Source organism: Balaenoptera acutorostrata, chromosome 3 (assembly GCF_949987535.1).
Source record: "Balaenoptera acutorostrata chromosome 3, mBalAcu1.1, whole genome shotgun sequence".
Lineage (NCBI taxonomy): Eukaryota > Metazoa > Chordata > Mammalia > Artiodactyla > Balaenopteridae > Balaenoptera > Balaenoptera acutorostrata.
The window spans coordinates 74,170,861-74,242,209 of record NC_080066.1 but is presented as its reverse complement, the minus strand read 5'-3'; the positions used below and the strand labels follow the sequence as shown (position 1 = coordinate 74,242,209).

The following is a 71,349-nucleotide window of genomic DNA, read 5'->3' as shown; positions in this document are numbered from 1 at the left end:
GATTCTGATCCAGTAAGTCTAGGGTGGGGCCCCAGATTAGCATTTTAAAAAGCACACCTTCTTCCCTTCCCCCAACCAGGCAATTCTGATTCAGCTGGTCTGCACTTTGAAAAATGCCTCTCAAAGGCCAGTTTCCCTCATGTGCTGCCACTGGAGATGAAATCCCAAGCAGGGCCCAGTAAGGCCCTCTGGCCAGCCCCAGGCTGCACTAGTGCAGTTACTAGGCATGCCTGTGGTCCCTCAGAGGTATTTCAGGAATTTGGTCACATTCTTTCACACTCTCATCCTGAAAAGGAACTGCCAGTCCTTCAGACAAAGATGCACCTGTACCCCTGCAAAATCAGCGGGGCATTCAACACCAAGATTATCATTCCACTGAGCATTGTTTACTGCAATCGGAATGCTGGGAGCGAGGGGGATTGTGGGTAATCTGATTCATGGCATCTCCCTCCTCCATGGGTGACCTCATCAAAGGCTCACTGCATGCAATACTGCCTCAGAAGCTTCCGTCCTAACTTTCCTACAACACTGACTGTGTGACCCCTCTTACCAGAGGGAGGAAATCAAATACTCGAAGAAAGAACAGATACTCAAAGAGCAGTGTTTTGAGATAGTGGCAAGAAGGACAGTTCTTTATATCTGCTTATTAAGGGACTCTGGCTGTGGACAACTATCCGCTAGGAAAAGAGAAAGCATTCCCAAACTAAGTGCTCAATTCTGAGATATTTTTTAAAATGTTGACAGGAGTCATCCAGCTTATGGAAGATTTCATTTTGGAGGGTTTTAAGAGCTGTTTCTTCTCAGCTTTTGACTTTCTCTTGCTCAGAACTTGTACCCGGGCCTGTGTTCATTTATTTCCATTTCTGAGTTATCACTGGGGCACAGAGATAACAAGGTCTGCTGATCAGAATACAGCTGTGAGGACTAAGAAAGACCATAATAACCGTCCTGCAGCAATCTGAGGTTGGCCTTTCTCAGCAGTGTGGCCTGCGGGGGCAAGTGCATAACCTTCAGGATCACCCAGAATGGGTTCCAGTCCCAGATCTGCTGGCCTCTGGCTGTGGGGCCTTGGACGGGTTACTTAATTCTGTGTCTCCATTTTCCTGTCTGTAAAATGTGGATACTTATATTGAACTTACAGGGCTTTTGTGCTGATCAAAGGACACAGTGAATGTCTAGCATGATGCCCATCACAAGACAGCCAATATATAGTTGTTATTCTTTTCTTCCCTATTTTCTTCTTGGTAACGGTGATTGTGATTGTGCCATTGTTCAACTAAAGAGAAAAGGAATCATTCTGAAGCTAGAAGAAAGGGAAATGAAATAAAGCATATTTAACCCATCCAGTAGAAGGCAATAAAGCAAAAAAAAAAGAGAGAGAAGGAAAGACACAAGTAACTAGAAAACAAAAAGTGGTAGAAGTTAGTTAAAATATATCAGTAAACAAAACAAATATAAACAGATTAAACTCATCTGCTAAAGGACAAATTTTCAGGTTGGATTTACTTTTTTTCCATTCACTCATTCAGGAAATAATTATCTACTATGTTCTAGGCACTGGTTAAGGCCCTGGAATCTAGCTAAAAGCTATTCACAAAATATACATGTAAAGACAAAGAAAGAAGAAAGTTGAAAGCAAAAGATTAGGAAAAAATATACCAGGTAAGTATTAACTAAAAGAAAGTTGATTTAGCAATATTAATTCAAAACAAAATAGACCTTAAGACAGAAACTTGGCAATAAAGAAGGTCTTGATAAAGGGAACAGTTCACCCAAAAAATATAACTATCTTGAACCTATACTCATAACATAGCCTCAAAATACATAAAGCAAAAACTGACAACATTGTAAGGAACTACTGACAATCCACATCATAGTAGTAGATTTTAATCCCTTCTCTCAGAAAGTGTTCCAACAAACAAAAATTAGGAAGGATATAGAAGATTTGAACTACAGGTTAAATTTATGACCCTTGCATCTTGTAAATAAAGAACAAATAGCTTTTCAAGTAAAACTTATAGGAATTAATCATGTACCATATGCCTCAAAGGCACTAAAGAATTGATAACATACAATTAATTCTCTGTGCAGTGCAATAAAATTATGTCAGTAACCAAAATCTTTCCACACAGAACCCATGTGTTAAGAAAATTTCTAAGTAGATTTCTAAATAATTAATGGGTCAAAGAAAGAATAATCATGGAAATTTTAAAATATTTTATAACTGAATAACAACGAAGTATTACATGGCAAAGAGCAACATAAATTCAATTACCACCCCACGGACATCTCCACAGCACAGCGATATGCCAAGAGCTTGGGGCTCAGACAGCAGATGGAAGCCTTGAAAACTAGAGCAGGTGGAGTTACAGTAGTGCTAGAGAAGATTATTTCTCAAATACCATTTTTTTTTAAGTTGAAGTATAATTGATTTACAATATTGTGTTAGTTTCAGGTGTATAGCACAATGATTTAGTTATACATACGTATATATCTCTATTCTTTTTCAGATTCTTTTCCCTTATAGGTTATTACAAAATATTGAGTAGAGTCCCCTGTGCTATACAGTAGATCTTGTTGGTTATCTATTTTATATATAGCAGTGTGTACATGTTACTCTCACATAACTTTTATTCCTCCCTGCTTTCTCTTACACTGTTGCCTCTGTCTGGAACGCCTTCCACCCCTGCATACCCTCCAACTGCCTACGCACCCTGACCTTCATCTGGTGAACTTCTTTTCATACGTTAAGAACCAGTTCAATCGTCATTGACTCAGCTAACCCTTGGCTCCCACAGCATCTCTTTTCAGGAGCACTTTTTGATCATAAGTGCTGTACGGTGTACATGTTTCTTCTTTTCAATAGCTATAAACTCTAAAGAGTAGGGGCTACATCCTAGTCTTCTTCACCTACCTAGAGCCACACACAGTAGGCACTCGGTAAGTTTTTGTTGAAAGACCATTGGGATTTTCATCTCCACCCTACGTCTTTAATTACCTGGAGAATTTCAGACTGTGGCCTGCCTACCGTGGCTGGAGGGAAGCCTTCCACTCTGGTTTCCAGAGCTGTACCACGGAAGCTCCCACCATTTCTGTGCCAGGGAGAGCCAGAGAGCCACATTCCTACCAGGTCATGGCCCCCACTGAAACCACAGTTAAAATGCAATGCCACCCTGAAGGAGGACGCTTTAAGTCAGAGCCCAGTATTTTTAGCAGATTTCATTTCACAATCTGCCCCTGGAAGTCTGCAAATTTGGACTTTGGGCCCAAACCCTGCCTAGAAATTGGCATTCACCTGCTTTTACAGAAAGAAGTAAGATTTCACTCTAGGCAAGGAAAAACCTCAACAAAGACTGCATTTGCCTTCCTGGGGGGCCATTTGCCTGATGTGAACTGAATCCTAAAATGCAAATTCTTTCTTGGGGAGTGAGTATGGCAGCTGATGTTGCAACATTGCTCAGAACAATTTGAAAACAATTCTGTTATTGTTACTATCATTATCATTATTTCAACCTACCAATTAAGTCAATATGGTTAAGTCAGCATTTTCAGCAAATTGTTATGGCATGAAGGAGTGTGTGTGTGTGTGTGTGTGTGTGTGTGTGTCTGTGTTTGGGATTACAGCTGTCATCATCATTTCTATTCTGTTTTAGGGGTTAAATATTTAACCACAAGTATGTGCTGCAGGCTGAAACCTGATGAGTGAGGGGGAGCCAGGAAGAAAGGGGGGGGCTCCTAACCATACTTATTAACATGAAGGTAATCAACATGACTGTTTAATAAAGTACGCGTAAGCTGGCCTACGAGGCCACAATAGATCACGTGTGTACACGTCAGCATCTCAGCACCTCCCATGGATCCCGGCATTCTCCATGTCTGAGCACTGTGGCAGCCCATAGGAGGCTAAAGTGAACTTGACTTAAGCAAGTGGAAGCAGCACTTGTGGTGTGTATCCCCCAGAGGCCACTACTTGATTTATTAGCACGTCTACAATTACCCAACACTTCAGCAGACCTGTAAAGCAGGGGAGGGGGCGAACAGCATTAGATCCCTTCCATGGAGTCAGGGCAGCATCATTGAAAAAGTTGGAGTGTTGGAGTCAGCCAGACCTGAATGTGAATCCTAGCTGTGTGACCCTGCGGAGATTACTTAACCTCTCTGAATCTGTCTTCTCATCCACACAATAGTGGCTATAACCCTCTCTCTTAGGGAGTTTATGAAGATTAAAAGGGATAAAATTTATATCACATTTACTCTGTGCACATGCACTGGAGGCACTCACTAAAGAGCAGCTACTTGGTTGTTACGGTTATTCTGTTCTCATTAGTTCATGTCATCTCAATGCTTATTTTCTAGCCCAGTGCCTACCTCAGGGCTCCCATGGTACTTGTTGACCAGGGCCATTCAGAACCTCTATAGCCAAAAGGACTGTCCTGAAGACACCCAGGAAGATGCACCCCACCTCTGGGAATCTCTCCACTCTCTCCCCTGGCCCTGGGAAGTAATTTGAGATGTCCGGCATTGGGCATTGCTCTTAGAGGACAATGTGTTTACAAGCACTGCTAGGGCCATGGTGTGCAGGCTGGGATGGGACCGTCTGCTCAGGGACTGGGTTTGGGTCTCCCTTCCCTGGGGACTCCCTGTTGATCTGTAGTGTTCCTTGGGAGGCACTCACGTGCACACACTCATACACACACTTGTACACACGTACACAGACGTACATTCACACACACACACACACACACACACATACATAGACATACACTCATACACAGCATTATGCCTCATCTTCTTTTTGGAGACTTCGGTTTGAACTGAATGTCTTGGGCCATCACTGCAATGGCAGTACCCCTGTTCAGAGCATGGACATAAAAGATACATAAATAATCTTATCAGTGGTTTAATCCCCCATCCTTAAGCTTACTTTTTAAAACTTGGAAATAATAAAAAGGTAGAAAATAGAGGGGAAATATCTATAGTCCCACTCTCCACAAACCTTTGCTAACACCTAGCAATATCTCTTGCAAGTCTTTATGCATATTTTATTTTACATCGTAATGATTATCCTATGTATTTAATATCTGTGTGTATGCCCTGCTTCTTTCACTTAATTTTATAGAGTAAGCATCATTTTAATAGTTGCATAATATTCTGTAAAAAAGGATACACCACGATTTATTTGTCCCAGTCGTTGGAATCTTAGAGTGCTGTCCAAATGTTTGCTATTATAAATGGAATTATGAAATCAAGATTTTTTCTGCTTTGGGAGTTATTATCTCAGGAATTATTTTCCAGAAATATAAGGTTAAAGGTTATATGGCTGTGTACCACTGAGTACCACTGAGTACCAGAGATGACGTTAGGGTTCAACGAAACAAACTTCTTAAAGTATTAGAAAAACTATAAAACATACAAAATCCCTGTTTCCATAAATATTATTGTTTAGGATTTGGCTAAAGTATGTATTTAAGTTTTATAAAAAGAAGAACTACTATGTAATAAAAGTTCAGACCACACACTGTTATGATAAAAGCTGTAAAAGTGCAGCAGCAATGTCCATCCTGGTCAAATAGGCGGAGCCCAGCCATGCCCTTAGAAGGAATTAGGGACAAGGGCAGGAAAAATGAGCGAAGAAAATGGCTTTCCACACACATAGGACCACATGCTAATGAAAATTCAGAGACCCTTGGAGGGTTGGGGGTAAGGTGAGGGCAGCATTTTATGCTGTTATCAGACACTGCTACCTGAGCGGGAGGGAGGGATCTAAGAAAGTGAAGGGGCCGGAACAGACCTTAGGGTCCTAGACTCCACCATGGGGGTTGAGGGTATGGGGAGAAAGGAAAAGATGAGAACAGGCAACTCAGAGGGAAATTTTGTACACTGATTTGCCAGTTTCACAACGTCACCTTGAAAACAAGTATCGTCCAAGTAAAGCCAGAGCTGAGTGCTGTTTCCCTGGTGCTAAAATATCCAGGTGATACAACATTGTAAATCAACTATACTCCAATAAAAAATATTTTAATAAATAAATAAATTTTAAAAATAAAATATCCTGGTGTGTGGCAAGAGCATGAGCTTCCAATCAGCCAGACCTGTGGGCAGATCCTGGTTCTGCCACTTCCTAGCTGTGTGAAGGCTCAGTTTTATAACTTTGAGTGGAGATGGTAGTGCTACTAATTTCATTGCACCACTGGGAGGACGAGAAATGATGGATGTGCCCAGCCCAGTGCCTTGCACAGAGACGGGCTTCAATAGAGGCCAGTAGTAAGAGCTGGGGAAGGAGAGGGGGAGGGGGAGGGGGTAGTAATGACAAGTAGTGACAGTGGGGGAGGGAAGAAGAAGGGGGATGTGATATGGTGTTGAATAGCAGTAGTGCTGCTGGTGGTAATTACACAACCCCCCCCCCAATAATTCTTGATTCCCCTCTGCAGAACTCAGAGGACATCCTGCCTCACCCAGTCTTTTTCAAAGGAGTCCCAGCAAAGGAGAGGTGCCTGACTAGGGAATCCAACATACCTACCAACTTCCGAAGGGCCAAAACTGGTAAGAACTGTTGAGAACCTATGATACAACTATAGTGGGTTAAATGGTGTCCCCCGAAAGCTCATGTCCACCGTGAACCTTAGAATGTTACCTTATTTGGAAATAAAGTCTTTGCAATGTAATTGGTTAAAGATCAAGATGAGATCATACTGGATTAGGATGGGCCCTAAATCCAATGACTGGTGTCCTTAGAAGAAGGAAAGAGGATACACAGAGGGAAGAAGACCATGTGAAGACAGACGCAGAGATTGGAATGATGCTACCATAAGCCAGGGAACACCCGGCATCACCAGGAGCTGGAAGAGCAAGGAAGGATTCCCTGTAGAAACTTCAGAGAGAGCACAGCCCTGCTGACAACTTGACTTGGGACTTCTGGCCTCTAGAATTGTGGGAGAATAAACTCCTGTTGTTTTAAGCCACCCCAGTTTGCAGTACTTTGTTGCAGCAGCCTGAGGAAACTAATCCACCAGTCATCTCAGTTTACAGAGGAAGAAACCAAGTCCTGAAGAGAAACCAAGGTCATCACTGTTCACCCACAGAAAGGTAGCAGCTAAACAGGGGCTAGAACCCAGCCCTCGACCCCCATCCAGGGCTCTCCCCTTAGGGAATGCCCCAAGTCTTTGGCATACGATCTCATACCTCAGTTTGGACCAGAGAAAGGCCTATTTTGACAGGGCCACATATCCCTGTGTATGTCCTCCCCAGAGAGCACTCAGTGAGTGGAACCCACTTTTCCCGATAATGATTTACTCCTCAGTTCTGGGTGAGAGCTCTGACTGGTGCATCATCTTGAGACTGCCGAGTTTGCTTGTAGCTGTCATGAGAGAGGAAATGCCAGCAAGCCCCCTCCCCCTGCTGAGAAGTTAATCCCCAGAGACCTTGCTGACTGACACATGGTGGGTGCTTCATAATAAATGAAAAATAAACTTAAATAACATGGTAAGTACCCGTTGCATCAGTGAGTGTTGCTGCATTAATATGCCCAGGTGTCCCTTTAACAGGGCACAGAGTTTTCTGTTCTCATGTGAATAATTGCTTCCATTTGTCGGGGAACGTCCTAGGAGCCAGGTACTGTGCTAAGTTTCTCCATCAGGCCCCGCCGGAAGCAGGTTGAACACTCATGTCACTTAATTTGAGGAGAGTTGAAGAAAGGGGCTATTTACAAAAGTGTGGGCAGGGTGTGGAGGAGAGTGCAGCGCCCCAGGGTGGGTGGTGTGGAGCCATCGCCACCCTGGGCTAAAGGGATAAGAGGTGGGAGAGACGAGAGCTGTGAGGACAGGAGCTGTGACATGGGGTCGAGGGCCACGCCTGTGGGTGGCATCCAGCAGGGAAGGAGCCAGCTTCAGCCTCCTCGTCCTGTACGGGATCCAGAGGGGCAAAGGGAAGCTTGCCTCTCCTCTCAGGTGTCAGCTGGCTTATAATTATATCCATTAATTTTCACAATAACCCTGTGAGGTAAGTGCTATTGCTACCAGCCTGTTTCAGAGATGAGGAAACTCAAGTGAAAAAAAGAAACCATTTCTGGTCATCGATGGGCCAGGATTTGAACCCAAATCTCTCTGACTCCACAGACTATAGAGTTCTGTTCTCGTGTATTAGGCCATAATTTGCCATGAAGTTAGCACCAGATAGATGCCGTAGATGTGAGTAACTTCAAGAACACAGATGATAGTCAAGTGTCGTAAAACAATTAAGAAGTAACAAATTTTTAGTATTTATTAAATTTTGTTTTTAATAGAATGTATTTAATTATAAGTTTATATAATTTACTCTTTAATAATGGCAATGTTTAACAACTGACTTGCAAAGTTCCTGAAAACTTAACAATCATTTCTTGCAAGCCAGTATGGGCTATCTCCAGCACCCCTGAACAGCTAAATTTCTCTTCTGTGGCTTAAACAGTACTATCTCCCCAAATTAATTACTGTTTTGGGGAGAAGAGTATATTCATAATCTAGTAGCACTATTAGATCGTAGAACCCACATGCATGCAGCTCACACTGATGGAAATGCTGAGAAGAAATCCAAAGAGAGGAATCCATATCCATTGGTGACCATAGACTGCAGGACATGGAACTTCTCCTTCCTTGGTCCCTGCTGGTCCCTAGGATCTGAGGGGCCATGAGAAGGACTGGAGAGGAGAGGACGGCTGAGCAAATGGCTGAATGGGCAATACTCTAGAATGAATGTCCCAGGGCAGGGGTATCAGAAGGAGGGGCTGGAAAGGATGGATCCAGAGAGTTAGAAACTTCTAGTGGCGAGGGGGAGAGGTTTCCAAAGGAGCTGGGTGGAGATGGGAAGACCTGGACCCTTGCTAAACTGTGGGAGAAGCTCAGGGTTTGGTGAACCAGGTCAAATGTCACTGGGACCTCCGCTTGTGATAGACTTTAAATGCCTTTCCTTTAAAATTCAGGAGCAAGTCCAAATTAATAAGAAATAGGACTGTTCTTCTCCTATGTTATAATTCCAAAGTGGCCGCAACCTCTTCAGTAGAGAACTCAGCTTATGCCTTGTTCAGCCTAACGTGGCTGTTTTAGGAAGCCCAACAAGATGGGGTGGCAAAGGAACGCTCATCTATTCACTGGCCTCAGAGGAGAGGGACCTGTAGCCTCTCAAGCACCCAGTGACTCAGGGTTCCAGGAGGCAAACCCGCCAATACTATGGGAGGCCCTGAGAGGACCGGCAGATAACCCTCCCTTCTGGTCACCCCTGTAGATTTGAGGATGCTGCCTTCTGGAAGGAGAGGGGAGGGACCCCACGTCTGGGTGGCATGCCTGACCCCACCTCGCACATAATACTGTCGTGGTTGCTTCAGTTGCCTGCTTCCTCCCCTCGGTCCTATACTCTTAGAAGGGAAGAGAAGGTGCCATCCCTAGCACAGGAGCTGCTGAGCAAAAGGTGATCAACAAATGTTTGGGAGCATGAATGAGACCCCAGAAGGAGCACGTTCAGTCTTCCCAGGAGAAGAAAGCTCCGAGCAGCTGGGGGCAGCAGTGAGCAAGTGAGGGACGCTGGCCCAGGAGCACCCAACAAGATGTGCAGTCGATGGACAAATGTCACGTTTGGCTCCAAACCAGCTTGAGGCCCTGGGAGAAGACAGAGAAGGAGAGAATGGACCCTGGCCTTGAGGGACTTTCCCAAGGTAAGGAGCTGCGCACACCTGAGAGGAGCAAACAAATCTGGACTTGAGGTGAGTTCATGGGCTCCTCTGTGACGTGGGGTGACTCATCTGAGGTCTCGGCGGCAGGATGAGGAGCCTGCCCGGGTTTCTTGCTCCTCAGCCAATGCCGGCTGCTCCCCTCTTTCCCGGACCCAGCAGTGGTGCTGAGGAGGGCTGGCAGGTCACCTCCAAAGGAGGAGACTTCAGACACGTGAGGCTGTTCCAGGGCTTCCCGGGGGTACTGGAGATGCCAGGTGGAGAGAAGGGAGGAGAGAGGAGAGGAGGCATCCCTGGAGGTGGAAAAATGCAAGTTAAACCTGGAAAAATGCATTGAGGTCTGGATGGTGCTGGGGGTTAGGTGGGAGGGAACACGGTCCCTTTGGTAGTCCAGAGGCTGGAGTGCTAAGCATCTGGCACTTTCACAGATCAGTTTCTTCATACATGTTGGCGTAGGAGGGAGTTAACATTCATTTGTGTCACTGTTTATTTAATGTGTATTAATCAACACCAAAACATCAGCCCCGTGAGGGAATGCGGGGAATGCGCCTGGTTTTGCTCGCCAGTGTACCCCCTCCACCTGGAGAAGTGCCAGGGACTTAGTAAGTGTTTACTGAATGAATGATCAGAAATTGGGCCAGCACTTAGTAAGTGTTCACTGAACGAATGATCCGAAATTTTCAGTTTGTATGTTTGGTGTTAGATTCCAAGGCAGCTCAGGAGCCAGGGAGGCATGGCCAGGAGGCTCCAAGCCTTGCAGCTCATCTTCTTCCAGTCTTTGGTATGCAATGGGCTACTTTTAGCATCTCACTTGAAGTCCAAGTTCCTTAACTAAAAAAAAAAAAAAAAAAAAAAGATTGAGTTTGGCAACCAGTGGAGCAGGTGTCCCCTAAGGCCCTGGGTGCTCTGTCATTCTGGGCGTGGCCCAGTGGCATCACCCAGAGGGCTGTGCGTGAATGGGCCAGGCCCTGGTTCTCTAGGTCAATCTGTCTCCACCACTGGTTGTACCAGGACATTTGCCCACTTTGAAGGGCACCTTTCTCTAAGTTCAGGGCCTGATCACCAAATAGGGCCTTTCCTTTTCCATTGCCTGAGGCCCCAGAAAAATGACACAGCAGAAGGCCCACTTCAGTCTCTGCAGGCCCAGTGTTCTCACCCCCTTGAGCGGGCGGATGCCTTGACCTGCTGGAGAGTCACCCCGAGCCCTGCTAGCTCCCTCTAGCTCCCCATATTTTCCAGACCTAGACTCAGAGCAGCCAAATCAGTTGAAAAGAAAAAGTATATATATCCGCCCTCCACACCCAGACTCCGTACATTTGAGCTGGGGAAGTGCCAACAAAAATAGCATGATGTCATCCCCCTACTGATCCTGTTAATCCATTTTCTGTCGAATATTGAGTCTTGGTTTTTATTTAAAAGTGATTTTATTGTCAGAGGCTGGTTAAAAGCCTCTGAGTGCTGTGCCAGGAAAGCTGGTGGTGTCTTTGATGTGCAGAAGAGTGCAGGGCCCTCAGCCTCTGAGGCCTGACAAGGAAAGAAATGGGATTTGCAGAAGGCTGGGAAGGTGGAGGAATGCTGTTTCAGACAGTGTGCTTTACCAGTGGCATCTGGTTTTGCATTTCACGGCCAATGCACCTCTGCAAGACAGCCTCTGAGAGAATTTCTCAGCCTCTACAGGGCCTGGGAGGACCACCACAGTCCCACTCCCTCTGGACCACTGCCTTCCCTGCCCCCATCATCACTAGGAACACTTTCCCCTCTGTTGAGGTGCCCTGCTCCCACTCACACCCTCATCACCAAGTCTCCAAATCCCAACCTATTCTAGAAAGGCTGGCTTCGAGAGGTGAGGTGGACTTGGGCCAGGAGACATGGGTTTGAGGCTCAGCTTCGGACAAATCTGGAAAAGGCACTTCACCTCTTTGAGCCTTAGTACCTTGTACATAAGACAGAAATATGAATCCCTGCCCTGCATCGTATGTGACCACCCAAATGTCCAAAGACAATCATGTGTCTTCAGAAGCTCTACAAACATAAGAGCCCTGTACTAAGGCCAGGCACTTTTGCAAGGAGGGTAAAGGGCAGAGGAGGCCAAGAGGAGCAAGGGAGTTGGAGGTGTGTTCAAGGGAGTGAGTCCAATGAAGGACCATGGAATCTGAGACAGAAAGAAAGGGAAGTGAAGCCACTGATGGGTAGTGGGGAACAACTGGGCCCAGTAGGCATAGGTTCAGCATGAGGTCAAAGAATTGTTACGGGGGGCTTGAGGAAGTAAGCTGGAAGGACAGGCAATGATGACCAGAGAGTGAGATATTTGGGTTTGGAATTTGGGAGGTTATGCCCTTTTGGTGATGGGAAAAGAATGGGTAGCTAAGGTACAAAAGTGTTCCTGGCAGTGAGGTCAAAATTGAGATCCTGGAAAAGTTATCCTCATGCATGATTTAGGGCCCAGGAATCAAGAAGGAGTTGGGGTGGAAAGGACTCCAGGAGCCCAGGAGCCAAGGTGGTCAGTGAGCAAGTGGTTGACCAGAAGGCCCAGGGAAGCATCAGGGATGGAGAGGAGGATGAACGGTGCGAGTCTGAAGGAGCAGGGGGTTTTACAAGATGAAGGGGAGTATAGGTGTGGCCTGGGGAGCCAGGAGGATTGCAGACTTATCCTCCGACCCTGAGGAGAGCATGTGAGAATGGCAACCCCCACCTGAGAGGACAGCAGACAGAAGGGAGTGTCCCAGGAAAAGGGTGAGGATACAGAGGAGTTTGCGGTCATGGAGAGGAGGGGATGAGGGAGATGGGGGAGGCGGGGCAGGCCAGCTGAGCAAATGAACAGAGCAGTGTGGGGATGGAGTCTGGGAGCCAAAGGGTACCTGAAGAGGCCTTGGCTCCTGGCTGAGCATGAAGAGAATGGGTTTGGATAGGATGGTGTCATCCATGTGGTCTCTAGTAGTGGGGTGAGGACTTGGAGCTGAAGCCTTCACACAGTGGCTTTGCCACAGAGTGGGTTTGGGCAGGCAGGGCTCAAGCCGGCAGTCATCTGATGGCTGCTGCCATGGACCTCAAGCATGAATGGTGGGTCTTCAGACAGCTGTTCACACAGGGCTTGTGAGGAGGGATGGTGGCCCCACAGGCTGGGGCGGGGAGGGGGTGGTCAGGTCAGGGACCAGATGAGGTCTGAGACCCACTCCATCTCTGCTACCCTGTGATTACATAATTCACAGTTGTCCCAAGGACTGGCCCCAGCTCTCAGCATGAGGCTGTTCTGGTTGCTTGGTTCCTGATTTCAGCTGTAACAGGTTTGCAGGTGCCTTGACCACCAGATGCTGAGAAAGGAAACAGACACCTCCAGTCTACCCCAGAGGCCTGAGTGCAGCTGCCCAAAGCCAGCCCCAGAGGGCATCAAGAGTCTGAACTGATGGAGGAGGAGGGAGGGTACAGAAGCCCCTTGTTCTCAGGGCTAAGAACAGATTGTAGAATCAGAGACCTCAAAGCCAGAGGTGATGTTGCTACTTCTGCTGCTAATAATGGCAGCAAACATTTACTGAGCACCTTCTATGAGGTGAGCATAATACACAGCCCAGCTCATTTATTCCTCACATCAACCTTAGGAGGGAGGTGGTATTCTTATCCTCACTTTTACAGATGAGGAAATTGAAGTCCACAGAGATGAAGGAACTAGCTAAGTGGTAGGGATTGGACCCCTATGCCACACTGACCCAAGTTCAAAAGCCTTTCTTACCTGTGGTTAAGAAAACTACAGGTCCACTAGGGGACATGACTCATTCAAGGACCCGTAGGAGGCCAGGGGCAGAGCCAGCACTGACACCCAGGTCCTGACTACCAACCCACAGTTTTCTCCATCCCACCATGCAGAGACCAGTAAGAGCATCCATCTCGTTCTCTGTATACAGGACACTTTCTACCACCCATGAGCACCCTTATTTGGGGTGAGATGTGTGGTATCCAGCCTCCAAAAGGGCCCATATGACTCTTGCCTCTAGGTATTCACACTGTGTGTAGTCCTTCCTTGCCAATAGGTAGCCAAGAGGGCAAAAATGACTGTGTGCTTTCTCTTGGGGAAGTCAGCACCGCATTGCAGCAACACTCAAGCAACCTGTGGAGAGGCCCACATGGGGTGGGACTGAAGCCATGTGTCAACAACCAGCACTGACTCAGCAGCTGTGATAGAAATGGGAAAACCCCGTAGAACAGCTTCCACAGCTCAAAGAAGGCACGGGAGAAAACAGAGCTCCTGCTAGAGCAGAGCGTCTCAGAGTGTGCCTTTCCATCTAGTGTGTCTCTAGTAGCCTCAAGGCTATCTGGGGGCCCAGGCCAAAAGTCTGGATGACCTGGGACCACATTGCAAGGACCACAACAGGGCTTGAAGTAGCATGCCCATCTTGGATGCTCTAGGGTCTCAGGGCAGGCCACAAAGAGTTCCATTTGCAAAGCACTGCAGATAGGACTGGAGGTATCTCTCAGTCATGCTCTGGATTAGTTCCTGGAGGACGTGTAGCAAGTTCTTTACTGGAAGAATCTATTCAACACCACAGGTAGGGCCACCCTTGAGAATTCTAAAGAAAATTATTATTGAGAGACGGGGAAGTTCAAGTTCCAAAGACCTGTCATCAGGTGGTAGTAACTTTGCCTCTTCAAGAAACCCTGAAAAGGATTTACATAAGGAGGAAGCACAGCACGTGTCCATCATTGCTGCCATTGTTATATAAGAGCAGTTATCATTTGTTATATCACCATTATCATTTGCTATATAAGAACAGTCATTAAGCACCTACTATGTGTCAGGCACAATGCTATGTGCTAATCCTCATAGCAATCTTGCAAGCTAAATGTTTCCTCATTTTAAGAGTGAAGGAACTCAAGTTGAGAGATGTTAAATAACTTGTTGGAAGTTAACTTGTTGCATTAAAGTGGCAGGACTGGAATTCAAACCTAGGTCTGTCTGACTCTGAGGTCTATGTTCTACTCTGCCAACTGTTACTACAATAACAGCAGAGATGTAGTGACTCTGGCACCAAATGACCTTCCTCTGAGTGTAACTTCTGGAGATGCAGGACCAGCCAGGATTCCCGGTTGCAAGCAACAGAAACTGAATAGCTAATATAAATAGCAAAGGGATTTGGGAGAGACATAGGGTAAATCAAAGACTGACAGGCTGAAAAACCAGACAGGAACCTGCCCCTACCAAGACTCACACAATGGGAAATTCCTCTAGGAAGGTATTCAGATGCTGGGAATCCAAAACAGAAAGACAAAACATTTACTGCAGACTCTTAGGAATGTCAGAGCATCAAGGATGGTAGTATTAGAACCCCAATAATGAAAACTTATGGTCAAATGTAGCTAAAAACCACAGCCATTGGTACCTAAGCCTTGATGCCCTCAATATTGAGGGCCTGGAAAAACAAGTCACCTATACAGATTTGAGCAAACAGGTGATGAGTCTCTTCCATTTGCCCCTCCTCACACAACCACCAGACTTAAGTGGGCAAGCTTTTGTAGTGGCCACTGTCAGTATGACACTAATCTCAGAACCCACTCATTCTACCCAGCCTCCAATATGGCTCCCAGTGATCCTTACCTCCTGGTATACTTACTCTTGTATGGTCCCTTTCACATTGAATCAGGGCTGACCTAGGTAAACAATAGAATGCAAAGGACATGGTGATGTATGACTTCCAGAGCAGGTCACAGAGGCATTACAGCTCCTTCCTTGGTCTTCTCGACAGATAGCTATTGGGGAAGCCAGTCACCATGTTGTGAGGACATTCAAGCAGCCTTGTGGAGAGGAACCAACTTGCCAGCCATGTGAGTGAGCCATTGAGTCTGGGGGTAATTTGCTATAAAACAATAATTGGAGATGAGAAAAAAGGGAGGTAATATGTGTGAAAACAGTAACCACTGGAGCAGTGCCTGGCACACAGTTCTTCCAGGGGCTAAAAGAGATTTTCCAGCAGATGTGGCCATTTACTCAGTAACATACCTAACAGATGCCCAGACTGTCAGCAAACCTGGAACTCCCTTACATAGTCTTCATGTGTAGTTTTCTTTGCAAGAGATGATAAATATCTTGGCCTCCTGCAGCAAGGGTAAGGCAATAGTGGGGCCCAGGGTAAGGCAGTTCACAAACAGCCTCTCCTCTATGGGAAGTGTCCTTCTGGCCCTCTGAGCCTGTCTGGCCACAGACCTTCCTGTACTGTGTTTTTCCTTTGTATAAACCTGGGATTAGAACACTACAGCCCATGAATCACTCACCTGTTTTTCTAAGTAAAGCTGTATTAGAACTCAGCCATGCCCATTCATTTGTATATTGTCTAATGCTGTTGTTGTGCTACAAGGGCAGAAATGAGTAGTTGTAACAGAGGTATTGTGTATGGCTTGCGAAGTCTAAAATACTGACTATCTGGCCTTCTAAGGAAAAATTTTCTGACTCCTGGTAGAAATGGTCAAAGCATTGCTGGCTAGCACAGCTGAGAGCCAAAGAGGCAGCCTGAGTTGTCTATTCTCTGTTCCCAGCTCTGCAGAGGACAGAGGGGCACCGTGGCTTCTCTCTTTCTCTCTCTCACAATGAAGGACTTTCCAAGAGGATGGAGAGTAGAAATGTCAAGGGGAATCTCACCAATCCTGACACATGAGCCCAATAGATGTCTACCCTGCTGCATTAGTTATCTATTGCTGTGTAGCAAATTACTCCAAAACTTGGTGTCTTAAAACAATAAACAATCCTTATCTCTCACAGTTTCTGTGGGTGAGGAATCTACGGGTGGCTTAGGCTGGTGGTTCTGGTTTGGGTCTTTGATGACTTCGAGATGTTGGCTGGGGCTGCTCTCACCTGAAGGCTTGACTGGGGCTGGAAGATGTGATTTCAAGGTGTCTCCTTCACATGGCTGCCAAGTCACTGTTGGGTGCTGACAGGTGGCTTCCACCCCAGCAGGAACTCTCTTCTTTGAGCTGCCCCATGGTGTTTTGCCTTTTCTAAGTGTTGTCCCTGAGCCTAGGGGTTCATGAGAAGTGATCTGCAAACCTCATCCCAGGCTGCTCGAAGAATGACGCACTCAAACTAGTCTGGGTAAGACGCTGACTCCCCTCCATCTCCTCCCCCAAATCCTGGCAACTGCAGGGGTGGCACCTATGCTGATTGTGTGGGCCCTGCAGATAGATGGGCAACTGCAAGGCCAAGGAGTCAGCTAAACGTGGAAGGAAACCTTACTTGCTCTGAGATTCCCTCGTTGACCACCCCAATCAACTCTATGGCCCTTCCCCTGCCCTCCAAAACAGTAATTTGACACTTAGGATGTATATTTGTTACATTAACAGCTGAATAGCAGCCATATCTTTTCCCAACTAGAGTGTAAGCTGTGGAATGAAGAACCTTCTTACACTCTTCCTGTCCTCTGCACACCTGGCCCAGTGCCCAGAGATGAATCAGAGCTTACAAATGTTTGTCCAGTGGCTGCTCCACTGATGGCATAGAACACAGGCTCTGCAGACCCTGCCTCCCAGGGCCCAAAATAGCAAATATTGTGGTCGGTGGGGCAGTGGAAAGCCGAGATGCCTCTCAGGGCCATTGCAGATGATTAAGAGTCAGCTGACAGATAGGAACACCCCAGCCCATGACAGCCCGTGCATTTTCTCCAGGCTGCAGAGGCAGGACCTGTCCTGTAAGCCATCCCAGAGGCGGAGCCGAGCTCCGGAACGTCTGCTGCTCTGAAGGCTGGTGCTATCTCCACTGAGATTCCAGGCCTTCTGGAGCGAAGTCTCAAGTTACACCCTCCCCTCTGGCTCTTCAGCCTTTGATGGGAGCTGCTTCAGGACAGGGCCGTCACCACCACCCAATGAGTGCAGAAAATATTTGCCAGAGAGTGTCACCCTCCAGGAGGAGAATGACAACCAAAGATCTACGTTTCTATGTGTCCCAGGACTCTTTTAGCTTAGATGGGTTCCTTAATCCTTCCTCCCTCCCAGGCGGCTCAGAGACCTGCAGGCATTGCACATGCTGTGTCCGTTTACGTTTAGAAATTGACCAAACAATGACACGTCCTGGCAATAGCCTTGCAAGTGCCCCAGTGCCCACCGCCTGGTGAGTCTGCATGGCAACGCCATGAGGCAGAGCAAGGAGATGGTTCCATTCAGATAAATAATGGAATAACTACGACAACGAACGCTGTGCTGAACATTTCACACGTACTCTCATAAGGAAGCCTCAGAACAACAATAGGGGATGGGAACGTCACTATCCCCATTTTCAGATAAATAAACAGAGGCTTAGGGGTGTTAAGAAACTTCCAGTGTTACCCAACTGGGAAGCGGTGAGACCAGGATTCAAATTCAGGAGCGTCTGGCTCCAAAGCACAAGCTCTTACCACTCACCGTCCTCTTCTGCCCACGGGCCTGTGCTACACCAGTCACTGTGCTACATGCAGGAAACACAGGGGGACTTAAGATACCAACTTGACTCTCAAGTTTTCAACCCAGCCAGGGAAACAAATATTAACATATTTTTTAAATTATATATTACAAGGTGATATTTGTAATACTAAAAAATATGTATAGGAGTAGTCAAAGGATGGTGATTCATTCTGTATATAAGAGATGAAGAGAGATTAGGGAAAGCTGCACAAAGGAACTTTCTTTACCTATGATTCAGTTTCTTTTCTATTTTGAATGTGTAACCTTTAGCCATCATCCATCCACATTGGCATCTCTTGGTTAAGTCATCCATCACCTGGGGAAGACCCAGGCAAAAGGACTCTCCGAGTCCTTGCTTTACCAGGTCTCATATACTAGGTAAACGAATGTATTAAAGAACATGAGAGTGCTTCTGTCACTGGGGATCCAGAGCTCGGCATTGGCACAGCACAGCCGGTAATCCTAAACATCCACTCTCATGAGTAACACCACTCAAGCCCCAGGGGAATACTTCACATCTCTTGCCCTGTGTCTATGAATCAAAAGAAAACTGTGTCCACAAGTCACGAAGGTTTGTGGGCTGTGCTGCTGCCAGTATTGGAGACGAACCCCTCCCTTCAGAGGGTGGGCAGGATTTGAGCAGCAGATACACTTAGTTAAGAGTCAAGGCAAAGTCATTATTATATTCTTCCTCTTAGATATGAATGCAGCAGATTCATACAGAGTGAGGTAGCCTCTCCTTGTCTTGCTGAATGTCTGTTTCTTGCTTCTCTCTATATTCCAGTGTGTGGTTCTGGAGGCACTCAAAAATTAATGCATACACGGGACTTCCCTGGTGGTGCAGTGGCTAAGAATCTGCCTGCCAACGCAGGGGACACGGGTTCAAGCCCTGGTTGGGGAAGATCCCACATGCCGCGGAGCAACTAAGCCCGTGCACCACAACTACTGAGCTGCACTCTAGAGCCCGTAAGCCACAACTACTGAAGCCCCTGCGCCTAGAGACCATGCTCCGCAGCAAGAGAAGCCACCACAATGAGGAGCCCGTGCACCGCAGCGAAGAGTAGCCCCCACTCGCCACAGCTAGAGAAAGCCCGCAGTCAGCAGCAAAGACCCAACGCAGCCAATAAATAAACTAAATAAATAAATTTTTAAAAAAATTCATATACAAATATTCAATCACTTCATTGTACACTTGAAAGTAATATAATATGTCAATTATACTTCAATTTCAAATATCAATGCAGTATTTACAACAGTTATACAGGGAATATTTTGCTGTAGTAAACAAATCAATACTTTAAAAAAAATTTTTTTTAATAAATTTATTTATTTAATTTATTTATTTTTGGCTGCGTTGGGTCTTCGCTGCTGCGCGCGGGCTTTCTCGTTGTGGTGAGCGGGCTTCTCATTGTGGTGGCTTCTCGTTGCGGACCAGGGTTTCTAGGCGCACGGGCTTCAGTAGTTGTGGCTCACGGGCTCTAGAGCGCAGGCTCAGTAGTTGTGGTGCATGGGCTTAGCTGCTCCACAGCATGTGGGATCTTCTCGGACCAGGGATCGAACCCGTGTCCCCTGCATTGGCAGGCGGATTTTTAACCACTGCGTCACCAGGGAAGCCCTCATAATACTTTTAATTTATTTGCAGGCCTATCCATCACATACCAGAGGCATCAGACTAATTCTTTATGTTGACCACAGATAGACATTGGAAGCTAGAATCATTTTGTTTATTTATTTTTCAGCCTGCACATTTTATTTCAGGTACCAAACTTTTATTTTCATAAAAATATTTTTAAAGATTTAATTGCACTTTCAAGGGATTAAATAGCAATTTTACCTTAGTAATGTTGATTTTCAAAGTTGATAGGAATTTGTTATAATTTGTATTTTATCTTTCATTTCAATAGATTGTTTTGCATATTTATTTGCATAAGTATTCGGTCACATAAAAACGTTGGATGGGTTCACTCGCCACTCCAGCCACACTCACTTTTCTCCCCACAACCCTTCTTGAGCTGGAAAACAGTGGCTTGTCCAAGTGTGGAACCTCATCCTCAGCACCTGGCGCAGCAGGAAGCATGTAAAAGGCTCCCTGACTGGGGCAGGAGGGGCCTCACTCACAAGCTATTTCAGCTGCTGCTGTGTATACTGTTCAGTTCCTCACTTTGTCTTGCTTTGACCTTGGCCTTCTGACTATTCACCCGGCTTCCTGATTACCTTGACTGATAGTTTTAGCACTGTCCTCCTGAACCAGGTCTTTGTCAACTTTGCTTTGATCATCACCATCCCTGCTTCCTCCCCAACAAGTATCCCCTCACATCCATTGGCCTGGTGTAACACAGTTCACTAATACAAATATATGCTTTAAAACTGCTCTTTTCTCCTCAAGAATACACTAGAGAATGGCCTGCTTCATCACTCATTTCATGTAAGTTATTGTACAAACTACCCTGATCCTGGCCTCACAAGGTCCCTTTCAGGGTAACTCATAAATCATTAAGCCTAGAAAGGAGAGATAGGCCAGTTCATCACACTCTTTTTACAATTGGGGAAACTGAGACACATGGAGAGGAAATGACTTGCACATGATCACACAACAAGAAAACTGAGACTAGAGCCATCTCTCAAGGCTCCAAGCCCAGTATCTCTTCTCTCGCTCCACCACCTAGTTGGATAATTGTGCATTCCAGCAGCAACCCACCCTGATAAATCTCTCCATGACATCCTGAAGAACAGTTATTTGTGATTTGTGGGCCAGAAATTTGATGCTGAGTGTGCAAAGGAACAGCAAGAGAGGCTATTTCATCAATGACAAAATGGCCCTCTCCAAAACTGAGTTGCAGGGATTCTGCCACCCTGAGAGTCTTCATGCCTTTCTGGAGACTAAACATTTTCACAGTTCCTTTAGCCCAAGGGTTATTTTCTTGTTGGAAAAATGGAAAATCCCCCTTACAGATGGTAAGAAAAATAACTTCAGCTGGACTAATCTAGAGACAAAGGTTCTTCTGAAACTGAAGGAGGATAGAGTAGTCAGGGGAAGAAAATATTTACTTTATATAAATACTGAATGTTTCTTCTGGGTTTCTTTTTATTTGGTAATGCCTAAGAACTCCTAACTGGCTCGTTAGAGAGAGGCTGGGTTGCATAGCTGATAGGAAGAGCTGGGCAGTCATGAGCCTGCAGGAGAAGCCCAAGCTCACTGGGGTCCCCTGCCTGTCCACAGCTGTTAGGAACTGCAGCCCACAGACCCTGGGCTGAGAATGGGATGTTTCTTCTGGGGGGAACCTCCACTCACCCAGATGAGCCCCTCCCTAGAGATGGAATTATCAGCAGTTCGAGACACTATTTATTACTTATCTTCAAAATGTATTTCTTCCTAATGAATTACTTACTGCTTTTGGCATTGAAATTTCTCTTGTTACAGTTTGTTTCTTGATATCAGAATAATTTATGTCCCTTTCAGTGATTTCATAGTTCATTTTTATCTGAATATTCTCAGTTATTTAGCTAAAGAAAAAATGAGTTTCTATAAGGAAAAACCTCAGTTAGTATCTATATTTAAAATATTCCACCTAGGAGACAAACCTGAAAAGAAAAAATGTAACTGTTGGAAACACTGAAAACGTCAGCAACTTCAGGTATCATGGAAGAGAGATTTCTCCCATGAGATTAAGGAAATCAGCTGGACTTGACACCTATTCTGGGAACCCACTGATGTTTTCACAAATGCTTGCAGCTGCATTGTCATGAGTGACTGTAAATGTTGTTAAATATCAGGTTACCGTCTTCTGGAATTGTTTCAGTTTGTTGCATGAAGTCACAGATAAGTGGTTCTTACTTGCCAAAATGTTTGGAATTGCCCTGGAAGGGCCAATGCAAGTAAAGAGCCTTAAGTGTCACTAGCTTTGCAGTAAATCCACCCAGTAAACCATAAAACGGCGCTGGCTCAGCCTCCCAAGGGTCATTTCACCTGTACTTCAAAGAACCCACCTCATAGCCAATGAGATGGACAAAGCCCAGTGAACTGGGGTTACAACATGATCCTGTGGTATGACTAGACCAGGGAGAAAGGGCATCAGATTCAGGCTGGATGCTTTACATATCTGAAGTAAAATAGTATTAATAACACTACATATGAATAATTCTATAAGTAGGATTCATAATACTAGCCTGATCTATCTCACAGAGGTGATAATCAAATTGTATAAGATCTGGAAAAGTACTTTATAAACTACAGAGTACTTCCTGAAAGTAATGTATACTGTTCACTCAATCATGCATTCACTCAATGTTTATTGAGTCCTTACTATATGCTAGGCACTGTTCCAGCACTGGAGATAAAGCCTTAAACAAATATTATCTTCTTAATAGGTAAAAATCTTCCTGGCCCCTAAGCTGAATTGTTCTTTGGCATGGTGGTCAGTCTCCAAGATGGTCCCCAATGATCCTCAACTCCTATTATCTGTTTCCTTATGTTGCCCCTACCACATTGAATCTGACCTGTGTGACCAACCGAATATGGTAGAAGTTATATCTGTGGCTTCCAAGGTTAGGTCATAAAAGACATTGCTGCTCCATCCTTGGTCTCTTGGATTACTTGCTCTGGAGGAAGCCAGCCACCATGTCATGGGGACACTTACGAAGCCATATAAAGGCTTGTGGGGAGAACTATGGTGTTAGCACTCAGCACCAAATTGCATCCAATACTTTGGAAGTAAGTCCTTCAGCACCAGACGAGCCTTCAGATAACTGCAGTCCTGCTGACATCTTGCCTACAGCCTCATGAGACGCCCTGAGCCATAGTTGCCCAGCTAAACTACTTCTTAGTACCTGACCCATAGAAACTGTGAGAGATTATTTTTTCTTATTTTAAGCCACTAAATTTTGAGGTAATTTGTTAATGCAGCAATAGATACCTAATACACTTGGTCAAATAATTCTTCCAAAAGGGTAAATGAAGATAACTTCACATTTGGTCTCATATCACTACAAACTGAAGTTCGTTGCCTCTCAATTGTCATTTGGCTGAGGGACGTTACTCCTACAGCATCAATCATGTAGATGGTGTTCCATAAATAAGTACTTGTTGGCTGTTGGATTAATGATTTTAGAACCACTGAGAATAATAATGGCTTAGAAGGCAGGGAGTAGGTCACACAAGGTTGGCCAAGACACAGAGAGACCCGCCAAGGCAAGGCAGGTGGTGGAGGGTGGTCTCAGCAATAGGTGATCCTAGAAGTCCAGAGAGATGGGCTGGCCTAGGGGAAGTTTGGGGGTAACCAGTGGACATCCCCATGCTAGTCAGGCAGATCCAGGCTAGAAGGTCTGTATTGGAGGGAGGGAAGTATTAGGTATAATTTGAGGGAATGACAGAGGACAGGTACTGGGATTCAAGGCCAAGACTTCAGACTAAGACATGGCTTCAAGATGGAGCAGGAGGGACAAGATAAAGAAAGCCAGTCTCGGAGGCTTAGGGAATCAAGGTAGAAATGGTGAGTGAATCAGAAGCCCACACCTGGAGCCCAGGCTAGGTGTTGCTGAGGAGTGGAGCAAGGCCATAGAAGGACCAGCTGCCCAGTTGACTCAGCACATGTCTACAGAACTGCAGCTCCAGATCCTGCCATTCCCCCTGTCTGAGATCTTGCTTGATCCAGGAGCCCAAAACGGAGTACAGTGTGCAGAGGAGACAGTTAAAGAGGCCCCTGTCTGGTAAAGTAGAGGGAGGAATGGGCAGAAATCAGATCCATCTGCAATTTGGGAGAGGGATCCAACTGGTATGAACTGTTAAATCTCTTTCCTCAAAGTAGAGAGAGGCAAGGAGACATAAACAAAACCATGCGTTGAAATGTTTGCTTATTTCAACCTCTGATCCTTCGTCAAAACTGTTCTTTTGTTATTGTTATTGGTTGGTGGCCAAGTGGACTCTTGCGGTTTCTCTGTGCTTCCTTCTCCCTGGCCACTTTGGGATTGAGGGTCGAGTAGATAGATGGATTCAGACAGTCAGAGAATAGAGTCAAAGCAGCGGGATGGTTAAGAAAAGCAGACAGGCATGAAAATGACTTCTACAGATTCTCAAGGGACTCTGGGGTGAATGTTTAGGATCAACACTATCCTCTAGTGAACCAGCCACTGGGTGTCAAGGGTGCCGTAGAACATGATTTCCTTCACAGAATGTCCTGACTCTTCAGCCCAGTCTCTTTTCCCAACTCCACCCTCACCTTTCTGCTTCCTCTCCTCTTCCACCTCAGCTATATTTTGGATTTGGCACCTGTTATGGTCCCCTTGGTGTTTTTGACCTCCCCCTGCACTATGCTTCTTCATCCTCAACTTAGCGAAGCATCCTTGAGCTGCTTCCCTACGTAACACCCTTCTCCGCTCACCCAGAAGTTAGACCTTCTTAGCCAGGCACCCGTCCCACTGGTAGAGAGCCCACCACACTCACCTCAAAGTTTTCTGGTTCCTAAGTCTGAATTTACCTTGATTTGCCATGAGGGGGCCTTTTACACAGTCCTTCCATGTCAAAATCTCAAGGGAAGCTGTCTCTCCTTAACCATACCTTCACAGTTGTTTCCCTCTTGTGGCCTGTGGGCTTCTGGGGCAATAGACAGTGTCCCCAAAACAGATGACAATGAAAATTCAGTGATGACACCAGCTTGCGAGACTCCAATGAGGAGTCAAGGCAAGAAACTCATTGACAAGAGAAGTACTTAGCCCAGGAGCTCATCCCATAATCAAATGGAAACAAAACACAGAGTAACCAAAATAAAGCTCTCACTTCCCAAAGTATCTTTGCCTTCTAAAGCTTGATACTCTAACCACAAAAAGGATAACACCATGTGAAATGACATGCTCCTATCCAGACTCCCTCCTACCACTCTAGAGACTGCTTGTGGTTTTGTAGCACCTCTTTTTCAAATTTATCAGACATAAATTTTCCAGGCATTATTCCCGAAACTAAACTCTCCCCTACAAAAAATCACCCAAATATTAGGTAGATTGTCCCTGAGTTCTTCATGCCAACCTTTGCACTCTCTTTCCCACTCTTAATACACAATGTTCAGGTCCCAAGAGTGTTTTTCTATAGCAATTTCTCTACACAATGTTCATTGCTGTTAACTGGCACAAGTCTTTGTGCCTTGTTTGAGCTGTAAGAATTGTCATTACTGGGAGTGTTTCTGAGCTTAATCAAATCTGGCTCTGATTCCTCACAAACCAAGCTCAGTGTAAAGTCCCATTTTGGTCATTTTTTGGTGGTTCCTATGCCCTCTCCCTGGGGCTTTCATGACCCATGAGTAAGTAGTTGTGGTCACTGTTGGGGTCCCTGGTCCAAGCTTGTGGGATCCATTCAAAGGTGGGCTGCTCTACAAACATATCCATGATCACCATGCCAAGCTCAGGCATGGGACAGAAGCCAAAGTTCCATAAGTATGGTGTTTGGACCAAGGTCCTTAAGCATCCAAGCAAGCATCCCACCCTCGGTCCTGCCACCCTCAGAAATGAAGGTCTCAGACTTCCCTGGTGGTGCAGTGGTTAAGAATCCGCCTGCCAATGCAGGGGACACGGGTTCGAGCCCTGGTCTGGGAAGATCCCACATGCCACGGAGCAACTAAGCCCGTGCGCCACAACTACTGAGCCTGCGCTCTAGAGCCCACGAGCCACAACTACTGAGCCCGCACACCACAACTACTGAAGCCCACACACCTAGAGCCCGTGCTCCGCAACAAGAGAAGCCACCACAATGAGAAGCCTGCGCACCGCAATGAAAAGCAGCCCCCGCTTGCCACAACTAGAGAAAGCCCGCACGCAGCAACGAAGACCCAACGCAGCCAAAAATAAATAAATTTATTTTTTTAAAAAAGAAATAAAGCTCTCCCATCCTCTCCCCGCCCCAAGCCCCAAGCCCCTGTCCCCTTCTCCTCTAGGACAACCAAGCCTTCCTCTTAGCTGGATCTTCCAAAACAGCCCAGATGCTTTTCCTCTTGCTCCTGGAATCACACACACACAGTGAAGCAGTTCATTATCAACCCTCCACCCCATCCCCATCCCCCAGGGGAAGATGTGCAGGGCTCAACGACAGGAAGGCTGGCTGTCCTACCCAGTGAGGCTCAAGGGAGAATTAACTCTATTCTTCTGCTGATGAGCCCACAGCATCAAGACCCTCATTTTTCATAACATGATCGATAATTGGTAATCACCTTTCCATGTTCTTGATTCTAAAATAATCTACACCTTTAGAGCAGAAGGTCCACGGAATAGAACTCACACAACGGGCTCAACGCAGCTTGGTTTGCGAGTATCGAAGAATTGTGTGAAACCCGCCTTGCTTCTTGCAGCTCCCTGAGATCTGGCTCAGTACGATTTGAGGAACTAAGGTAAGACTTCCAAAAACTACACTAAACATTTGTCTCTTTTGCTTGTTGAAACAATTTGTTGCATGTTTGTTTGGCACTGTCAAAGATGAAAAGAAATAGATGACGTGGCCCCTACTCCTGAAGACTTTTATTCTCTAGTTGAAAAGCCATGCACCCATGAGAAGGGTTAATAACAGTATAAAATAACAGTGAAAGTAATGTCCCAAGACACATCAGTACATCTCACTGGATTCCTGCAGCAACCCTGAGTGGTAGGTATTATGATCTCCCATTTTGTAGATGAGGAATCTGAGGCTCAGTGAAGAGATGCTGTCTTTCCACAAGCTATGCCTCTGGAGGTGGAAACCTACATGGGACCAGAAGAAGCCATGTTTAGCTGTTACCTCTCGCTAGCTTGCTCCCTACCCTCCTTGACCTGCAAACTTCCCACACACACCCGCAATCTTACTCTACCTTACAGGGCAACTGACTCTGTAACAGTCTATAAAAGTTTTATTGTTCTTGCTTTTAGAAAGTTGCTGAATCTCCCCAGCACTTGTAAATAATATGGCACTCCAACTGCTGCCCCCACCTTGTCCCTAACCATAGGAACCCAATGAAGCCAAGGAAGCTCAGGGGATTCTGAGGTCACAGGCTCTACCTGTGGGTTGTCGACCCACCATCCCATCTGTCCCAACCTGTCAGAGACAATTACCATGGCCCAGGTGAGAGGCACCCTGGTATTCCAGTCTCATCCCCCACTCTGCCCGCCAGTCTCCCCAGTACATCAAAAGACTTCCCACTATTTCCTGAACACTCCTCCCCAGGCTTTGGCTCATGTAGGGCTCTCCTGGAGTGTTCTTCCCTGCAATTACGCTTGTCTAATACTGCCCGCCTACTCTTAAGAACTAGGTCAAAATATCGCCTCCTCCTTCAATCTTTCCTCAATTTCTTCCATCTGTATATGAGCTCACCAGTCGCGGTAACGTCACAGAATTTCACCTGGATCATCTAAAGGCATTCTTCTCCATCTGCTTCTTATTACAGTTATTTGCGGATTTGCCTTAAGGGATGGGAGTCAGTGTTCTGAGTCTGTGTCCAACCTTCTCCACTTATGACTTGTGCAGAATTGGGAAACTGAGCCATAAGCAACTCATCTGTAAAATGAGGTTTCTTTTTTTTTTTTTTTTTTGGCTGTGTTGGGTCTTCATTGCTGCGTGCGGGCTTCTCATTGCGGTGGCTTCTCTGTGGAGCACGGGCTCTAGGCGTGCGGGCTTCAGTAGTTGTGGCATGTGGGCTCAGCAGTTGTGGCTCACGGGCTCTAGAGCGCATGCTCAGTAGTTGTGGCGCACAGGCTTAGTTGCTCCGTGGCATGTGGGATCTTCCCGGACCAGGGCTCGAACCCATGTCCCCTGGATTGGCAGGCGGATTCTTAACCACGGTGCCACCAGGGAAGCCCCTAAAATGGGGTTTCTTGAGGATGCAGTGAGATAATAAGGAGGAAAGCACTTTATAAATGATATTGGGCTTTGCTTGTGTTATACTTCACCACTCTCTGCCTCAGTTTGCACATCCATAAAAATGGGAGTAATAGTGTCTCTCTCTTGGACTTGCAGCAAGGATTAAGTGGGCTCGTGTATGTAAAGCAAACTTAGCACAGTTCCCTGCCTCTGTCTCCACCCCCCACACATGATACAAGCAGAGTTGGGACCATACATCCGGCTTTATGCTCTTTTACTCTGACCATGAGGTTATGCAGGATTCAGGGTGCCGTTGCAAACGCTCCTGCACGTGGGTGACTTCTGGAATCTGGGCGGGAACTCCAGTGCTCTGCAATAATAATTATCATCATAAACAGTTGGCGGCCCCTGCACCCAGGAAATTCGTTTTTCGGGGCCAGGTCTGTGCTGTGATGGGACACCCCTCAGGGGGAGAGACTGAAGAACATGGGAGTCTATAAAACCACAGCTGATTCTCAGAGCCAGATGAAAGAGTCGCCATGCCGAGTAGCTGGACGCTGAGGGGCAGTCAGAAATGCCCCTCAGAGGGCAGTTTGGGGAGCGTTGGCCCTAGTCTTCCACGAGCCATGTCATCTAATTGCTTCAGTTCACCTTGGGTGCAGGGGGTGACTAAGTCCGTTTAGACGTTGGGTCCAAGGATCTGCATCTGAGAAGAAAAAGAAATCATAGACTATCAGAGCTGGAAGGGGCCAGTGTGGACCACAGTCCCTCCTGAGAACCTCAAGCCGTGCCCCTCCCCCTTCCTCAGGAGCGCTCCCTCTTTTCAGGGGTGGATCCACAACCTTTAGCATCATGTGTCCCTAACCCTCCAGCCACAGTCGACCTGACCAAGCATGGACCCAGCCAGGCCAGTCAGATACTCTCTCCTGGAATTCTGGAATTGGAAATCTGATACACTGGTCAGTTTCTGTTGGGATCTTCACCCAGGAAGACTCACTTTCCTGGATAGCATACAGAGTGGAAGCCAGATTAGAGAGAAGAATATGGGAAACTTGGATCTCATTCCAGAGAGAAACAGCTCAAGGAGGTGGCCCATGTGAAGAAGATGGCAAAAAACACCCACCAAGATACAAAACTTCTTTTGCCTCCTTGCTTTAGTTAATTAACAATTAACAGTGCCTTGCACATAGCCGCCGCTGAAAAGTTTATTGGATGCTTGAATGAATAATCAAAAACAGGTGGAGCGTAATCATAGTATAAATCTGAGGGAGAAACAAATAGGCACTGAGCTGCTCAAAATGAGGGACCAGATTTATATATAGTTCAAAAACAGGGTAGTGGTTACCCTTAGGGAGATAATATGTGGAAGGTGGAAAAAAGGGCTTCTGGAATGTTCTGATTCCCAATATAGGCACTGCTGAGTCTGTGAAAATTGGGTTGAAGCGTATGTATATGATATATGTACATCTCTGTATGTATGTCAATAAGAAGTTTAAAAATAAAACAGAAAGGGATTAGGTCTTGACTTGCCCCCAGACCCCACCTGATACGGTTCTGGTAGGGATTCAAGGTCCCACCTCCCCAGCATTTTCATGCAAGAGATATCTGGTTAAATAACCAAAGTGGCCTGGAAGAGAACAGGAATCTGAGGGCCAAGTCACAGAAGAGCAGCCTCGTTCTGAGAAGAGTTTGGGGTAGAGAAAAGAGCTCATTGCCTAGAAGACAAGCCCAGATGGTGTGATAATAATGTGTTTGGGTTAATGTTTTAGACACAGACCCACAAAGACGCATATGTGTACATGTTCACATGCCTTGGACCTTTTGATAAATTCATAATAATTATGGGAGTAATATTTATTGAAACTTTCTACATGACAGGCACTGTGGTTTACATTCATTAATCAGCTCAATTATCACAACAACCTGATGAAGTGGGTACTATTATTTATCCTCATTTTTCAGTTGAAGAAACTGATGCACAGAGAGGTTTAGTGACTTGGCTAATGTCACACAGCTAATAAATGACAAAATCAGGTTGGGCTAATTCCAAAGCCTATGTTTTTCAAATAATACTTTCCAACTCCGTAAAAAATGTACAAGTAGAAGTTTGTACCCTTGATTCCTCTGTGTGAAATACAAGACAAGAAATGTCCTCTTTCATCAGTGGTTTATACTAATGACATATCTGGTAGAAAGACAAGTGAGCTTGTTTGTTTTGAGGAGTAAACAGGACTTGCTGATCATTTTCCCACACATGACTGTTGAATGCGAAGCAACAGACACAATGGTTCTATTATGAAACTTAATCCTCCTAAAAATTTTATGAGGTGGGTATTCTTGTCTGTAGTTTGCAGAGGGAGAAACTGAGGCTAGGAGAGATTAAAGGGCCTTCATCCCTATTCAGGTTCTAGCCTAGGTGATGCCAAAGCCCAAGAAGGCATTTTTACCCCCAAACAAGGCAGTCTGTCTCCCAGTGTTGAGTTCTGAAATGCGACCCGTTTGGCTGTTGGGTTGAACAAGAGAGCTCGTGTGTGGCCTGGCCTTGCCCCGCATCAGGGGTGCTCATTGAGTGAGTTGTGACTTCTTGGGGCTTCTGTTTGTCTCTGGCAATTCCAGGGCTCCCAGGCCCAGCAGCTCAGCAAGTACCAAGAAACAGTCACATTGAGTCCACAGGAATCCAGAGAGCATTTGTGCCTTGGAGGAATTTGGCTGATGACTGAGAAGTCACAAGCCATGCCAGCTTCCTCAGAGGACAGAAGGACATGAGTAATGGCTCCCCCACCGCCCACACACCTGGGGGAAGCACATCATTTGCAGCCATGTGTTCACCATCCTTGTGCAGACGGCAAGGCTGATGGAGAGCGAGCAGAGGTGAAAACAGGCTAGAGTGATCTCTGTCTTCTCTTTTCTCTTAGCTGCGAAGATGCTGACTGCCGGCTTTCCTATTGCTGTTAATGACGTGTAAGTACAAATTATTGCGACTGCACTTTTCTAATGCAGCCGTGCAACATTTGTTCACTCAATAAACATGTGTTAGCTAGTGGGAAGCAGCAGCATAGCACAGGGAGATCAGCTCGGTGCTTTGCGACGACATAGAGGGGTGGGAGGGAGGCTCAAGAGGGAGGGGATTTGGGGATATATGTATGCATATGGCTGATTCACTTTGTTATACAACAGAAACTAACAGTGTTGTGAGGCAATTATACTCCAATGAAGATGTATAAAAAAATGGATAAAAATTTAAAAAGATAAACGTGTTGTGGGTCTACTGTCATCAAGCATTTGCAGGGGTGATATAGTCTAGTGGTTAAGAAGGTAAACTCTGGTGCCTGTCTGAATTGGGTTCAAGTCCTACCCTTGTTCAACATAGTCTAGTAAGAGTCTGCTGCTATTATTACTTGTGCTATTATTACTTAGGACTCAGTGGAAGTCCTAAGCTGGGTGCTAGGGGAAGAGAGATAGTACTCAAGGAGTGTTCCTGCTAGAAGAGGCATTAAGACAAGCACACAAATAGCCTGTGATTGTGAAATAGGACACATGCAGAATATGGCAAGGAACCTAACAGGTAATTCAGAGTTATAAGCCCTGTTCCTTTCACATTGTTCCTTTGGAGGGTCTCATATTTACATATAAAGCATCGTTGCAGGAGTCCTTTGTTAAAGGAGTCTCTGAACATTCATTGATTTTTTAATTATTATTATAAAAATAAAACATGGTCATTTTTGAAACTTTGAAAAGTACAGAAAGCATTTCAGAAATTTCTTATAATTCCATCATCGAAGAAACCATAGTCAATATTTTGCTATATATCCTTTTATTTGCATTTTTTCCAAAAGTATTTTTGAGCTCCACATTTGGAGCCTCTATTCCCTTAGACTCGGTAGCACATTCTTTTGACTTTGCCTCACGAGGCAAATCTTTATCCTTTGAAGGTAAGTTGCTGTTTTGGAACATTCTTAAGTTGCCAGGAACCAGGTTTGGCAAATTTGGTTAGTGATCGAACTGAAGGCATGTTGCTTTCGGTCCAAACACAGAATGGTAAAGAAATGAAACTCGTTTTATTAGGTGGCTTGTAAAATAGCACTAACAACTGTTCCAGTGGGTAGCTTGAAATTGAGTTTGCCACAAGCATTGGCTTAGAAATAAAGGATCTCATGGAAGGCCAGAATGCTGGGCTGGACCACTTTATTTTTTAATTGATTTTTTTTTTTTTTTTTTTGCCGCACTGAATGGCATGTAGGATCTTAGTTCCCTGACCAAGGATGGAACCCACGCCCTCTGCAGTGGGAGTGCAAAGTCCTAACCCCTGGACCACCAGGGAATTCCCCATTTTTCAATTGATTTTTAATTTCTGTGTGGCTTTGGCTTGTGTACATGCCGAAGCGGATTTTCCTTCTTCTGAAAGACTTGGGCAGTGATAAGACTTCTGGAATTTTCTGTGATCCACTCAGGAATATATTTTAAAACAACAGTAAGAAAAATAAAAAATTGTTAACACTTTAATTGTATAACTCATAAAAATATTCTACTTATACAAAGTAAACCTTAAAGATATGGCTACACTCCTTTTTGACCACCATATCCAATCCTAAACCCCCTCCTCTCTCCCCAGAGGAAGTGAATTCAATTATCAGATTGATGTGCAAATTTCCAAAATTTTTTATGTTTGTGTGTATACATATACATTATGCGTATGTACTATATATATCAAACATATCATTTTTTACTAAATTGTATCATGGTATGTGTGATTCACTGCTTGCATTTTTCACTCAACTAAATGAAAACTGACCACTTTAACGGGGACAAAACTCATTTCAATATTTAAGTTCTGGTTCACTTCCTTTTGAAATAAGCTCTTAACTTTATGAACAGGCATTGGGAAAATTTAGAATAGTCAGAGAAGTCAGCAGAGGCACATAAGAACTTCCACACTGAGCTAGCCCTAGAATTTATCAGCTCATTATTTTGTGTCTGACAGTGGCACCAAGGAATGCGGTGGGTAGTATGGGCTGAGATCAAACTCCAGGATTAGAGACATCCTAAAACATTCCCATTATCCTTCATGCCCCATGCTGCAACTGTCCTCCACAAATGTATCAGGCTTCTTAAGAACCTATTTCTATTTCCAACTTGCTTCATCTTTAGGGGATAATGAATTCAATGAGTTATATCTGCTGTGAGCAAGATGTTTGCATCCGCATTGTCACCATCTGATCTAGAACATTAGCTGGGTTTTGTCTCTTATCTTCACATATTTTCATAGATATCAAAAGAGGATTTTGCTTCAGGGAAATGTGTGTAGACATTCTCTTGTTGCTTCCATTTGGCATGAACAGTAGAGGGAAGGATTAAAGTTGGGAGCCAAGAGTAAAAGCATCAGAACTAAACTGGCTGGCATGGAGGATCCAGTGATTTTCTCCAACCTCTTCCCAAGGCAGATGTCACACACCTCAGCCAGGATCTGTAGCAGCTCCGCAGTTTGGGGAGAAACAAGAAAAGGAACAGAGCTGGTCATGCCATGTCTCCCGCAAGAAAAGCCTCCCTTGGGTGGTATTTTAGGACATTAGCTCAGGCTGTCTTGTCCTCAGTCATCTCACTGGCATTTAAGTAGCCCCTTGGGTTACAGATCATGGCAGGTGCTGGGAAGTAAAGAAGGCCATGCTAAAAATACCCAGCCTCTTCTGGAACTCGGCTGGCAGCCGGAGCTCCCTCCTCCAGTGCCAGGACCTTAGAAAAAGAACAGAGAGTTTCCTTCACCTCAAGCAGCAAGAAAGGTCTGGCTCCCTCCTCCGTTGAAGTTACTGAGGTGGAAATAGTCCTCTGGAGAAAACATACTCAAAGATGCATTTCTACTGAGAAATAGCAATTTCTACTAAATCAAGAGAACAGGCTCTCTTAAGGAGAAGCCAGGGTCCCAGTAGAAAGCACTTGGAGAGAAGGATTTTGCTAGTCAGGCAAGAAAGGGTCTTTACAAAAACAAGCAAGTTCACTGCCTACTTTCAGTATCCTAGATCCACCCCTAGGCCTCCAAACCAAATCATCTCAACTGAAAACGAAGTTGTTGGCAGTGGGTGGACATAGGCACAGGAACAAAATTTTAGAAATCCCGGTTTCGACTTGACCTAATTCAGCGGCCCTCCTAGAGCCTGGATGGGTGGGAGGCAGACCTCAGTTCCAGCAGGAGGCACCGGGGTTGTCCACATCCAAGGTATTTTTCATCAGGTTTCACGGTGTGCAGAGTAAGCGTGGAGCTCTGCTCACCACTTGGGAGGCTGCAGAGATCACTTTCACATATGTTCCTGTTAAGGACATCAGTGGAAACTTGAGAACCAAGTATAAAAATATAAAAATGAATAGGTGGCATCCCATAGAAAAGAATGTAGGCATTGCCAGGAAGCAATGATTAAAACCATTCCAAAGCTTCGATATGGCTCCTGAGGCTGGCTCAAGTCTCTGGAAGCCTGTAGATGCTTTCATGTCTGCCCAGGCTATGGCTTGAGGAAGCACTAGATGCTGTCCTGACCACATATTTTGTCTTCATTTTCCCCCAAACATACGGCCTGGATTGACTGGTGACTCATTCCTTTGCTGACCCAAAAGTTTTGAAAGAAGGAGATGTAGGTCTCTCACAATTACTTCAAACTCTCCCTTCGAACAAAATGAATGTACTTGCCTATCTCTGTGAAGATGTTCTTCTTGTCCAATCTTGGGCCATAAACATGAGAGTAGGCAAGGTTGCGTTGGCCCAACCGTCCTTTTTCACCAGGTTCTCCCATCAGCCGAGAAGGAAGGTGCCTTTAGGAGCCTGGGCTGCAGTCCTGAGCTGGCCCACGAAGGGTGAGACACTCCTTCAGTCCCAGTCTCATGACTGTCACCTTTTAACCATGTTCATATGTAGAAAAGACCTCTGGTGGTCCCCTCTCCTCTCCTCTTCACCTTATAATGTGTTGCTTTTAAATACGGAATCAAATATTCGTATAAAAACGAATTGGAATGGGAATGGTTAATGAAAAGAGCGCCCTTGCTGGGAGCTGGGGCATCCACGTCCTTGTTCCTGCACAGACACCGCCCAGCTGCATGATCTTGAGTCATCACCACCTTTGGTTTTCTCATCTATAGAGTGAGGATAATAGCACTCAACCTGATGCTGTCATAAGAGGTTGTGAGGAAGAGAGAATGAACTTGAAGTTGCCTTCTAAACTTTACATCCATAGGGAATAGTGCCATTCTTGAGACAGCTAAATTTCACATGTCGGCTCGATTAAACCTATACATAGTTGCTGCTGTTTGAAGAAGATGAGATGTAAGGCAGGAAAACTTACGGCCTTTTTTTGTACTGGGAGAACCATTTTGCCTGTGCAAACCCTCCAGGTAGCAAGAGTACTCAGGGGCCTCGCTGCAGCATCAGGACCAGCTGTGTGTCACTAAACGATGAAGGAAGACATTCACAGTGGCCTAAAGACCTTTCTCGGAGCTCCAAACCCTCCCTGGAAACAGGGCATATTTTCCTCGGGTTCTTGATTGTAGTACCACAAACCCTCAAGAAAGAAAACACTCTCGTGTATGAGAAGAACATGCTGTATCTTGTTCCATGGGACGTGACACGCGGCATTCCAAAACCCAGTGCAAGAAGCAACTGTCTATCAGCTTAATTACAGATTCTTCACTTTCCCTTAACTGCTTGAGTCAGCACTGTGGACTCTGGAGGAGTCATGGTACACAGGTAGAGAGGCATTGCTGCTAAGCAATGTGGGACTATCAGGTAATTAGGTTTTTGTTTTGTTGTTTTAAACAAACAGACCCTGATGTACATATTCAAGTGAGTGTTTCTGTTAAAGGTGCCGCATTAGTAAGCTGTGCTCATGTTGACTCTTTTCTAACCAAATATTGGGAAATGTAGTCTGGTAAGTATGGGTGCTCTAATGGGAGGAAAGGGACAGTGTATTTAACATTAAAGCTCTCCTAGAAAACCTGCAATATGTTCCTCACAGCTATAGGGGGGCCCAGGCAGCATTTGGGACCATGGTAACATAGTTGGAAAAACATATTAAATGACCCCCAAAAAGAGAGTTTTACCCTACAATATACATAGATGCTTTTCCTGGAGGAAAAGATACATGTCCTTACCCACCTTCCCTGATCCCATAAACTCTAGTTAAATGCCTTGCACACAAAAGGTGTTCAATAAATATCTGTGGAACCTTTGTCCTATCCTATCACAATACTTATATTCATTCTTCAGAAAGTAAAACATAGAGTCCCTATTTTGAGTGGAAATAAGTCTTTTGAGCCTAGTTTTGTTATGGTTCCTTCCCAGATACTGTTTCTCCTGCTTACTTGTATGGTTTTTTTTTTTTAACTTTTTTTTTTTAATTAATTAATTTATTTATTTTGGCTGTGTTGGGTCTTCGTTTCTGTGTGAGGGCTTTCTCTAGTTGCGGCAAATGGGGGCCATTCTTCATCGCGGTGCGCGGGCCTTTCATTGTCGCGGCCTCTCTTGTTGCGGGGCACAGGCTCCAGACGCGCAGGCTCAGTAATTGTGGCTCACAGGCCTAGTTGCTCCATGGCATGTGGGATCTTCCCAGACCAGGGCTCGAACCCATGTCCCCTGCATTGGCAGGCAGATTCTCAGCCACTGCGCCACCAGGGAAGCCCCGCTTGTATGGTTAATAGCCAAGAAACAGTCATTCAACAAACATTTATGGGGGGATGACTGAATACCAAGCACAGGAGAAATCTCCTGAAAATACCAAGGACGTTCTTGGTGTTCACCCAGAACCTCTGGACCAAGGATCCTGTGCAGGCTCCCACACCACCACGATTTGGTCAGTTTTTTAACTTTCAAGGAACACAGACTCTCTCATGTAACCTCAGGAAAGAAAGGGGGTGATTATAAGGACCCCTGGAACTGAGATTTGGTCATCGTCTCCCAGTCTTTTTCTTTCAGTGGTGCTTCTGTTTATCTTGATATGTCTACTCCATTCTCCTTCTCTACAACCAGACTTCTCTGCTTCCTCATAACTTAAACGATACATGGCCTATTGTGGTATATTAGTCAGGAGAAGCTAGTTATGCTTCGGTAACAAATAGCCCCCAGATCTCGGTGGCCTAAAATAGCAAAGTTTTTATCTCACTCATACTACCTGTCCACCAAGGGTTAGTTGGTTAGTTGGGGAGAGAGGGAGAGCTCTACTTATCACAGCCACTTGGGAACCCAGACTGACAGAACAGCAACAACCTTGAAAAAGAACATGGTAAGGCATATACTAACTCTTATGGTGGCCACCATAAGTCACTTTGGCTCACATTTCTTTGGCCAAAGCAAGTCAAATGAAAAAAAAAAAGTCAAATGACCACACCTAACTTAATTGGGTGGGGATGTGCAATCCTACCAAGACCTGACTGGGAAGAAAGCCCATATATCTGTGAATAGCCTTAATCACCCTCATACAAGGCATCTCTGGCCCAAGATTGCAACCGCTTTTTTTTCAGCAGCCTCAGCTATTGATTCATATTTTTCATGCTCCTTAGTTCAAACTACAGTGAAAGAGAAACTGAGGGATGCAGTCCATCTCTGCCTGACAGGCCACAACACTAGGTCCCTGGTTAGCCTATGGATCTGTCCTTAAGTCACAGCCAATCAGGTGGGGAACAGGGATATACACTGTATCCCATGGCTGGCTAGCCCACCCCTCTTGATGCTATCCAGGGACCAGGAGATCTGTCCAGTACAGAAGAAATTGTTGTTTAAGTCACGATATTTTGCTGGTCCTAGCCCTTAATAATAGAAAGGTCATGGATGGTGCAGTCCATGAAGCTGGGTTGAGTCTGGCTGATTGAGATTCATGGGGCAGAATCTCAACAGTAGTGAAATGGAAATGACTGAGTCCAGTTAACCTGCTATGTTAACCCACCAGTCTAGGGATATGGTACCAAGGGATTTTAAAAATTAGCTTTGTGCAGCCCCATTTCCACACTGGACACCACAGTCTTTGACCTCTGAACATAGCCCTAGGTGAGAGGGGCAGTGAGGGGAAGAGAAATGGATGGCTTCAGTTTCCATAATAAGACCTGAACGTCTGAACCTGGAATTCAAGCCCCTTCACCATATACCACCCCCCCCATCTATCTTTCCAGTCTCACGTCCCAGTTCACCCCCAAGTGAACCTACTGTAGGACCACCATCAAACATTCTCTTTTCTTCCCTTGGCTCATACAATACCCTCCACTCTAACTGCTATCCTTCCTCTAAAATCAGTTTAAAAACCACCACGGTTCAGAGAAGTTTTTATCTGTCTACTCTGACCTAGTCATTTCTATTTCTTTCTCTGAATTTTTATAACCTTGCTCATACTGGAACACCTGGATGGCATGGATATGTCTTACTTATTTGGGGATCCTGGAGCCTAGTGCCTGCCTGGCATACAGCAGGTGCTCACCAGTGGTATGTCTGAATGGATGTCTGTTAACACCAGTTCACTTAAGGAAACTTTAGCGCGTTCCTCTGCGATGTTTGGCACAATGGAGAAAAGTCAGTAATATATGGTCCCTCTAGGAGTTTCTCTAGTTCAGTTGCCTCATTTTATAGATGAGAAAACTGAGGCCCAGAGAGGAGAAATGACTTGCCCTCTGCCACCCAAGCAGCCACAATTTACTGAGCAATTTGCTATGTGCTAGACAAAACGCTTTTCATTCTTTATCTCATTTTCATCCTTGTAACAATCCTACGAGGGAAGAATTTGTACACCTACTTTACAGAAGAGAAAACTGAGGCTTAAAGAGGTTATAACATGGTTAAGGCCACACTGCAAGGAGGTGGCCAGGCCAGGTTTGGATCCCAGGGTCTAACTCTGGGGTCTCTATTCATGCCCCCTATGCTGAGCTCCAAGCTGGGGAGTCAGCTCCCTGTGGTCAACGCATCTGTGTATCACCCATAGGCCTTGCACTTTGTCAGTGCTCCAGTGGCTGGGTTCACATCTGGTGATGAAAGGGTCCTGGTGAATTTCTGTGCCATGCAGTGCCTATGCACACAAATCTAATGTTCTGACCATCAGGTCAGGGTATTTTTTTTCCCCTCCTGGGCAGTTGGGTTAGTGAAAGAAACCTGATAAAATCCTGGAGAGGAACTTGATCGTTCTCTGAAGGACTTACAAGTTGTTTGGCCTGCCTAAACTGCTCAGATACCGTCCGGGGAATATTCGGTATCCATGTAGTACAGGTTGTGAATTATTCTGCGGGGACTGTTAGCAAGACCCTCACCAGCTCTGCCTCAGCCAGTCTCAAGCAGGGCTTTGGGGCAGCCCCTTTCTTCCCCTCCCACCAAAGCTCTGAGAAGAGCAGGCTTTTCCCCAGTGGGGGCTGGGAGGAGCAAGAGGTATAGGGAGATCCTCCTGCCTCTAAGCAGAGCTGACTCTACAGAACTGGGCCTGTTCCCTCCTCAGAGTTATAGCTGTGGATACAAGGACTTGGCAGGGGTAACATTTATCCCACATTTTGGCAACCTAGTACCTGAATGCCTAACATGGAAAGAGACCAACTCCCTAAAATCAGTGTAAGAAAAATGATTAAAAGTTAGATATGGAAGTACCTCAGGGATCATCTACACCCCTGGATTTAAAGATGAGGGAACTGCAGCGCCGAGGCTAAGTCACTTGTCAAGGTCACAGAGCTGCTGGTGGTAGAGACCAAAGACCAGGTTGCCTGGGTCTAAACTCAAGGGTCTTTCCCCTTAAACTCTAATGCACCCGCCTACACACCAACAAACTCACCCCACCCTTTGCGGAAGTATGGTACACAGGCACACGCAGAACTGAGTCAACTGGGTCCTATATCCCTAAAGTATACGACTGTCCGTCCTCTGGGGGACAGGGTACCGCATAAGACAGATTCTCAGACATTCTGACCCGTGTACCAGCAGAGAAAGTCTCAAGAGCAGCACCCCAGGCCTTCCTCCCAACTCTTCCTTTCTCTGCTCCAATTGAGTTTCCAGAACGTGAGAGCCCAGGCCGATACCCGGCAGTCCGGGAGCTGCCGGGAGAAGCGCGGGGCGGGTGTCCGGAGCGCACGGGCTCGGGCGCCGGGTACGGGGCCTGATGCTTAGCGCGCCCGGGTCTGGCGGCTCAAGGGGGCGACGAGCATCCACTACCTGCCCCTCTCCTCCGGCCTCCTGTGACTCAGGACGGCTCGGCGGGAGACCCTAAAGGCGGGGCATGGACCTTGGGAGGAGGAGGTGCGGAGGGCGGAGGGCAGAGCTTAGCGCCTCGGCCCCGGCTCGGCCCCCGCGAGGCCCCGGTGCCCTCTCCCTGGCGTGCAGGTTTGGAAAGCGGGAGGCCTCGCCCGGCCGCCGCCTCGGCTGCTCGGGTCCCCATATATAGTCATATACACCGTCAACTGGGAGGCCGGCAGGCAGCAGCGAATGGGCGAGCGGCCCCCGCGGGAGCAGCGGGGAGGGCGCAGGGGGCGGAGGGAGGAGAGGGGGAAAGGGGGCAGGAGAAAAAAGCTTTTCCAAAAAAGTATTGGCTGTCTTGAGGAATGCGGTCGCCCCCTTGGGAAAGTACATATCTGGGATCAGCAGGCGGCTGTGCGCTCGCACTCCGGATCGGCCTCCCCACCGCGCTCTTGCCTCCCCGCTCCCGCCGCCGCAGCCCCAGGGCCCCTCGCCGCCGCCACCATGGACGCCATCAAGAAGAAGATGCAGATGCTCAAGCTCGACAAGGAGAACGCCTTGGATCGAGCGGAGCAGGCGGAGGCCGATAAGAAGGCGGCAGAGGACAGGAGCAAGCAGGTCTGCCTTTACGGCTCTGCGCCGGCCGGTCGCCCGCGCTCCGCCCGCCGGGGACCCCGAGCCCCGGGACCCGGGCCTCGCACCCTTTCCCGGCCCCTCACTCCGAGGATTCGGGGAGCCACCCCACTCCAGGGCGTCTGAGAAGGGGGAAGGGAAGAGCGAGACTCCGGCTTATTCTAACTTTTTCTCTCGTCTGGGGACGCTGATTTCCCTTTTCTGGTTCCCAGAGCCCGCGAAGTCCGTTCAAGTCCTAGAGGCACTTGATTCTCAGGATGAGAAATCAGTTTTGGATTCGGGGGCGGGGGAGGGGAGGAGGGTTGAAGGGAATCAAGTCCAGAAAGTGTTAGAAGTTCTTCTGGAATTTTTGACTGGGGAGTATAAAACATTCAACTGGGAAGGGGGGGGGCGCGAGGGAGGGGGGAGGGACAGTCACACAGTTTGTTCCTAAAAACAAAGATGGACAGACTAGAGAGTACGGTGGGCCGGGGAGACGGGGGCGTTTTTCTGCACCCCCAAGTTGTGGGCTTGAGCCCGCTGAGACCTCCGCAGGAGTCTCGCCCCGGGGGCTGGGGTGGGGTGCGGAGTGGGCTCCGGGCGAGAGGAGGTTACCTAGGGACCCTTGAACCCCAACTCGGCGGCGCCTCACACCCGAAGGGCCCCAGCCAACCCGGTGCCCGTGTTGTGTGTGTGTGTGTGTGTGTCTAACACCCGGTCCGTGCCGGCCGCCCGCGCCCGCCCGCCGCCGCCCCCCAGCTCGAGGAGGACATAGCGGCCAAGGAGAAGCTGCTGCGGGCGTCGGAGGACGAGCGGGACCGGGTGCTGGAGGAGCTGCACAAGGCAGAGGACAGCCTCCTGGCCGCCGATGAGGCCGCCGCCAAGGTACCCGGGCGCGCAGCGCGGCGCACGAATGGCTAACTCTGTCTCTCTCTCTCTCTTCCTCCCTGTCTTTCCCTTTCTCTCTCCCGCTGTCCCTGTCCTTCTGGCTCTGTGCACCCACAACCCTCCCCTGCGGGATCACGCTGCCTGCTGCACCCCCCTCCCGTCCCCGTCCCCCACGGCCAACTCCCAGCTGGAAGATGAGCTGCTGTCGCTGCAAAAGAAACTCAAGGGCACCGAAGATGAACTGGACAAATACTCCGAGGCTCTCAAAGATGCCCAGGAGAAGCTGGAGCTGGCGGAGAAAAAGGCCACCGACGTAAGTGCACGCACACACTGCCTCCCTCACCTCCTGCCCTGGTGGCCGCTCTGGGGTCACCACAGGGGCCAGAGAGCACTGGAGGAGGGTCACCTCCTCTTGCTGGAAACCCGCACACAGCCTGCCATGGCCCAGAGCACTGGATGCTGCCTCCGACTGCTACTGCACACATTCATTTTTATTCCATCCATTCCTCTTTCTTTTTCTCCTTCTTTCCCCCACCCCTGGGGGTGGAGGGGGGTGGGTGAGAAGCTGGAAGAATACAGTAACTGAAATTGGACTCTGGAGGTGAACCCTGCTCCATTGTGGCAGAAAACCTCCGAGGTGTCGTCACCGAGGTTTGTGCAAACAGAATGCCTAGTTTTTGCCATCTCTGGTGGGTGGCAAGGCCTGGTTTTCGGTGGTGGGTCTAGTCAGGACACACACTAGAGATGGCATTGAAAAAATGGCATGGTGCTACTTAGAAGGCTAAGCTGGATGGTGGGCCACAGAAACACTTGAGGCCTCCTTACTCACTAGGGAAGCTTAATCCAGCCCTTAAGATCTGCCTGGGAAGACGATACTTGCTTGGGTCTGCAGTCTGAGGGCACTAGATCCAGAAAGTAAGCTGGGAGTTATATATAGCTCAGTGCTTTATATGGTATAGTGAGCTAGCTGCCCCCGACTCTCCTGCTCACCCCACCCCAACCTGTCAATCTCTGACAACCACCACATAGTTTCAAGGATGATGCACGCACCACAAAAGCTCTGCCAGCATTTTGTCCACTGCCCTCTGGAAACCTTTTAGCCGAAGAGCTTGCCTCTTCTGCTGCATAAGTCAAGACAAGCATTAGATTTCCAAAGGACCGACTTCTTTTCACACCATTCTAGAAGCTAATTAAGCCTAGAGGCCCAATTAGGAAAGAATTCCTTGGGAAGTTGGTAACAATTTCAAGAATGTATGAGCACCAGGGAAAGCTATGCCCAGAAAGTTGAACTACCAAATGCAACAGCAGAATTTTTTGTATGAGAGTGAAGTGTAAATTGCTGGAGGGTCTGGGTCTTGAAATCAGTAAAGGCTTTCTGTGACATGAAAGGCACGAAATGTAATCTCCGAGTGTGCTTTGTAAATGAGAGATCCAGACACAGGACATTTAGAATCTGACAAAAAGAAAGTTTCAGTGAAAAGCAAGGTCCCTGGAAAGGGGGTTCAGGGAAACACTGATTTAGGTAAAATATTTAAGTTACAAACTACCTGGCTTTAGAAAAAGAGCCAAAAAACACATATAACTCTGCACCAGTTTTGTGTAATGTAGATCAGATGTCTGCTCCGTATATGGTTAAATGGAGGATGTCTGTCTCCCCGAAATTCTCCAGCAGGACGTTTATTTAGCTTTTTCAAAAGAGCCGCTGATAGATCAAGGAGAGATATTCCTTATAAGGAAAAGAATGCAGAGAATTTGAAAATAGCCCAGTAAGACTGAAAGCAAGAGAAGGAGAAAAAAGCTACTACGATTCTTAAGGGAAAAAAATCATAATTATTGTAACTATGTGGTTCTATCATGTCTTTATTGAAAAATCTTGTTTAATGGTGCATTGGAATGAGGTGAGGCAGAAGTGGCAAAGAGGATATTTAAAGCCAGCTCAGTGGGGGAGGGCGGAGCCAGGAGAAGGAGGAGGGGTTTTTTTGTTTTTGTTTTTTTAATTTATTTATTTATTTATTTATTTTTGGCTGTGTTGGGTCTTCGTTTCTCTGAGAGGACTTTCTCTAGTTGTGGAGAGCGGGGGCCACTCTTCATCGTGGTGCGCGGGCCTCTCACTGTCGCGGCCTCTCTTGTTGTGGAGCACAGACGCGCAGGCTCAGTAGTTGTGGCTCACGGACCTAGCTGCTCCGCGGCATGTGTGATCTTCCCAGACCAGGGCTCGAACCCGTGTCCCCTGCATTAGCAGGCAGATTCTCAACCACTGCGCCACCAGGGAAGCCGAGGGTGAGGTTTTTGAAGCTGTGTTCTTTTCTTTCCACTGGAAAACTATCCCTAATATGGTACACTTTTTTTTTTTTTTTGGTAGTATATTGATCATCTTCCCCTTTAAGACATTTTAGGTTGTTTGGAATCTGTAGGGATATGCAAGACGTTTGTGAAGAAATGCTGTATTTAGAGTGATTCTTAGCTAGTAAAAATAGTCAAGACTTGAGGAGGAAGAGACAGATGTCACTAGAGAAAGGTAGGAGAGAGGTCAACTTCCTGAGGTAGAATTGTATTACATTTGGGATTAGGACATTGCACTATTACTCACCAATGTAAAACATTTTCACATTTTTCTACTACTAAAAACATTTTTCTACTAATTTACCAACATACTTTACAAATCCTATTCCAGAAATGGGCTCTTCCTAGCTTGAAAGGTTGTAATTTGCAAGGTCGGATCTCTGATGGTTTTGTTTTGAATTTTTTGTCGTCCCTCCGCATAAGTGAGGCTGAAAGGGATCAAGCGCTCCATTTTCTCTCTGGCCCAACCCCTTCCCCAGTAACTGTGATGTCTCTGACATCTGCAGTATGTGAGTCTTTATTCCCTGTAGGTCTTTGCTCTCTAAATGAGTGATTCTCAACCTTGCCTAAACAATCACCTAGGATGGTTTTAAAACTTAAAATCCAGGCTGTACCCCAGGCCAATTAGAATCTCCGGGAGTGGAACGCAGGCATTAGTATTTGTTAAATACCCAGGTGATTCCAATGTGCAGCCAAGGCCGAGAACAACTGTCCTAAACTCTTGTATAATGACATCAGCGTGAAAATGAACTCACCTGAAACTGACTTTCCAAGCTTGTTGAAAAGCAGGACATTAAGTCACTAGTTGGCTGCTTAGAGCATTTGCACCTGTCCAGCAGTTTCTGCGTCTCCTGGCGGCTCCCAGATGCCCCCTTCTCCCACCCTCAAAGTTGGAGGCGCCCAGTCTGTACTCTTAGGGAAGCAGTTGTGACCTCCCTCCTGACTAGATGAACTGTGTGGAAACAAAGCTAGAGGCTCCACCTACAGGATGTGAGGGCCCATGCTGGGCTTTGTGAGAGCCTCAGCAGAGGGAGGCTGTGAGAAAGTCCATAGCAAATGAGTCAGAAAAGCAAGGAGCTTCCTCATTAGGGCTTTGGCGTAGGAGGGGGTTGTCAAGTGTGTTTTCTTTTTCTTCATTATTCCCACACTTAAACACATAGGAACTGACTTGAAGGGCCTTCTGTGAGAAAGGTGAGGAAAGAAAGCTGTGAGACTTAGAAGACATTTAAAAACGTAGCCCAAGGGGAGAATTGGCAGAGGGTGGTTCCCAAAGATTGTGTCCACTTTGGTTTTCATCCAGCTGTAGCCAGACGCTCTCATAGGGTTCTGTAGCCTTCCTTGGTGTGCCTTTTAAGACATCTCAGTCCGGCCCAGAATTGGTCAGATTCCAAAAGATCTCAGAGGCTGATCTAAAACCAGAGAAGGTTGTAACTAGAAGGGACCCTTGAGATGATTGTTTTTGTGGAAAGGAAAGGAAGTCCCAGACAGGCTGGCGGGCTTGAGGTCCCACAGCTGGTTATAGGCCGTAGCCTGACTCTTAAGACAGTGCCTGTGTGTTTATTAACTAAAGCTATCATTTGAGTTAACTACGTACAAGGTATTGTGCTTAGCGCTGTCATTTCATAATCCTCACAGCAGCCCTATGAGAAACGTACTGCTATTAACCGTGCTTTTACAGATGAAGTCAGGTTATTTTCCGTCACACAATCAGGAGAGAACCAAAAGCCAGATTCTAACCTAGGGAGACAGCATTTAGGAGGTTTAACCTCTATGCAATATATTAGTGGTTTTCCCTTCATGAGTTTGGAGGGAAGGAGAGTTGTTGTGGTTAGGATCTTGTGTTCTGGGGGTTCTTTACATCGAGGAACAATCCCTTTGGGGGTACATTCAAGCCCCAAACCCCTCGCTCGGCTTCTCTCCTTCCTGGGCACGGGAATCTGGCAGTCCGGAGCGGAGCGCTCCCGCCGCCAACAGGCGGCACCGTAGCCCTTTGCAGACAAATCCGTTACTCCGGGTTCCCCACGGCGCAGGGGAGGGGCGCTGGGAGTCGAAGTAACACCCTCGGCGCATTGGCCACTCTCCGGCTCACCAGGTGCCCCGGCAGCCCGCGCACCGCGCCTGTCAGCCCCGCGGCCGCGAGCATGCGCGGTGCCTCCCGCGGTTGGCGAATTCCCGGGGTCCGCGGCGCGCGCCCCGCCCCGCCCGCTGGGCCCGCCCCCGGCGCTCGCGCACCCGCCTGCGGTTCGCCTGCGCAGCCTAGGAGGTCGCGACTTCCGGGCTGTGCCTGGGCCGCAGGGGGCGCTGCCGTCGCACGCCGCGGCCTGGGCGGGGTGGCCGGGCGGTCGGAGTGCAGCAGCAGCAGCGGCGGCAGGAGCGCAGCAGCCGGCCTCTCCCGCCGCAGTCCGCCAGCCTGCCGGCCCGCCGCCGCCCGGCGCAATGGCGGGGAGCAGCTCGCTGGAGGCGGTGCGGAGGAAGATTCGGAGTCTGCAGGAGCAGGCGGACGCCGCGGAGGAGCGCGCGGGCAGCCTGCAGCGCGAGCTGGACTACGAGAGGAAGCTGAGGGAGACCGTAAGGGACCCACCCATCACCCACCCCCGGAGGCGCCTTCTCCCCAGTCGACCCCACCGCGCCCCGCAGGGCCCCCCGGAGCCCACCTTCCCCAGCCACCCCTCCCCCCGCCTCGGGGCGCACCTGGGCCCGCAGGTGTCGGGCTCTGGGGAGGGGCGCTGCCCGTTCACTTCAGCCCTTTTCATCTCGCTGGTCTAAAGAACCGAAGGAGAATTAGGAGTGGTGTTGAGAAGGTTCGGGAAGCAGCTCTTTCCCAGAAGGGACTCTATGTCTGGGGTGTTTGCATTCGGCCCGGCGTCTCGGGTCCCCCGGCATGTGCCCGTTGCGCTGCTGGCATTATTTACTCGGAGAGTGGGGACGGAAGAGGTCCCTCCTTTTGGAAATCCGTTCTTTTGGGAAGGGCGCTAACAGGTCATGTCTGAGGCATTGTCTGGCTTTGGGGCCCGGGGATGCTAAACTCCCCCATCCCTGTTTAGCCTTGGTTTCTTGAAAGCCTGTTTCTCTGGGGTGGTTGAGACACTGACAGAGCGTGTTCTGACTTAGTATGCGGCCCTTTGCCCTTCCCTTTCTTAACCATACCTCCTCCCAAGTTCTCTTGTACAGGTAGATGTTCCTTTGTTACCGAGTCTTGAAGAAGTTGGCTAAATAGCTACGATTATTGGGTGTTTTCTCCCGCCGGCTTCCCCTCCCCCACGTTGAGTGTAATACCTGGCTTCCTTCCTTTCCACTAGGGCAAATGCATCCAGCACACAGGAACAGGATTTCAGAGGTAGTTAAGGCGTTTGCTGTTTGTTGACTTTTGAGTGTGTGTGTGTGTGTTTTAAATCAGGATACTCAGACACCTTGGGAATTTTATGACAAGCGCTCATGTGAGGTCCTTCTGTGCTTAATAGAGGCTTATTCTGAGTTGAGAGGTGTATGTAATGACATTATGGCTGGCTGCAGAAGCTACGAGACATGTTTTGCATAAAATACCTAGAAGCAAATGGGTCCTCTTGAAAGGAAGGCCTAACTAGATGAAGTTTCAGATAAAATAGGCAGGAACCAGGAAATCAATAGGCAAAAGATCATTTTCTGTAGAGGACAAGATAGCAGAGGTCACATGGATGTCTCTGAATTTGGCCAGGCAATGAATGAATTCCGACTCCCTCTCTGGCTCGCAGCTGTCCTTGAACCATTAGAACCAATAGAACATGATGATGAATAAGAACAAGAACTCTGGGCCCAGGCTGCTAGGATTTGAGTCATTTAACTTCTCAGTCCCTCAGTTCCTCGACTGTAAAATGTTGGTAATGGTAGTGCCTGCCTGTTGTGAGGATGAAAAGAGTGTGTGTAAAGAAGTTGCAATGGTGCTTAGCACACTAGAGTAAGTGCCTTGCGTCAGCTGGTGTTAGAACTGCTCCACACTCGGCATTGCTCATTGCTCCTTTGCTTGCAATTCACCAGCTATCAAAGGGTCTTAAAGATGGGCAGCTCATTTCACTACATCTTAAAACACTCCATTTCAATGCTTCTAATCAATTTTTTTTTTTTTTTTCTTTTTTCAACTTGAACGGAGAGAGGACACAGGCAGGCTGGAAGGAATGTTTGGTGGGTCGAAGTGGTGTTAGTGGTGGAAGTCGGTAGAACTCCCCTCCCCCTGCTAAGAAAGGGAATATGTGGTCCTGTATAGGAGAGCCTCTTATGGACTGTTGGCCTGGTGATTGATATTAGACACAGAAGATAAATTTTATGAAGGGCACATTGTTACTATTCTACTCACCTCTTTCGGGCTTAGTTTTTATGACAGTACTCTTGCTGGGCCAGTTGGGTAAAGATAATGCTTTCATTCTTTTCAAAGCTTTATATTAAAAGTGGTTTAGCTTCAAAATTTTTTAAGTGATTTTTGAAAATAGTCTATCTGGATGATTGGATGGGCGCAGAACTTTTTATGACAGCAACTTGAGGACTGGGTCAGACCACTGAAGAGAGAATTTCAGATTGAGAGGTGTTCCTAACTTATGAAACTGGAACTTAAAGGTAGCTAATTGAAGGTGGTTTCTTGGTAGTTGTCAGGCATAGCTGTGAGTTAAGCTAGCAGTCACAGTTTCTCTTGGCAGCAAAGATAAAAATTTAGTGACAGAGTCATGAGCCACTGCAAAAAATATTTGGAGAGTTGGCCCTAATTCACATTCTCAAAGGTTCAGACAGGCTGTAGTTAATTGGCCCTATTACAACCAGCACTTAACTTTGGAAAAAGCAGCCATCCCTTTTTTTTCTAATGGTTTGTTTTTCCAAGGTGTGTGGGCCCTTCAAAATTTTGGAATGAGGCTACTTTGCTTGATGTAATGGTTGACTCCAGGTCTTGTGACCCACTAGGGTTTTGTTTGTCTTTTGTCCTTATCAAAGGAAAAGAGGGAGCAAGAAGAAGGCAGTCTGCCTTCCTTCTTTCTGGATGGTACACAGCAGACAAGGGGACTTAACAGTTGCAGCCTGTAGGTTCTTAATTGGTAACTTTATTAAATCACAGAAAAAAACAATTTACAAAAATTCCCAGCCCTTCCCCTCTTTAGAGTTGGTAAATATTTCTGAGAACAGGAATCTAAAAGTGCATTTTGTGCCCCCATTGGCCCCCCCAGGGTGGCAGTAGCTGGAGTGTATATATACTCTGGCTTTCTGCTTTCATGTATAGGCAAGGCGAAGGCATTACAATGCCCTGTTCACGTCCCTTCTCACTCATTACACAAATATGCCTCGTGAATGATAGGCTTTGGTGCAGATAGAGAGGTTGTTTTTAACTCTTATCCATGGGAGTGCCCCTTAATGTCATCCGTGTTTTTTTCCCCTTTCCTTACCATATAAGGGCAGAAGTTTAACTTGGCTGTAGTGACTTGGGTCTTACACAGTAAACTGGGTGAAACTTTCTCTGTACAACTACAGTTCGCATGAAATAAAAAGGCCTGACCTTTGATCATCCCATGCAGTACTCCAGTTCAGGTAGGACTTTGAACATACATTCCAGAGGATTTATTTTTAAGATATAATATTATTCTCCTACAATTATTTCTTCTTAATTGTCCTAACGGAAATACTTGTTCTTAAAGTAAAAATCATTGCTATTTTTAAATTGTCTTTAGTTATATTGGCTAGAACATCTGGATTTCATGAAAATCTAGGCCCTGTAAAAGTTCTCTTTCAAGTCAGACTTGGAGTAACATTTTGCTATATTGTGTGGGCATGCCCTTGATACCTGTGTAGTTTCTTAGGTAGCTGGTACCTTGTGGAAGGGATTGGGGGGCACATGCAGCTCTAAGGCACCTCACACGTGTAGAGCACCTGGTGGTTTAACAACAGATCTGCAGGAAGACAGTTGGTAGCCTTTACTAATATAGCAGTCTCTTTTCTGAGTAGTTCATTACATGTTGGGACACAATAGCACTTTTGAAATGGAAGAAACTAGCATCCCAAAGACTTCACCAGCAGTGTCAACACATGAGCTGTCGTTAGAAGCTAACCCAGTACACTATGGGTGATTTCCATGCCTGGAAATAATTTGTGTCTGGGGTCTTGACCCTTCCCAAATGCCTTGTTATTTATATCTGCTTTTTAAATAACAGATGGTCATGTGTCTGTAGGGTTTGTACTGGCAGAGGCAACAGCCAGTTAAGTCTTAAGTAAACTGCCCAGGTGCTGTGATGGAAAGAACCTTAGAAAATATCTAAATAAGCCTCAGAACTCAGAGAATACATACCGGAAATAAAAGCTAGTGCAGGTGAGAGATGTGGGCCTTTTGAACATAGAGCATAATCCCCCCCCCCCAAAAAAAAAGTGAAAATAAGGGTGTCCTTAATTAATTTATGGAATTGAGTGCATCTTGAATTCTAGAGAATCAAACTAAATTGCGATCAGACCAGTATGGTGAGGCCTGAGAAGCCAGTGAGAGCCCAGGTTTTTCCCGGGGAAAGCTTACGTAGAGATCGATACACCCCAGACACTGCTTTCAGATCTGGGCTGTTACCTACAAGCACCTTTGCCCATCCTGCTCTGAAACCTCTGGGGCAGCAGGCGTTGGTTTCTGGGGTTGAGAACAAATGCTCTGTGTCCTTGTGTGTGCTGGTACCCCCCTGGTGTTACTTGATGATGTTTTCAATTTTATACCACACCTTTTTTCAAAATGGATGGAGAGGACTTGTTTAGCGGATGATATTCAGTACAGTAACCGTTCTTCTAGACCTGGTTAGGTTCTTTCGCTGAAGGCCTTCTTTCAGGGAGGGGGTTGGAGTCGGGGTGGCTGTAGAGAACCTGCTGCTCTGACGTCAGAAAGCAGAAAGACTCCATAGGTGAGAACCACCAGTTCCAGGGCTTCCACGAGGCTCCAGGAGGCCTTGAGAAGGGAGGCAGGCACGCCAGCAGGTGAGGACCAGGGGACTTTGATGCTAGTCTTACCTCCTGCTGATGGCTGTGACCTGAGCATGCTTCAGCCCTTGGGGTCAAAGATCCCTCCCTCTTCCTATTTTCTCTTCTACAAAGAGCTAGATGAGTGGTTCCCACAGGATTTGCCAGCTTCTTTGGATGGTGGGTGGGGTAGAGAGGTGGTTGCTTTTTTATAGTGCAGATTCCTATCTTCCTTTCTGACCTCTTGAATCAGAATCTCTAGGGATGGGGCCTGGAAATTTGTTTTGTTTTTGTTTGTATTTTTAAATTTTTGGCTGCATTGGGTCTTTGTTGCTGCACGTGGGCTTTCTCTAGTTGCAGCCAGCGGGGGCTACTCTTCGTTGCGGTGCACGGGCTTCTCATTGCGGTGACTTCTCTTGTTGTGGAGCATGGGCTCTAGGCACACGGGCTTCAGTAGTTGTGGCACCTGGGCTCTAGAGCACAGGCTCAGTAGTTGTGGCCCACGGGCTTAGTTGCTCCGCAGCATGTGGGATCTTCCCAGACCAGGGCTCGAACCCATGTCCCCTGCATTGGCATGTGGATTCTTAACCACTGAACCACCAGGGAAGCCCGGAAATTTGTATTTTTAATATGCATCTCCTGGTGAATTTGGACACCCAGCCAGTTGTGGGAACTGCTGGACATTGCCTAGGGACCTTTCCAGCTAAACATCTGAGACCCCGTTTTGTGGACCACCCACAGGTCTGTTCTCTGTGTTGCCCCTGTCCTGGCTCCTAGAACAGGTCTCCATTCCCAGTTGTTGTTCTGGTGCCGTATACGAGGCCTATTGACTGGTATTCCCTTAGGACACAACCTCTATTGTAGGTTCTACAAATGCTCCTGGGGAAAAGGAGTTAATGATGTTTATAAAACAGTATCCAGAGCTAAGGGAAAGAATGGTTAGAGTGGAGGTAATAAGAGGGAAGAGGGAAGATTCGGATTGATGGGCATTCCTCTCGGGTAGGGAGATCTTTTATGCAGAGGCAGGAACGAGCGTGGGGTGCCGTCTCCTTACTCTCTGATGCCCCAGGTGTGTGGGAGGCCCGGCACCTGGAGGGTTCCTTCCCCGGAGCATAAACAGTCTCCCCTCTGTGAGTGCAAAGTCCTTGAGGTTGGGGCGCAGATCGGAAACAGAACAGGAAGCTTAGAGTGTGGTGACTACAGAAATTGTTTTGAAAATCTTGTTGACATTTCTCTGGCTGCAGCACCTATAACAAGGATATTTAAGAAAAGGGGGAAAAATACTTCTGAGTACATGACCCAGACACTCTACTGAGGTTTTCTTGTTGGTGGTGTTTTGGAGGGTGGTTTTTGTTTTGCTCTTCATTTTAGTTTTCAGCTTTCAGGGTTGCTTGCTTGTTTTACCCCGTTCATGAAAGGAATAGAATTTTACTAGAAATGGAAAATATAGAAAAGAAATCTGACCTGACCCAAAAGTATACCCATAATGTATATCTCCTTCCAGTTTTTTTTTTTTTTTTTTTTACATGGGGCTAAAAACTTTTTAAAGTTCCTATACTTAAGAAATGTGTTATCCCTATTACCCTCATCCCTCCTCCAAAAAAAATCCCAACATTCACCTGCCAGACCTGGTGGAGCCCATTACTAGCCATGCACCTGCAGTGATCTACTTTGTGGGCCAGTGCAATTGTTAACTGACCTTGGATTCATTTCACATTTCCCCCTGCTCCCTGCCTCCATCAGCCAATTATTACTACATAGTTAATTTTTGAAGAGATAAAAGTGTATTTGCATGTTTTTATAAAAAGTCCTTCACCATGATTGTAGATTCCCTAATCACCTCTCTTTCCCAGAGAGAACTTGGCTTTTAAAATTTTACAAATCTAGATGAGCAAAAAGGAGAATGTTCTCGTGCTCCTTTACTTCAAGGCCATAATCGCAGACTCTAACTACACGTGCCTTTCAAACTGTGTCTCATGGGTCCAGGAACAAAGAAAGTTGCTTTTGTTTAAATTAGGTTGGTTTTACTCATTTTATTCAGTAGACATTTACTGAGCCCATACTCTGTGCAGTGAATTGGGATTCCTTGCACATAAGAAGCTTACAGTTGAGTAAGGAAGACAGGACTGTAGGTAGAGAGCTAGCATAGTCCCAAAGTGCATGTTGTAGTGTTTAGAAAACTCCCAAGTGTCCTAAAAACCCCATCACCCCGGGATAAGCACACATTCAGAGTGGATGAGGAAACAGTACCAGATTAACAAATTCCATCTTTCACTTACATGCATAATGTTTAAACAGCCATCAGTGCAAGTATATGTAATGGACCGGTCCAGGCTTGCAAGTGTTCTGAGGCTTATAGTAACAAATGCTCATAACTGTAGGTAACCGTTGCATTCCCCAAAAAGAAACATCTTATTGCAGAGATAGATAGCAAGTAAAAACAGTATCTGTACTGCTTTTCTTCTAAGGAGTTTGAAGCTCTTCTTGTAGCAACCTTGACTTGTGAGAAATTCCTGTAGGCGTATGTCACAAGCGCTTGGGAAATTTGTCTTGGCCCTCTTCCAGCGTGACCAGTTATTCTAAAGGGGTGCTGAAGGGCAGGGGGCTTGCTGGGTTTTGCTGTGTCTCTGTATGGTGTATATTTTAGAACCACTGAATTTAAAACTATTTTAGTTCCTAAAATATTTAATAAAGCCCTTTTGAGAACACAGTCAGCAGAAAGGAGAATTGAGACTCCTGAGTCTGAGTCCTCGCTGGGCCGCTCTCGCCTTGTGTGACTGAGCCTGGGTAAGTCCCATCGCCTCTGTCCCCACCTCCGGCCCCGCCGCGTGCAGGGGCTGTGATGAAGCTCCCCCTTAACAGGCAGGTGAAGCCAGCGTGTTGAAATCTGTGGAGGAGGAGAACCAAGTGAGAGAGTGTCGCTGATGGTCCCTTTGTCCGATGAGGATGGTGTGTGTGGATCTGCATATACCCCAAGGTGGACATTCCCTGGGTAGATCAATGGATGAACGTATCCGACAACTCCAGAGTTGACCAGGGCTTGTAACGCGCTTTAGGGTGACTCACCACAGGGCCCAGGCTTCCCGCCTGGAACCAGCGTTTCAGTCTCAGCCCCTCCTGAAGGCACTACCCTCACTTTCTCTCCGACTCTGAAATGCCTTTCACTCTCTCTACCCAGGCTGAAGCCGACGTAGCTTCTCTGAACAGACGCATCCAGCTGGTTGAGGAAGAGTTGGATCGTGCCCAAGAGCGTCTGGCAACAGCTCTGCAGAAGCTGGAGGAGGCCGAGAAGGCAGCAGATGAGAGTGAGAGGTGAGGACCCCTTGTCCAGCCCACCTGTTAGCAGAACCTTTCCTCCTGGTGGAACGGGAGGGCTTCTCTGATCTTGGGCATCTAAGAATTTTACAGTACCTTGGTGGCACTATCTCCTGACTTGATCCAGGTGCAACTAATGGTTTTTTGTTCATTTAGCATTAGTGGGACACCTTTGTGCAAAGCACTGTTTTAAACCCCAACGTTACAAATAAGAAAAAGACCCCATTCCTGCTCTCTTAGAGCTCACCACCCAGCGAGGGAGATGGACGTGTAAACGGGAGGTTCTAGGGATGTGTTTTGGTTCTTTCATTCCTGCTGACCATGGAGCAATTATGCATTTTTTTAAAAAAAGATAACTTTATTTTAAAATATACCAAGGAAGCTGCATAGCACAGGGAGATCAGCTTGGTGCTTTGTGACCACCTAGAGGGGTGGGATAGGGAGGGTGGGAAGGAGACGCAAGAGGGAGGAGATATGGGAATAGATGTATATGTATAGCTGATTCACTTTGTTATAAAGCAGAAACTAACACATCATTGTAAAGCAATTATACTCCAATAAAGATGTTAAAAAAAATAAAATATACCAAGGAGGCTTAGGCCGAGGTAAATACAGTATGGGCTGTCAGTTGTCAAATAGCCCAACAAATGAGAGGAAGAGAAAGCACCAATAAAACAGAAATATGATCCACAGAAGTAAATTGTTTTGGACTTAGTAAAGCCGATAAGACACACGTGCATAGGTAAGTGCAGTCAGATCTGCATGTCTCCTGAGCATGCTCCCACTATGACCTGGCTCTACCTGACTTATTACCCCAAGATTCAGCCTTGTAGTAGTAAAGGAAAACCAGGGCCATATCAGCCATCGTGTATTCCACAAGGCATTTTCTCTCATGTTCAACTGTTCAAGTTATTGTACTCATATTACTTGGAAGCACTCCAAGAAAGACTCCACAAGACTAGAGAGAGTTCTGCCCTTCGAGGGATGACAAAGTATTGTGGTGTCTCAGACACTGGCAGTGTGTTTCTGCGCTGTGACCTGGGCAGGTGCACGCAGCCAATCATTTTGTCCGTTTCTCCATCTTTGAGGTGCCTTTTTGCCCCCTGCCACCATGGATAAAGAATGATTGCAGACTTTAGGATTAAAGAAGCTCTTTAGCTGAAGTTTTCAGCTCATTATTTACTGTTGCTTATTGATTCTTTTCTAATCAAGAGTTTTGGAATTCTTAAAGATGACTCATCATCTCTTACAGTGTACATATAACCAACGGTTTTGTGGCTGGCTTCTTCCTGAAATACACTTGTTAGTGAACCTGAAAGGAAGGCAATCTGGCAGTGTTAGACTTTGGAGTAAAAAGGTATTTAGAGATCATTTACTCCAGTCCCCTGGTTTTACAGGTGAGAAGACTAGGGTTCAGAGACCGGTGTGGCCTGCCCGAACTCTCAAAGAGAATTTATAGCTGAGCCAAGATGCAGGTCTCCCAAAATACATTGTAGTGCTTCATTTAAAAAAAAAAAAAAAGTGATTTATTTATCTTACTGCGTACTTAGATTTTGGTAAATGAATCCCGTTTTAACATAATTTGTTATTGCATAAATCTGTAATATATCATAGGTCAATTAACATTTTCTAAAACTTAACACCATGCTGAAGGATCCAAACGTACACATCAGCATAGAAGATGGTGTTGGTCCTGCCTCTCAACACCTCTATTATGAGTTTTATTATAGGCAAAACTCAGTTTCTTCTCTAAAGTATAGGTCAACCCACATGAAATTGCCATTTTTGCAGGTCCGATGTGGTCAAATACCAGCAATTTCATTTGGTTCAATCTAATATTTACATTTGTGGCTAAAGGGGTAAGAACAGCTACTTTCTTTGTGGGAAGGAAGTGCATGAAGATAAGTTTGCTTTCGTTCTGACTTTGGTCCATTTTCAAGCTGAAGCTTCCCACCAGAAAAGGGAAGAAGTCCCATTATTTATATAGCAGGTAAAGCTTGTTGACCTTCCTTGATTCCATGCCTCCCACATTCAGACAGGATCCTCACGTGGTACCTTTCATTTCACATTAGCTGCCTGGGCAGTGTCAACAGTACCAAAAGTGTAAGCTTTCATTCACAATAAACAGAGGGAAGTGTGTGTCTTTTTCTGCCTTCAGCTCTAGAAAGTCTTGTTTCATGGTTTGGAAGATAAAAGTAGCTCTGTGCTCTGTTTCGGTCTGTCAGTTACACAGCCTCACAAACCACCGTGGTGCAGGGTGAGTTCGTGGAGGTCGCCTCTAAATCTTGGGCCTTCCTGCATGTCTTCCTTTTCAGAGGCATGAAAGTCATTGAAAGCCGAGCCCAAAAGGATGAGGAGAAAATGGAAATTCAGGAGATCCAACTGAAAGAGGCCAAGCACATAGCTGAGGATGCCGACCGCAAGTATGAAGAGGTCAGATCCTGGGGCCCAAGGCCTTGTGGGCTCCCAGCCGCGGCCCAGGAGCGGGGGAGCAGTGTGCAGCCTTGCGTTCTTCCGTGAAACCATCTGCTTCCTTAGCAGGAATGGGTGGTTTTGAGAAGCAGAGTTCCTTTGTCCCCAGAAAACGGTTCTCAGTTTTGATCCTGCTAGGGGATCAGTTGCACTGGGAAAGACCAAAGCTTTCTTTGTGCCCCCATGCCTCCCCGCCACGCCCCCCCCCCCCCGCCCCACCCCAAACACACACACAAAGACCAGGACAAAAGTTCTCTGGTCAGGAGAAGGGAGAGCTGGGCCTCTTGTGTTCTGTGGAAGGGCCCTCTCATGCTGTCACCACGCAAGCCGTTCTCCCTAGTGTGATTCACCTGGCGCGGCCCAGTTCAGTCAGTGTAGGGGCACAGACCGTGCACTTGCCCCCTAGATTCGTGGAGGCCTTTCTCTCTGTCCTCCTCGCTCCTCGAGGTTCACAGGTGAATCACCTCCTGGTCGTGCCCCATGAAAGCAACCTCCTGTGATAACAGAGCCCACGTGACTGTGTTTAAGGTTTTAGTTTTCCCCGTAATGTACTGTGGCTGTCCTGAAACGCCATTGACTCTTCGTCATCATCATCTCCCATCTCCAGGTTACACTATGCCCACTAATTTTGAAATGCTTCCTAGGATCCCTTCTCTCTGGTCCTTTCTTCCACTGACCTCATTAGTCACCTCAGCAGCTTCTCATGTCAGCCTCTCTTGCTGTTTCTGTTGGCATTTGTAGCCTGCGGCACACAGAGGGAGTCGAGGTACAGAGCTCTAGATGGATGGAGTTCTCAGGAGTATTTTCAGTCTTGTCTTGCAGCCCCGCCTTTTCAGCATAAAAGGCGTCATGTCTCATCACACTGCTAGTTTCGAGATTGTGAACTTCATCTCTCTCCCTCCTTCCACACTTGGTCTGGCTGCTATGTAATTATACAGGCTTCACCTAGGTAGGACTAAAGATGAGCCAGCCCACCCATAACTAACCATGCTGGGTCTTGGTGAGCAGAAGCCTCTGGTCTCCTCTCCATGGGCACGCCTGGTGGAGAGTCGCTTCTCTCCAGCGCACGGGAAAGAGGATCATCTTGTTTGGAGGCAAGAACTCCTAGGGGCTGACGGATCCAGGCCTCACCCCACACCCCTCCTCAGAGCTTGGAAGCCCCATGGTGTGTGTGTTTTGTGTTTGTTCTGCTGCAGGTGGCCCGTAAGCTGGTCATCATTGAGAGTGACCTGGAGCGTGCAGAGGAGCGGGCTGAGCTCTCAGAAGGGTAAGCGGGCCCGGCGCCAGGAGGCTGTGTGTGGGGTGCTGCGGAGCAGTGACTAAACAGCATGACCTTCTGGCAGCTGCACATTTACCTGTTTCAGCTCCGGGCTCCTTAAGTGCTCATTTGACGTGGATGAGCCACGAGTATGGAACACGGAGGACTTGCGTGGGGTGTCTATGTATGAATGCGTGTATCACTGCATGCCTTACCTGCACACTGATTTTGAGAATGGCCTTGTGCATTTCCTGTGTCCACTAACAGCCAAGTTCGACAGCTGGAAGAACAATTAAGAATAATGGATCAGACCTTGAAAGCATTAATGGCTGCAGAGGATAAGGTACTGATGGCTCATGTATGGGTTTTAGGTTTAACTGCAACCCAGGCGTCTTTCAGCTTCCAATGCCTACTGGTTCATTTTTATAACGACTGCACCTTCACTACACCCTCTGCTATCTTATACCTTGCTTTAAGTGCTTTCTTTGGGTCCTTTATACTCCTTTGTTTTTCCTTCATAAATGCTCTTTGGTGCAGCCAAAAAAGAAGCCAAATTATCACACTTCGAGGTTGTTGGATTTTGTCACCCTGCCTTTCTGCTGTTGGAAGGTCGGGAGCAGTGTCCATGGCAAAACTGAGCGTTTTAGTACCTTGATGATTTGGCTACTTTAAGGCAGCCCTTTGTTCTCTAGGACTCGGTTTTCATTTTTTCCCATCCCTCTCCTTTTTCTCTCCTCCTTCCTTTGGCTTGTCTCCCACCCTTTCTACCTCTGATCGAAAACGTTAGCAAATGTGCCGAGCTTGAAGAAGAGTTGAAAACTGTGACGAACAACTTGAAGTCACTGGAGGCTCAGGCTGAGAAGGTAGGCCAGGAGCACGGCGTGGGGGAAAGGCATCTTTAAGAGCTGCTCTAGAGACACCCACTTTTTCTCTTCTGGGGCCCTGCCGAGGAAAGGAATAATCCATTAGACACTTTAGCAAATGGCGTCATTTTGAGGCAATTTCCTGATGATTATCAATAACAGATTCTTTTTTTTTTTTTTATGGAGAATCTATTTTATTTTGAGTATGTGAGTCATCTGTAACAATTTAATTTAAACCAAGTGCCAAATGGATAAGTTATCTTGTTCTTATCCCATGTAAAACAATAGGCAGGAAAACAGAGAATGCATTGTTGTATGCCATTTGATATCAGAGGCTCCATTACCTCCTAAGAGATCCTCAACATCTGTTGGCTGGGCTGACACTTTCGTTGTATTAGAAGACCTCAGTATACGGTGAGCTATGGCCTGACATCTGGAACGTTCTTTCTAATTACAGTACTCGCAGAAGGAAGACAAATATGAGGAAGAGATCAAGGTCCTTTCTGACAAGTTGAAGGAGGTAATATTAAGGGTGTTTTGGACAAAGCCAGCTGGATTGAGTTTGTTTTTACGGAACTGTTCAGGGCTTTTTCATTTTAAAGTTAGGATGATCCAGGGATTTTCAGGGGTGGTCTTGGAGAGTGAGCTGTGCTAGCCGCCTCTCACTGTGGTGATTGACTGGCAGGTGGTCTCAGACCCCATTCATGGGTGCCAGGCTTGATTTTCATTCTCTAGTTTCTCTATATTTGTAGCTACCAGAAATCTAAAACTTCCCAATTCTGATTGAAATAAATTGAATTATTGCAGGCTGAGACTCGGGCCGAGTTTGCGGAGAGGTCAGTAACTAAATTGGAGAAAAGCATTGATGACTTAGAAGGTAAGATCTTAAGTTTTTTTAACTTAATCCTTATGGCTGAGTAGTGACCTGGCGAAGTCATTTTCCAATCATTGCGTCCTCCTTGATACACTTCTTTGCTCTTGCACATTCTTCCTGTCTGCCCTTTGGGGTTTTCATTCCGTGGCTCTTAAACTCTCTGTTAACCAGATGACCGTTAGCCACCAGACGGGGCCCATATCTTTTTGTAACAGCAGATGCCAAACGGCTCTACTGCACACTCTTCGGAAGTGTGGCAGGTTTATTTCTCACTGTGAGTGAGGTGGTTATAGGTGAGAATGACTGGTGTGTTTTCTGTCTTTAGTGATATCTCCTTATGGCCAGAATGGTATAGATTTGTTTTTAGGCACAACTTCCCCCAAGTGTGAATTCAGTGTAAGGGTTTGGATTTTTTTTTTTTTAAGTTACTAGTCATCTTGGCATGTGCTGCGTATCCTGACAGGGGGGTGGAGGGTGATAGGGCACTACCCTTTGACATTATACTTCAGCACTTCTCCACTAAGATATTCAGGTTTTATTTTAGTCACACCCTCTCTGTCTCTCAGAAACCCTAAATGTTGAGCTCTGAGGCTGTGAAAAAGCAAGAAAAAAATATACAAAATATATACATCAAAGGCAGAAGTGGCTAGAGAAGGGACTGGAGGTTGGTGCAGATGATAACCAAGCTGGTGGAAAAGAGAAAATGACAAATGGTTGCAAAACAATCTGCCAAATTGCAGCAGAGTATGAAACCTTCATCATTAGAAGAACTGAATTGCAGACTTGGCACAGCAACACCATAAAAAGCGTGGCTCTCCTCGCTTTTCAAGCCTCCTGGACCAGCGAGGGCAGCTTGAGTGGGCAGACCACAGGAGTAGTCTGGATGGCACCAAGAAATCCATACCCCGGTGGTCTAGTTTGGTCCGGAAGTCAGTGGTTTCAGGGTGGAGCCAGATAAGGATTACAGACTGTAGTCACAAATTGTTTCTTCAAAACAATGCCCTTGGATATTTTTTCCACTGTTTATAGTGGCAGGTGGCTGACTACTCCAGTGTAATTAAATTACAGCTCTCTGAAAGAAAGATGTTCTCTTACCCCTCTCCCAACCAGGAGACAGCCTTCTGTGGTTTTGTTTAGGATTTAACGTGGTTTACTGATATACCTGCCATATTTGTTATGATTTTCGTATTGAGTTTCTTGTTTTATTTTCTAATGGGTTTTGTTCTTTTTGTTTTTGTTTCAATTTTATTAAAAACAAAACGCACGCCTCCTGCATTGGCCACCTGCTGCGGCACCAATTCCTTCATGCATTGCCCTTTTCTTGCTGCTGTGTCGGGATGGCGTCCATGCCACCCTCACTCACCCTCCATCTCTTGATCACTCTCCATGTCCTTGCACCTCTGCCTTCTACTTCCTGGTCATAGACGAGCTGTACGCTCAGAAACTGAAGTACAAAGCCATCAGCGAGGAGCTGGACCACGCTCTCAACGATATGACTTCCATGTAAATGTTCATCCACCCTGCCTGATCACACCCGTGCCCTCATGCTAATATGATAAATTTGCCACCACTCCCTTCTGTGTCTCCAGAATCTCCATCTTTACACCTTTATGCTCACTGTCTTTGCATAATCTAGGATAGTCATCGTTTTTTCACATTCTACTAACATAAAGGCCAACTGGATTGTCTGTCTATACAAACCATTTTCCTTTCAGAATCCATTCATTTCACATTGTCTCAGCTAGATCGTTCCCATGAAGCAGTGAACTGGGATATGTGTGACTTGGGCACTGTCCTGTTAGGAAATTAAACTAGGCTCAAGTAGAATTGGTAGGCCACGCAATTGTGCAGGAATTTCCCAAGAAATATCAGAAGTCGGTTTCCTGAGATTCAATTAAATACAATGTGAACATTTTTCGTAAAAGAAATAATAAATTTAAGGAACCCAACACTGTCAGATGACTGAGGCTCTTAGAGAAGGGAAATTGATCCAGAACAGCATGAAGAATGTTGCTGTAAAAAGTCACATCTTCCCTTTAAGAATTCTAGACAGAAATGAACCCTCTGCCGGGTAGCCAAGCCTTTAATTTTCTGTTTAGATAAAAAGAATTAACATACAAACACCACAACCTGTGTCAAAGAAATGGGCCATAAAACACAGATGGTGTTATATGAGTTTGGGAGTTAATGGCCCAGCTTTTACTGCTGCTGGGCAGTAAGAGTGGAGTAGATAGTCTTAATCTCACGAGAACCTGGAGCATACACGACTAAGGTACATATTACTAACCAAACCTGAATGTTAAGCTTTTTCTGCCCCTCTAAATTCTAACCTGGAATGTTTCACAGAGGCTTCCTTTTAATCTCATAAGATGGCACTGAATTCCATGTAAGCTGGAAATTACAGTTTCCCGGCCCACCTGTCATTCCTTTACCCGTGCAGAAAAATGGTAGCTTGAAGAGTGTTGGCAAGTGCCTGCTGCCTTATAGATTATAGAATCGCCACACTACCCTTTGAGACACGACTGTCACCATGGAAACTAGAGAGAATTCCATCCCCTCTTCCCTCATTTGTAAATGAGGGGATGGATCAGATCATCTGTCTCTCCGTGCTAAAATGTGGTGATTCTATGAGAAAAACTTTTAGCATTAAGTATGGTTAAATATTCTGAAAGGTGGGTTTAGCTTAAAATCTGTTTTTAAGTTCTGTTCATGGGTCTTTTGCAATGAAACTCCCCCAGAAGGGGCTTGTGCTGGCCTCGGGTCCAGACACTGGTGGGCAAGGATTGACATCCTCCTATAGGTGCGGCTGGCAGCAGGTTTTGCATGTCTGCTTCTTACCTGTGTTTCAAATGCTGCTCTCATCTGTTAGTTTAGCTTCCCCGTTTTCCATTGTGCCACTTTTTTCCTTTTTCTCCCACCTTTTCTCTTCATGAAGATAAGTCTCTTTGCTTCACTTCTCGCACGACCCCTTCATCAAGCTGGATGTCCCTCCTCTCTGAGTTCTGCAGTTTGTTCTCCAGCTGACCCTGGTTCTTTCTTTCCACATCCTGCCTTAGGGCCAGGCACACACTGTGCTTCCTATTGTACAGAAGCTCCTCATTGCAGTGTAAAATAAACACTGTGTAAGCTATTTCTGTTTGCTATTCTTTTTACTTCTTATTTATTGACATTTTAGTTTCAACACTGAATAAAACTCCAAATCTTCATCACACATATGAGGGTTAATTTTTGGCTGTTGCTTTGCTCTTTTTTTTTTTTTTCTCCCCCCATTCTGAACATCATACATTAATATCAAGAGACTCTAAAGCAGTAGTTCCTTGTGGAACTTTTTAAAAAATACCCATGCCTGGGTCCCTCTCAGAGTTTTGGTTTGCAAAGGTTAGAGTGAGGCCTGGGCATGTGTGTCTTTTTTAGGGATTGAGCTGGCTCTGGTATGTAGTACGGGTTGAGAACCTCTGCACAGGGGATGTTGCTTGTTGGAGCCAGAAGATCTGCCTTGAGCAGTGCCTTCCTCTGCCAGATGTTTAGTTGGGATGTGGTGAGCCCTCTGTGTTGGTGTTTAGATAGCCCTGCTTGGGAGGGTGTGGCTGCCACCCCACATTGCTAGGAACTTATATATCAGAAAAGGTGAAAAGGAATGTGGATTCAAACAGTGTAAGCTGAGGTTATTGTTGATCATCCTTTTACAGCACAAAGAACAGTTAAAGCTTTTTAAAAGTATATTCATTCCTCAGCCACCTTCGTTTTGATCATGAAATGACATTCTTAGGTGTTAGGAACATACGATTATGTTCAAGTCAAGATTTATTTTTGTGCTCTTAAACTCATCATGTATTCTTCAGGAGGGGTTGTACTTACAGTAAATCTTTGTGATAATTAACTTTTTTTTTTTATTTGTGAACATCTTTAAAGCATAGCCATTAAAGTTGGTTCTTTTTTTTTTTTACCCCTTAAAAATAGTAGAAATTGTTCAGTTATAGTTTATCAGTTATATTTATAAATTCAAAAACAGCAATTAAGTGATTTTTTTTATAACACATCACAAAATAAGAACTTAAAAATGATGTGGACTTTTATTTCTTAATTCCCAACATTTCTCCATCCTCAACAGTCTGGCTATATTTCTCCTGTGTTTTAAATGTGGGTGACCTTCATCTGTTTGTGTATAGTTTTTCTTAGCCTAAGAGTGTTTATATACCCCTGTATTCAAGTAAATTTGGACAAATTGAAAATGTCAGTCACTACAAAACCTCAGAAGAGAGTAAAAATACTCTTTTTAAGAGGTAAGTGAATTTAGTAGTGGTGTAGTGGACTTTTAAAAATTTATAATGTAGACAGTGTCTCTCCCTTGAGAGTGTAAAGTCTTCAGTAATTTCTTGTTTATCTTTTCCTAAGGCTTCTTGGGCCTGCTTTTGACTATGATTCCTGCCTTGTTCTTTTAAAATTCAGAGTAATAGAAGTGGGCCCTTCTCTGAGTAACCCTGCTTCCTGCCATAGATAAAATGACAAGTCTGAAAGTTCTGCTGAGCAGATGTTCAGTTAATTTTGGAGGCACATCTGTTTTTTGAAAGCCCTTCTGGGGATTTTCACACTTCCTATCAGTATATTCTGCAAGGGGAAATGGGAAACTGATGGATTGGAAGGCAAATTTGGAATAGCCCAAGAAGGTATGGGTGCACAGGAGGATAGATAGCTTTTTGATTTTATCACGCAATTGTTGGGGCCCAGGCTTCTAGCTCAAAGGGTCAGGCCATACGTAGAGGCAGCTGCTGCAAGAGCCTTGGTTGGACCAAACCCCAAAATCCTTGCTTGGCACTAGACATCCCAGACATTGGGGAGGTAGAACAGGAGGGAAGAATACTTGCAAACATATAAGCGTTCCAGGCGCCCCCAGGCACACCAGTTCCGTGGCAGCTGAAGTGGAGCAGGTCCGAAGGAAGATGTGGTAGGGACAGCTGTCATTTAAGCTGCATTCACATTGACCCTCTGGATTCTCTGGGATTTCTCCAGAGTTCTTCCTTCCCAGCTTGGCTGTGCATTGGCTCAGCAAACTAGGACATCCTACCTGCCTGTGGTGGTATTTCCCACACGATAGTGTGAATGTGCTAGTGGGGTATAGATCTTGCACCCCCCAAACATGCAAGATACCATGAAAGGTAGGAAGGATGTGGTAAAGAGATGAACCATAAATGTTCTTTGCCCTCGATGAGCTGGCTATCTTGTGGGAAGATAGATGAGGGAAGCAAGTCTGAACTAACAGATGGTGTGCATTTAGAGTCAGCAAGGAATAGAGACAGTAATTCTGACTGGGCGCTGCCTGGAGGAGGTGACATTTGACTGGGGTTTCAAATATTCAGAGAATTTGCATCAACAAAGAAGACAACACAGCAGATAGTCCAAACTAGAAAGCACAACGAATATAGCGTATTCCCCATCTCCTACCATACATGAGAGAAAATTAAAATAAGAATTGATCAATTTCCCCACAGACCTGGGGGCTAGAGACCAAACATTTTTCTTTTCCCTGGGGTATAGGATTATTGCTTTTCAAGATCATTAAGTTAGAGTTTTGTGGGTCTAGGTCGTCACCGTCATTCGAAACAATCATGTATTCTCCAGCTTTTCATGGTAAGTGCCAGGTTCTTGTCCTTGTTGGGGCATCCCCTGGACCACCAGATACAGACTGACTCTAGTGGCTGCCTTCCTTGCCAAGTGAGCAGATTACATGCCCGAGTGTAAAATGCATTTCACGCTGGTCTCCATGTGGCTGTTTGAGATTTTATTCATTTTATACACGTCCATCTAGCACCAGAGAATGCCATCCTCTTCAGAAGGTCAGCAGTTAAATTTTAAGTCAGTTTTGAGTGGAAATAAATGCTTGTTCTTTTGCTGTTTGAGTAGGGTAACACACCCTGTATCTAGGCTGGACGAGAGTTCAGAATTTGCACCCTCTATCACAGCAACTACGGGAGGGACAGGGAGCTCAGTTCTGCTGTTAATGCAGCGGCGGTAGCCCCTCTTGGTGCTACCTGAAAGGAAAGCCAGCCCTGGGAGTGGAGGTGAAAGGGGTTCCAGGAAGAGGTGAGCAGAAATGGGCAGGTTGAGGTTTCGCAGGAAGCTCTCAGCTGAACCCTAGCAAGGAGTGGGCTCGCCTCCAGCCCTGCCCCTGTTCCTGAGGCTGTTTCCAGAAGCTGCATTCAGCCCAGTTTACGCAGTGGTTTTACTGAGATGCACGAGGAACATACCCTCTCTCTGTCCTCCTCCTCGGATCCTGCTGTTCTCTTTCCCTCCCGTCCTGCCAAGAGAGGAGTCCTGGCTCTTCCTAAGTCTGCCAGGCCTTTTCCATCCGCCCTTCCTGGGCACAGGACAGCTGACCACAGGGTAAGGGTAACCTGCTCAGCAAGTGACTGGCGCCCGAGGTACCTCTGTGTTCTTTCTGCGAACTCCCTCTCACCAACTCCAGCTAACCTCTCTTCCTTCTGCCTCTTCTCTTCTGCTAACCTGCTTGCTGACCTGTACAGATGAACTCTACCAGCAACTTGAGCAAAACCGCCGCCTAACTAACCAACTAAAGCTGGCCCTGAATGAGGATTAAACTTAAGTGGGAAAGAACCTGGGCTGAATTATAGGAACGCAGCCCATGGGCAGGAAATCTAAGACTGTCATACCTTCACCTAATAGGGTTGAAAACGATTCCTTTCTGCAGAATTGAACATGAATTAGTTGAAAGGCTGACCTTGCCTGCATTTTCCTCTCATATCTGGAATAATTAAGTTCTCTTTAATCCCCAAACCACTTTTATGGTAAAATTACATCTGTGTATATGGATCAATGTTTATAATCAATTCAGCACTCATCTTTGCAAGAGCAGGTCCTCTTGTTTGAGCTGATACATAATGAGGACCAAAAAAATGTTTTCTATTTCCTACAGAGAACTGAGTCTTGCTTTAAGTTAGAAAGCCAAAGCAGAGGGGTGTGTATGTGTATAAGTATATATATATTATATATAGGATATGATATATATAATATATATTCCTATTACATATTCATATTTCTAACTTCTAAGTATCTGGTATAGTGTTTGAAATATGATTAACCATGCTTGGGCAAAATAGCTTTTGAAAACAGGAGTTCATGTCAGAAGTCCCTGATTATCTGAAAGGTATGCTTTTATTCAGTCTAACAGTGTTGTTGGAATCTGGTGAGAATGTCATGCTAATAATAAATAGAACACTGTGAAAATAATAATAAGAGAATGTCCTACTGGAGTGTGCATGAAACGTGTTGGTAATTTTTTTTTAATGAGTAACAGAAATAAATCATTGAAAAAGTTGTCAGAAAGCCTATTTACGTCATCTTTGTTTTCTGTGAGACTGTGTTACAACACAACTCTCAGACCTTAACTGCCTGTAACTCAGAACCGTCTGCTTTTGTTAACTTCAGTGCTGCAAGCACCTCTCCCTGTTCCCGCGGCACATGACCAGTGAACCTTCACCAGCCCCACCTGCATTTTGTCCTCAGTGGATTGTTGGTGGAGGTTCACCTGGCCACTCTGTGAGAACCTGCTGTGCCTGTAGTTCCTTCGGGTCCAAGACAGCTTCCCCTTCGTAGGTCCTTGTCTGGAAATGAGTAATGTCTTACGAGCATGCCTGGTCCTAATCATCTCATCCTGTGTTTGTGATTGATGTTTGCCTGCCTAAATGTACAAACCACCACTGTGTCCAAAGCGCAGCTATTCATGACTTAATTTTCTAATCCCACCACAGAGAAAGTGGCTCATGCCAAAGAAGAAAACCTTAGTATGCACCAGATGCTGGATCAGACTTTACTGGAGTTAAACAACATGTGAAAACCTCCTTAGCTGCGACCACATTCTTTCATGTTGTTTTTGTTTTTTGTTTTGTTTTGTTTTTAAACACCATGCTTACCATGAAACCCCTTAAATGCATTTTTATTTACTTTTACCACTGTCACAGATACATCCACAAAGTACCAGCTAGATCAGGGGTGGGAAAGACACACACACACAGGCAAGCCCGTGTCAAGGCGACAATGATTTAAATGTGCCATTTCCCAAGTTGACGTTGCCACACTTCGTAGAGAGTTTAGCAACACAGTATGCTTAGTCCAGGAATCCTTGCTGAAGCCGAAAGATTTCCACTCAAAGTGCCAATGATACATGAACAGGAAGATTAATGTTGGAAACACAATCAGGTGTGGATTGGTGCTACTTTAAACAAAAGGTCCCACTGTGGTCTTTTGTTCAGTATTGTACAATTTAGAATTCTGTCCAACACTAATTTATTTTGTCTTGGGTTTAACGATGAGGTGAGACTACGGATCCTGGCTGGCAGAATTCACTAAAGCCAAGGGTTTGTAAGCCAACATGCTCTTCTGAGGCTTCTGTTTTCTTTTAATTGGCACATTTGCAGTTCGTTACAGCTCGTGGGATAGCATGCGATGTGGATTTCCACCATGTTCAAGTGAAAGATTTAGGCACCACGTACAATGGTGAAGAAAAAACATTGTCTTAAGAGTTATAACTGTATGGAAACCTTGTATAATGATATGGAATAAATGCACATTGTAGGACATTTTCTAAATGGGGTGGTCCTGTCATTTGTACGTTTTTACTTTGTGAACTTTAGATCATGTGATTGACCTACCTTCCCTCACACATGTTTCTTAAAGCAAATTAATATCCCAGTGTCCAGGAGGAAACTGGGTTTCATGTGTCATCCTCCCAGAAGCACTCAAGCCAGCACCCCTTTGGTCTGTTAAAGTTACAGCCAAGCAGCAAAGGACACTTTTGAAGTCCAAGCCTTTCTCCAGGTTATGGGTTATATCTGCATGTGCATACATGTAGACCTTTTGCCATGGTTCTACTGGTTTGGGGATTTTTCCTCAGTTCTTAGCTAAGACTCTAGTAGTGGCAGTCATACACATCAACAAATTGTGGGTTAATGCACCAAATGTGTTGTCCCCTAGCAGTGTGATTCTACTTCAAAGTAGAAGTAAAGGGTCTTGGTGATTTTCTGCTTTCTAACTCATGTTGAGTTCTAAATTCCAATACATCTTCTTTTTATTGGACTTGGAAACTGAAAACATCACAGGTCAGTCTTGAAGACGTTAGACAAACAGAAACATTACAATATTAGTACAATATTGTACAATGTTAGTTGTACAACATTACAAAAACAGATTACAGTATTAGTTGGCTAAACTTGTGCTACAGAGGAAAAAAAGACGTTCCCATGAAAAGCAAACACAGTAAAATGGAAAATTCATTTGGATACACGGATATTTTCATTGAAAAGGATTCAGTATCTCTGTAGCTGTTCTTCCACACCCTTCGATCAGGTATTAGGTTGGCCAGAAAGCACCTTCGGTTTTTAACTAAAAATAAAACGCATTTTTCATTTTCACCAAGAACTTTACTAAACAATATATGCACCCTTTTGTTCCACTGCCTTCTGCCATTTTTCAGGCAACTTCATAATTCCATCTTCCCAAAACTTTTTATCTTTTTGAGCAAAGAACTGTTCCAGATGCCTTTTACAGTCTTCCAGGGAATTGAAATTTTTTCCATTAAGAGAATTTTGTAAAGACCTAAATAAATGGAAATCCGAAGGTTCAATGTCTGGTGAACACGGCGGATGAATCAGAACTTCCCAGCCAAGCTGTAACAGTTTTTGCCTGGACATCAAAGAAACGTGCGGTCTTGGCGTTATCCTGATGGAAGATTACGTGTTTTCTGTTGACTAATTCTGGACGCTTTTCGTTGAGTGCCGCTTTCAGTTGGTCTAATCGGGAGCGGTACTTGTGCGAATTAATCATTTGGTTTTCCGGAAGGAGCTCATAATAGAGGACTCCCTTCCAGTCCCACCATCTACACAACATCACCTTCTTTGGATGAAGACCGACCTTTGGTGTGGTTGGTGGTGGTTCATTTCCCTTGCCCCATGGTCTCTCCCGTTCCACATTGTTGTACAGTATCCACTTTTCATTGCACGTCACAATTTGTTTTAAAAACGGGACGTTTTCATTATGTTTCAGTAGAGAATCACATGTGGAAATAAGGTCAAGGAGGTTTTTTGTCCTTAACTTACGTGGAACCCAAACATCAAAGCGATTAACATAACCAAGCTGTTGCAAATGATTTTCAGCACTTGATTTGGATACTTTGAGTATGTCGGCTATCTCCTGCGTGGTATAACGTTGATTGTTCTCAATTAATGTCTCGATTTGATTGCTGTCGACTTCAACTGGTCTACCCGACCACAGAGCATCGTCCAGCGAGAAATCTCCAGCCTGAAACTTCACAAACCACTTTTGACACGTTCGATCAGTCACAGCACCTTTTCCATATACTGCACAAATCTTTTTTGCATTTCGGTTGCGTTTTTACCTTTCTTGAAATAATAAAGCATAATATGCTGACAATGTTGCTTTTTTCTTCCATCTTCAATATTAAAACGGCTACACAGAAAGTCAACAATTTTGATAAGTCTTTTTTTAAATGCACGCTGATAGGACAGCTGTCACAATCTAACAATTGTTTTGAATGAAGTTAAAGACAACTAAGTGCTACTAGAGCCATCTTACGGGAAAAAAACGAATGAACCTTTGGCCAACCCAATATTTTCTCTCCACAGACGCAAAGAGAAGCTTGGCAGCCAGGTTACATTTCCCACCTCTAAAAAGCTGTCCTTTTTCTCAAGGCAAATAAACTCTCTGCATCTCGGCCTTCCTGCATCTTCACCAGCCCTGGGCACTTCCCTGCCCATCCTCAGCTAGACAGAGATGCCCCCTGCCTCACTCTAGTCAAAAGCTCTCCTACACGCAGCATCTTTTCACTTTGGGAGCCAGATCTGGCTTCACTTTTCCTAGCTGCCTAGCCTGTCAAGTCCTGAAATCTGAGATTGTTCTTCTATGAAATGGGCCCTTAGCTCACAGGTTATCATCGTGGGACTGGAATGTGTGACCCAGGCGATAAGTACACAGCACAGCACCTCGGGCACGCTCGACGGCCCCTCCTGCTGCTGCCCTCAACGTGCCGCGTGTGCCGTGGAGACCAACACGGAAGACGGGGAAGCTGGGACAACACTGACTCTGCCCCGTGTGGCAGTGATTGTTATCAGGACTATCTCAGATACCCTGTGCCAGAACCTGTCATAAGCGCCTTACTGGTGTTATTTTAGCTTCACCTCAGTCCCATTTCACTTAACACAGAAACAGGCTCAGTGAGGCTGAGGGAACCTGCTCACAGGTCCAGAGCTCCTGAGTAGTGTGGGCTGGCGTCAAAGTCGGGCCTGTGTGACTCCAAAGCCCTGTTTGGATTCTTCCACTTGTTTCAGACGTTTTACAGCAGAAGGAAAGCAGCTCCTGGGCATGGGTAGAACCAGGTGAGGCAACGGGCACAGCTGGAAGAGGAGGAGCCTGGGAGGCTGGAGGTTGAGTCAGCTTGCAGCTGCCATGACCCCAGTGGGTGGTTTAAGGCCTGACTTCCTCCCTGGGTTCCAGGGACCAGATGAAATCAATGGATTACTACAGCATCATGCCAATTCGGAGAATTGTTATTACCTGATCGTTCTGATACATAGAAAAGGGAGAACGCCCTGTCCCCATGGGGCGCACAGCTTGGGTCAGACCCAGTGTGATCATCTCCAAACACAGGGGAGAGCAGTAAA

General features: G+C 46.0%; 1 protein-coding gene across 16 annotated transcripts; it reads left to right on the top strand.

Moving 5' to 3' along the window:
• Positions 1 to 40,470: 40,470 nt before the first annotated feature.
• Positions 40,471 to 68,262, top strand: TPM1 (tropomyosin 1). 16 transcript variants are annotated; one of them, XM_057542064.1, is made up of 10 exons: positions 40,473 to 40,710; positions 41,464 to 41,589; positions 54,056 to 54,189; positions 56,508 to 56,625; positions 57,861 to 57,931; positions 58,190 to 58,265; positions 59,243 to 59,305; positions 59,593 to 59,662; positions 61,084 to 61,162; positions 67,426 to 68,262. In XM_057542064.1, the coding sequence occupies exons 1-10, from the start codon at positions 40,597 to 40,599 to the stop codon at positions 67,457 to 67,459; spliced, it is 885 nt and encodes a 294-aa protein (XP_057398047.1). In that variant the 5' UTR covers positions 40,473 to 40,596; the 3' UTR covers positions 67,460 to 68,262. The 16 variants fall into 16 exon arrangements, with proteins under 16 accessions (XP_057398051.1, XP_057398047.1, XP_057398053.1 ...); XM_057542070.1 differs by lacking the exon at positions 67,426 to 68,262 and adding an exon at positions 41,780 to 41,905 and having other exon boundaries at positions 40,478 to 40,710; positions 61,084 to 61,166; XM_057542062.1 differs by lacking the exon at positions 58,190 to 58,265 and adding an exon at positions 58,710 to 58,785 and having other exon boundaries at positions 40,483 to 40,710.
• The last annotated feature ends 3,087 nt before the right edge of the window (positions 68,263 to 71,349 follow it).

Excerpts from the sequence above, each read along its gene's own strand:
- TPM1 (XM_057542069.1), top strand. The coding sequence starts at position 40,597 with ATGGACGCCATCAAGAAGAAGATGCAGATGCTCAAGCTCGACAAGGAG. Across the intron at positions 40,711-41,463 it reads CAGAGGACAGGAGCAAGCAG|CTCGAGGAGGACATAGCGGC; the intron begins GTCTGCCTTTAC and ends GCCGCCCCCCAG. Across the intron at positions 57,932-58,709 it reads CGGGCTGAGCTCTCAGAAGG|CAAATGTGCCGAGCTTGAAG; the intron begins GTAAGCGGGCCC and ends CGAAAACGTTAG.